The sequence below is a fragment of the Crassostrea angulata genome, chromosome 4 (genome assembly GCF_025612915.1).
Source record: "Crassostrea angulata isolate pt1a10 chromosome 4, ASM2561291v2, whole genome shotgun sequence".
Classification (NCBI taxonomy): Eukaryota; Metazoa; Mollusca; class Bivalvia; order Ostreida; family Ostreidae; genus Magallana; species Magallana angulata.
In genome coordinates this window covers 13757540-13818572 of record NC_069114.1, presented here as the reverse complement: position 1 = coordinate 13818572, position 61033 = coordinate 13757540, and the positions used below count along the sequence as shown (strand labels likewise).

The following is a 61033-nucleotide window of genomic DNA, read 5'->3' as shown; positions in this document are numbered from 1 at the left end:
TTATATAAGTTTTTAGTCGGTGCCGAATAAAGAAACTGGCTGTCCACATCCATACATTTAAGTTATCTCCTGTCATGAAGTTGGGTACTTGTACCTAGTAATCGTGGTGCAAGTTGATGACCGTCATTGCCCCTTACCCCATGGACATCAATCTATCTCAGGTTAACTCTCACCGCAAACCTGTTCGTAATTTCAGTTGGGTAGACTGATCACAAGCGTGAAGTCAAACATAACAGCAACAAACCACCGACCTATTTGTTAGTGGCATATCACCTATAACGAGTGAACCATGTGTTCATGGATCATCCCTCCATTAATAAAAGTATTATCATATGCATTCATGCATTTTAAGCTATTCGTTATCAATATTAATTTTTAAACTGTACAGTATCCTATTCGCTATTACATATATTGAAACTGTTTTTGTTCGTGACAATATTAAAGTGTGATTACTAGTTACTTACTATAAAAACATTGGATTTCGTGGTAGCTCAATTTTCGTGGAATTCGTGGGTTCCTCTCATCTACGAATTAACATTCTCCACGAATTTATAAATTAGAGTTATAAAGCCCATTTCCTTTTGTAGGTATAAAATAAAACCCGAAATTACATCCCCACAAACCTGTAAATTCTGAGCAATTCACGAAAATTGGCCCCCACGAATTTTAATAATTCCACATTATGCTTGCTTTGGTGTATGTTGTAAAATATATGCTTGAACTGACTGTATATGAGTTGAACTCTTTGAACTTCCTTCCATAAAGAGGTAAATAAACCTTTCATTCTTCGACGAGTCTCTCTCTTTCTCTCTCTCTCTCTCTCTCTCTCTCTCTCTCTCTCTCTCTCTCTCTCTCTCTCTCTCTATTATACATATATATGAAAATACAAAAAATAAAATTTGCGTTGAATAAAGTTTACTTATTGTTGATGCTATGCACAATATGCCATCAAGGAATAAAACTTTTGCGCTTATTTGACTTTTGATCAGTTGTGCATTTCTTCCTGAATCTCGTTAACAGTCAACTCAAACGCATTTAGAAACGACAAGAAAGATTGTGTTCTCTTTTTAGTTTCGGCAGCAAGCTCTGATGACCCCGAAACAGCATAATCGAAGACGCACTCCTGATCATCACCACACACCTCCACTGCATCCGCCGGGAGATCGGTAGGTGTCTCAAAGGCAGGAATAAAGCTAGGATTTTGGTAATTGCTGTACGTAGTCCCATCTTCGTAAGTGAACAGTGACGCCTCCTCTGTTATCCTCCCTGAAAAAAAAACACAACAAACATTGATGCATAATACTTTTTTGAGAAAGTGAAATATAAATAATTATTTAAAGTTATTTTACACTGTAATCCAAAGTTCTGATAGATTTCTTCCGAAGTTGAAGTTGGTTGTAAGATTCCATCCGATGGAGTTCGTAAATCGTTGCTTTGTTCACCATCAAAATCGCCCAATAGTCCTCTTATATGCCCTAAAACAGTAAGGAAGCTTTCTATCAAATTGTGTATTCAACAAAAATTGAGATTTGATCCATTTAACAATTAAAAGTTTAATCGTCCATTTAAGACTGTATAAGGACTTTAAAGATTTGATCAATTTTTGAGAACTTGCCTGTTAATGAACTGTTCCCAACCACTGGTATTATGTTCAGCACATTGGAACTTGCTGTTGTTTGAAATGATATTCCAATGGTTGTAAATGAAATGAGATGACTCTTTTTTGTTGCACCCGAATCATCAATGTCCGGTGTGATTTGATGCACAGACACACCTAAAAAGCGGGGAAAATATTTTTTAAAAAACCTCTGCTCATTTTAAGACACAAACCCGCACACAAGAACAAAACGTAAAGCTATACATTTTTACAAAAATTTTATTTGCATTAAAATCTTACCTTTGAAATGGTAAGAAAGTGTTTCATCAAAAGCTAAGACGTCACCATTAACTAACAGTTGAACAATACTTGTGGAGTCGAGACGGACTTCAACGACAGCTGAGTTACTTAGATGTTGGGATACAAAAGATGTACAAATGCTTGCGTCCTTAAGATTTCCTAAAAGAAGGGACAACATACTGTAAATATATCGATGGATTAATGATTATCAATGTCTAACTTATGTCAAAAATCACATTAAGTGATGTTGCTAATACCATTGTTATCACGGAATTGTTCAAATCGGATTTGGCTTTGGAAACTGTCGTCATTAGTTTTTAAATAGACAAATTCGCCTATACCATTAAAAGTGTATGCGTAACCATCAAGTGTAGTTAAATGTGGATCTCCGACAGTTCGAGCTGGAATATCAAAAACCATCATAGTTAGATAAAACGTTTCCGTTGTTACATGTACATCGTACGATTAAACTTCCACAGAACAAAAGATAATGGACTGCAAGAGGTCCTTCAACATTATATTTACCTGGTCTAGGTGGTTTATAATGCACACAAGTGCTTTTTTGTCTGCGTTGTATGTAACGAGGGCAAGTGGATGAGAACCTTGAATCTTTAATACCTTGCAAATAATGTTTGGAATATCGACAACAATATAAGAAAGGAAGTACATCGAAGTAAAAGTTAGCGATGAAAGGTTGGACGGCCGGGCCTCCTAGATAATGGTACCGCTGAAGAGTTCCACCTTCACCGTAACGAGAATCTATAAGCTTGTCGTCATTGTCGTAACAACACATATTGTCCATTCCATTCGGACTGTAATTGTAAATGGTCTCACATTGAAATATACACAATATACTAGTAGTAACTTTGGTTTAATATTAAGCTATGATTTGTTTATACAATTTGTTTTAAATACACACCCAAAGCTAAGCAAGTTCACACAATGTTTTGCATCTTTTCTGTACAAACAGTTGCCAGTTTGTTGGCTAAACATGTTGCAATTTGGGTCTGGCTGAAATCTTACACCATCCAGCAAAGCTTGGTCTAATGTGCACGGACAGGACTGAACACGATTTCGTAGCAATGGTGGAAATTTTAAATCTTTTTTGAACCAGTCCACACAAGACAGGTAAGCTTCTTCTTGCTGTAGAGCTAACGGAAAGACATCAGACCAAATTCCTCTTCTAGGTCTGAAAATTGAGAATATTTTTTAAATATTTCAAAACAAAATCTATAACAGATAAAAATGAATGACATTTTGCACCGTTTATGCTTTGCTTCTAAATATGAACAGTTTTCTACAAAGAAACGTAATGTTTAGAATACAGGTTTTATTTTTCCCCATAGACAGTAATAAAAAAACTTGATATATAAACATTTTTTAAAAATAATATTAAAGTATTTTCTAGAAAAGCAAGAATAATTGATCATAAATATTTTGAATTTTCTTACTGATCATTTTTCACGGTTGCAGAAGACACCATAATGGCCAAAACATAGTTCTGTGTTTCCAAATAGATTTCCTTCCATTCTGCTGAACGTTCCACTTCTTCTAGCAGAAGTTGACTCTCCCATGACAAATGTCCATCAGTGTCCTCCTGAGATGGACAACGTAGAGATGGTTAACTTGAGTACAGCAAATAATTGGAAACAAGCTTACATGTATAAGAAGATACTTACAATCAAGGAAAAGAGATAAATGTCGATCGTATCATTATTCTGCAGTTCGGCCGCGTCCCTATCCCATGAAATATTGTGATATCCAGAAAACCAATCATCTGGGTCTTGTCTGAATACTCTTTGCTTGCTGTCAGCTATATTAACTAAAATAAACATTCGATCAAAATAGTTGAAAGGGTCTCAATACTGGCGTGAAACTGCTCTATGGCGTTTTAATTTCACGGAGCAGAATAAGCATTATTAGTACCACTCGTGATGATTTCAACTTTTCGCTAGGAAAAGAGACATTCTTAACATTAATCAATGGGATAATCAGCTTTTTTTAACGAATATTTTTACTTTTTACATTTATTCCCTACACTATGTTTCCTAACATATCGGTTGAAACCCTCATTAACAAACGAAGATGGGGGATAAGATAGCGAATATGCCCATTCATATTCGTCGTAAAATACAATTTTGATTTATTTTTTTCCCAATTGAATCTATTCAAATATATTTTAATTCCAGTTTGCAAAAACACAATTTCTAACTATACTTAGTTTTTAATATATTTAACAAAAGATAAGAAAAAAATATTGCCTTAAATTTCTGTGGTATCGAACCCATAACATAAAAACCCAAGTTATATAAGGTTAGCTTATGTCAGGTACTCTAACCACTGAGCCATTTCAGACACAACAAAGCACGCTGTTTAAATACTATGTGTCACATTACATTTATTCCCTACACTATGTTTCCTAACATATCGGTTGAAACCCTCATTAACAAACGAAGATGGGGGATAAGATAGCGAATATGCCCATTCATATTCGTCGTAAAATACAATTTTGGATTTATTTTTTTCCCAATTGAATCTATTCAAATATATTTTAATTCCAGTTTGCAAAAACACAATTTCTAACTATACTTAGTTTTTAATATATTTAACAAAAGATAAGAAAAAAATATTGCCTTAAATTTCTGTGGTATCGAACCCATAACATAAAAACCCAAGTTATATAAGGTTAGCTTATGTCAGGTACTCTAACCACTGAGCCATTTCAGACACAACAAAGCACGCTGTTTAAATACTATGTGTCACTTTGGCTTCGAATTTACGGATTTGTATTATTCTTTCAAAACGTTCAATAGTTTGGTACAAAATGATATTTATAATGTATAGTGGGTCACCTCTCCACGTTTTTGTTGATTGAAATTGGTTTGTTTTCCATTATACCTTATTTAGGCTATGAGAAAAATATGGAGCACAAACCAACTCTATATAAGAAAGTGCATTAAATATCTAAAAAAAAAAAATTACACTATTTGCAGGTTTTGGTACGGAAACGTCTGTTTGAGTGAACATATTTCCGGCATTGAACATATTTATAGGTCAGAAATCAATGCTGTGTTAAATATATATTGTTTTAAATGATATTTTAAGAAATATTAGATTGATTTGATATTTTAATTTTTCAGTATCTTGTCCGACTCTGCATGGGCATTTTACACGCCTTATCCACCCATCTTTTACACATATCATCTTGAAATACATAGACAACCGTTACATGTAACAGAGTCTCTAGTTTCTATCTTTTTAGTTTATAAATCATTATCTATTATCGAGGGTTTGTTAACTTATAAAACCGACTTGTTTGAATTTAAGATTAGTTAAGAAATTTGAGAAACTCTCATTTTAACACAGAAATAGAAAACAAAACGGGATTATACAAATAGACCTTAAAATTTTACATAAGTAAAAGTATACTTAGTTTTGCCGGCCATATCAAGACTAAACATAAAATTCGGTAACATTTTTGAATGTGGAATTAATTTTTCGTACGTATGATAATTCTAAACATTAAAATGCTTTTGTTGATATCCCAATCCTTAGCATGTATATTTTGGAAGAATGACTGTTCCATTATATGTTAAAACGAGAACCTTGTACATCAATACATATATATATACTGTTATCCTATGGAAACATTTCTGGTCAACAAATACAGTTTTTGTAGTAATTTTCTTATGGTATTTGAATTTGAATATAATCAATATCAAAGAGGTGTTAATAATGTCATATGTGGAATTAATGGTAAATACATACGGACTGTGTAAGAATACTGAAGTGTCCTTGTGATAATCTGATCCTGGTCCGTAATTTCTACGTCTATAATAATTTCCCCTGTAGTATTAAAGGCAGGAGTGATGCAGACTATGCTTAACAAAGATTCCCTTTCGCACATGTACTTAGTTGATCCAGAAAAACTAGCCATTATTGTTGCTCTTGGGTCAATACATGGGGCACTTAGGGTAATATATTGACCTCCCAACATAGGCCCTGAGTTAGGGATGATCGCCAGATTTTCTGAAAGTGATCAAAATGCATGCAAAAGTTATATGTAATGCATGTTAATTTATCACAAACCTTTGAAAATAATGAGAGGCCATTTTAAAAAAAATATGCGGTCTAGAAGTATCTTTTGAAAGCACTTTTTCCTGTGGCATAACATTGACTATGTTTGCATTAGAATCAGTAAGCCTTTCATGGAATAAAACAAAACATTTGTGTTTCCTTACGCTCCACTTCACACGGTTGTATTACTTCCGTTTTGTCAACTCTAAATACAAATACTCCTGGAATCCGCACATTCGACATTTCGTCAATATTCACGACATCCGGAGTTAAACCAACATTTACTTTGAAAAACCGTACTCCATCGCCTGCATTGAATCCAACCTGTAACACATCTTGAGTTTACAGGAGCATACATGCAGCATGTATTCTATTTCTATCTCGTAAATTACACAGTAAAAAGACATGATCTGTTAATATTTGTTGTCAACGAATCCGTCGCTTTGTGAAATAGAGAGAAAAATAATCTAAACACAATTTACCAGTATGAAACATGAATATATCAGTTAATAATTTGAGATCGAAAAAATAATCGACCATTAAAATTAATTCATACTTGAGCCGGAGTTCCGCCCAATCCTGTGTCAATATTTCCGTTAGAAGTTGGTCCTGTTGTCCACTCTATTTCACCATAATTGAAAATCACGATCGAATGGTTTCCATCAGATATCAAGACTGCTTGAAAAGTATTTCTCTAAAATGCATGCAAAAATTATTATTTAATTACACCCAAGATGTCCCTCGCACTTTCGTAATCCTATATCAATCAAATGACTGAGAGACGGTTATACTTTGGATATACCTTTTCTGACTGGCTGTAAGATTTGTGGTTATTAATAAAGCAACAGAATGAGGAAGACTTTAACTGAAAAATGTGCTGAGACAGGTCAAATAAAGGACTGGTTAGAAACAAAAATAAGATGAGAGTCAGTTAGTGCTAATGAAGGAGAGATGGTGACATGTCTTATGGAAATATTTCACACGGCGGTAATTTGTTTTACTGGCAATGAAAAAAGCAATGTTAATTGTACGTGTAGGTTTGTTTAAAATCGTTAACTTAAGCGAATAATTCAGAATTATTTGATTTTAAATTTTTTTAATATTTGCAAAGTTCACAGCTTAATTAACAAATGTTGATGGGGATTGCCATTTCATGGATTTGGGTCTTTCAAATACACTCTCGTCTATTAAACGCAAATTGTCATGAGTGCCTTGGGGAAAAAAAACTTAATTTTGAAAGCAGATTTCAAAACTACGATATAAACTATGACTTTTTATTTTCTTAAAATTGAGATAGGAACTACTTCTATCTACTACCACACGCTAAATTAAAAATTTAAAACATGACACCCGTGCATTATTTATGAATTCATAAGTCTAATATTGGTGTGAGATAATCGCCGATTTGAGAAAGATCAGCTGAGTTTCTGATTTTAGACATTAAGATATTGAACTGCTTATTATCATTTTAATCACAAATGTAATGCATGTCTTGTATGTTATGAGGTAGAGAAATAAAGTATAAACGTGAGTCTCAAAACATGTAGATAAAACAAAAATACATATATATTCCAACTTAGCTGGTGTTATGAAGAAATTTGACCCGAGATGAAAATTGCCCCGGGGGTATTTTTCAACAATAAATATTGAGTTCAAAGGTGTTGAATAAGACGTGCTCCGATGAAAAACAAAAACGACGTCGAGTATAATTTCCTCTGCCCTAGATTTTTCAATTAAATTTTTTACACAAATTTCTACTATCATATAATTATTATTTTATGACAAAAAGATCAGACATTTACCGAGCGTTTGTTTAGGGGTTTTCTTAAAGTTTGTTAATTTTTAACATAGAACCCTGTGGGATTTTGCTTGAGGTGTATCAATGTAGCACTTTTTTTCATTTAATTCAAACTACTGCTCTAGGGAATTTTGTCCTCTTCTATATATGAACGTTTCTGCTAAAAAGTATCAAATTATTTAAAAAAAAAACCTTTTATCCCCTGTTTTGTTTAATGGGTCTTATCAAAGTTTGTTTTTTATTTGTTTTATTGTTTTATTGGGGGGGGAGGGGGGTTGCGTTCGCAATTTCCAAGATTGTCAGACAATGGCTATTTTTTTAATTGAAAAAGGCTAAAAAGGTGACCCATATAGTATAATTAAAACATTCAGACATATACATATACATATATTAAGGGTCATATATATAAAATACGTGGTAAATGTGTTGAAAAACATGAATTAGGCTATATGTAGGCGCGGGGTAAGAAAATCTGACAAAGAGCTAAGTTTGCTGAACGCTCTTTTCGATTTCCTCCCGATCCCAATTATAGCTTATATTTCAAGACAGTTATGTTTATTCTAAAATATGATAATAAATTTCACACTTCAAATGAGTTATTTTTAACAAATTTCGCTAAATATATGGAGTTGAAACCGTAACACCATGGCGTCAACCAAGCAAAAAGATGGTGGCGCAATGCAAATGAAAGGCTACATGAAAGCGTGTGTACTCGAACTGTACTCGGCCTCGTTAACTACTGTTCTACAATTTGGTGTTCGGCCAAAACAAATTGAGAAAATTTTTAAATTACAGAAAGGGGCAGCTAAAATTATTCTGCACCTTAAAACCACTCAAACTACCCCTATCTGTTGACATTTTTAGAGTTCTTTACTGGATGCCTATTCAGGATTATTTTATACATAAAACTTTTGTTAGCTTTTAAACTTTTAAAGGGTATGACACCAAAAGACTTCAATGTTTTAAGATATGTAAATCCTACGTACTAGAGAAACAAGTAGTGTTAGTGGTTTGTTGCAGGTGTTACTATCGTATTAAATTTTAATTTGTATTCTTACCAAAATTGTGCAAATTTTAATACAGATTAAAAATTCAAAACGAACTTTAAGGTAAAATTCTTTTGATATCTTTTTATACAATACTTCATTTACAATTTTTTAGCAAAATACACAGGTACATCCTGCAAGGCGTGAGACTTTGTTTGTGTCGAAGTTACACATGCGCATGAAAATCAAGTCGGGGCCTTTTCACCTCCCTTCGGAAACAACACCCATCAAAATTTCAAATGACCTAGCTTTATTACAAAACGTGAATAGTCAGACATCTTACACATGTCTAACTATCATCTTACACATTGTTTTTCATCTCATATAAAAAAAAAGTAGCCCCTGCCGCGGGCGGAAACGCCTTAAATTAAAAAATTAACTGGGTACTTATTTTGCTTCAGCAGTGTTTGGAAAGACTGAATATTATAAGCGCTCAGCCTCTTCTAGAATATCAAAATCTATTTTATGGAATCAACTGCCAGATTACTAGTATGTTCGAACGTTTAACGGCATTGCTTCTTTTAAGGTGTAATATCCCTCTGCTATTAATTTTACCTATCTTTTTTAAAAAATTTCATATTGATTTTCATGACAGTCAATAACAATAGATTCAGATGAAACAAAGTTGAAGTGATGAAGCGCTGCTAGATTTTTCAAAAATAGATAATGTGTCTAATCATGTAATGAAGAAAACTAGACATAGTGAATAGAAAAAGCAAAATTAAAAATATTAAATGTATATGAAAATAATATATAGTTATATACATTGCCAATTCATATTAGAAAACATAATAAAGCGGTGCTTTTTAGTTCAGAATAGCACTCTGTTGCATAGGTTTGTAACAAAAAATTGCTTCAATTAGCAATAGTTATCTTTCTTTATCATAGACTATTGAAGATTTTACATACATATTTCACATACAGTACTTGATAAATTGCCACAGTTTCTAATTAATCAGAAATGTTTTCTGTTTTTAAATTTGGATTAGATAATAGTTCATGTGTATGGATCCATATGTTTTAGAAATGCTAAAAGTGTAAACCAGTCGTGAGAGCATTTTGTTATAGCACTAAAAGGGGATCAAATGAATGATCTTCCAGTAACTAGTATGATCTCAATATAGGGGTATATTGTCTTGAATAAAATGTAATATTATTATTTGTTTAATTTTGTTGTCCCATATCTTCTCTCTCAGGTAAGAAAACCCATATTCAATTTTGAACATTTAAATGTTATGTTTCAAACGATGATAGTTAAGCCTAGAGTTTGCAATGGTCTTGGTCACGTTTTCCTCAATTATAATTCTTTCACCTTTGTGAACGAGCTATAAATGGGGAGAGAGAGAGCAAAATTTCATCCAAAATTCTCTGGCCTAAAACATCAAACACGCACTGTTCATGTACTGAACTAGTACATAAAATCTAGTAATATTACACAAAAAAATTAATCCATTGGGGGAGGGGAAGGGGTATACATGTAGACGCTGCCTCATTAAATTTTTTATAAATATAATTCGCTTCTTACATTTTTTTTTTGGTGAAAGTTTTCTTTACTTTTTTTCACTTGCCAAAAGTTTGGGTTTAGTTCGTTTGGTTCAAATTTCCTTTTTTTATAACTGAATATTAAATAAATGTCGCCTTCCAACAAAAATTGGGGCCCAGCACTGATTCCCTTATTGCTACATGCCTTAATAATTGTGAGTCAACAGAAACAAAGTGAGATTATTTTTTGCAGAAGTTATCTTTGTTATCAGAGGGATATTCCACCTTAAAACAAAGTATCTAAAACAATACTATTTAGCAGTGAAAATTTTATATATTGTATATTTTTTTTGTGAGTATATATTTTATTTATACTATTTATATGTGTCTTACACTTTTTTTGGTACATATGTTTTATACAGGACCACAATGTAAACTAGTATAGTGTTAATACCTGTACTTTCCTGTCTTAATAAAATACATTATTTATTACTATTGTTATAGAGAGGGATGGTAAACTCCAAAGATGCTTTGGAGCTTAAGCGATTTGCGTGGAGGGGTACCCTTTAACTGAGTGAACAACCATGTTCTTTACTGACTGAAGTTAATTAAATAAAAAAATCCTTGTTTTATATAACAGGTATAATTCATTTGATATCTCTCAAAATGCATTCTTTTTTATTTCTTTTACACTGGGTTTTTTTTTGCCATCAAATAATCTATGTTAGAATAGTTCCCAACCTAAAGATTCAGTTTTCCTTTTTAACTTTTACATTAAAATTTAATGAATATTAAAAGCATTATCGAATGTATATTTTTCTCAGTAATTTTACAGTTAATCTTTCAAAACGACGTCGAATGAAGAATCACCATTAAAAGTGTGCAGACCCTTCATATATACAATGGCACATGTATGATTTAGAAATTGATTTTAACTAACAAAAAGTTTATAGTTTTTTATTACAAAAATGATTAAATTAGTAAGATTAATATAAGTTTTCATGCACTGAATTGATAAAAAAAAAACCTGTTGTATCATTAAGTAGTAATTTTCCTCTTTTCATCTATTATTATTATTAAGATCTTCCTTTTCCTACGGTAGACCTTATTGTTATTGCTTTGTTTTTTTTCTTCACTTTTAATTATTTTTAAGGTCTTCTGATTCCAACGATTCCTGTTATTGCTTTGTGATTTTTTTCACTTTTGATTATTTTAAAGGTCTTCCTTTGAAAACGGAACACCTTATTATTGTTGCTTTGTTTCTTTTCCCTATTATTATTATTTTCATCTCTAACGTTTTCTCAGGAACGCTTCTGCCGATTTTAATGAAATTATCAGATCTTATTCAGCACAAAATTTGAAAGATTTTTATTATTTAATTTTTTGGTTTTCACCCCTAGTCTGAGATATTAATTAAAGAATTTGTTTTTGCTTGTTTATGAATTTTCTCCAAAAGTACTATAAAGATAGATTTTTCAAATTTTCAGGGATAGTAGAAAGTCTTTAGCCGTAAAGTCTCATGCATATCCAAACGCCCGCCCGCCTTCCCTTCCAGGCTCCGGGATCATGAAACTGTCTTAAATCTTAAGTCAGACTTAAGTCAATACATTTGCACTTAATTTTTAAGATTTTTCTTAAAGTGGATCACAAAAAAATTACTTAGGGTTATGTCTGAAATATTGTCTTCAATCTTAAGACTGCTATTAGGCAGACTTAAGTTTAAAGATTGTTACTAAGTAAGTTCAAAATGGCGACACTCGTTGGATTTTTAAGAAGAAATGATCAGCAAAAAAGGCGGCTCCCTAGTCCTCGGGTTTTCTATTTATAGTCTAGGTTTTTCCCCTTTGTGGACTTGCTGTTGAGGTTATTTCCCTTTGTTAAAGTGAAAGTGTGTAAACACGTCTGTATAATGACTGAAATGTTATCCAGTAAGAAACTATGCTAATATTTGTGTCAAGCATCTTTTAAATATAATTTTTTTAAACTTTGTGATATATGATAATGTTTACGATGCAGTCGATAGGAATCTTCAAACGAAGAAGACTTCCACTTTAAACAAATTCTGTCGAAAAATCGCACGAGTTACTATGGAGTTTAGCAATCTTAACTAAGTCTAAATCTTAGATTTATGACAAAATTCTAACTTAAATTTAAGACAGTTTCATTATCCCGGAGCCAGTTGTCACCGGAAGGTAGTGAAACACCTTAATTCTTTTTTTTGCTTGATTTTTTGTTTTTATTCGATTGAGACGCTCTCAACACTCGCAGATATGAAATCTGTTTTAAAATTTATCCGAGCATCCTCGAGGATTTTGGGCTCCAAAGACCTGTAGCGAGTGCGCCTAGCTCAGTCGTTTTAGTCGAGGGCATGTGTACAATCGACCCGGGTTCTGCCCCCCCCCCCCCCCCCCCCCAGTGCCGAGTACTTGTTCTTCCTTAATTGTGTTAGAATTTATTTATATCATCTTTATAATGATAAACTTTACTCATTTCTAATTAAAATCGAAATACTAGTGAGTATTTAAGTATAATTATATGTCTAATGCAATTCTTTTAGACGGGAAAATGGAATTTGATGAAGTGTTAGGACAACTATCTTTATAGGCTATTTTATGTTTTATTCAAACGGACACAGGATGAATATTTATCTGTACCATTCAGTCAACTGAAATACAACTGAAAGGTAACTGAAAAGTGACTGAATGGCATATTTGTGTGTTATGCAGAGATGGGGTAATGGTAATTTATAATGGTAATGGACTGTAATTCATTACTAATTTTGATGTAATTGATAGTGATGTGTAGTTGACCTATTTTGCAATTACATGTAATAGTATTTAATGAATTACTTTCAAAAAGGGCATGTAATTCAAGTTACTTTTCAATTACTTTTGATTACACACTGATAATTGTATATATGAATAAGAAAGATGTCCACTATCCATTGACCCCCTCTTCACCACTTCTAATAGTACAGAATTATAAAACAATACAAATACAAGATCAAGTTAGGAAAAGACTTAAAATGCTTTTAACTTTTACCAAATATACTTGCACTCAAACGGAAGACATATCGTTGCTCGCAACGAGCGTCTAGTAATTTTTTTCCTTAAATGTTTCCTCAAAAACGCTTCAGCCAATTTTAATGAAACTTTCAGATCTTATTAAGCACAAAATTTGAAAGACATTTATTGATCAATTTTCTGGTCGTTGCTCCCGGTTCCGAGATATTTAAGATTTTATGTTTTTGCTTGTTCACAATTTCTCTCCAAAAGTGTTAGAATACGAAATTTCAAATTTTCATTGATGGTAGAAAGTCTCTAGCCGCAGTGTCTCTTGCATATCTGAGTATCGGTCGTCACTTCCGGTCGTAACCGAAAGGAAATGAAAAACCTTTATTTTCAATTTTTTTTCCCTTGATTTTAGTTTTGTTTTTATTCGATAGAGACGCTCTCAAAACTTCCAAATATGAAATTTGTTTTAAAATCAATCCACACATTCACGAGATTCTGGGCTCCAAAATCCTGAGAGTAGCTCAGTTGTTAGTGGTGGGCTTGTGCCCCGCCGACCTGTGTTCAGTCCCCGAGTGCCAAATATGTATACCTTAAATGTGATTTCTGATTTATATTTGAAATGATAGGTTTTACTTATTTCCATTTTAATTTTATCAAATATCACAATAATAGCGACTTAAAAGTATAATTTAGGTACAATTATATGTCTATTTAAATTTTAAAAGAGGTTTCAATGGAATTTGATGTAGCATTAAGAAATGATAGAAATCAACAACTGCCCCTATTGTCTACTCGCAACAAGCGTCTTGTTTTTTTATTTATCATTATTATTTTCTCTAACGTTTCTTAAAATCGCTTCCGACGATTTCAGTGAAACTTTCTGATCTTATTTTTAACAAAATTTAAAAAAAAGAATACGCGTCATTTATTTTATTTTTACGTCGATTCCGCTCCCATTATATTTTTAATTTGATGTTTTTGCTTGTTTACGACTTTTCTCAAATAGTATGAATGATAGAACTCTCAAATTTTTTAGCGATTATACATAGCTAATAGTCGCAATGCCCTTTGCAATTCCCAACGTCGGTCGTCACCAAATGGTATGGTAAAACCTAATTTTTGAAGATGTCTTTGTTTTTCAATATTTTTCTATCCCTTTTTTACAGTTGATAGAGATACTAGTACTTTTGTGAATTCAGAATATATGATTTGTTTTAAAATCGATTTACGCATTTTCGAGATTTTCGGCTTAAAAGTTCGAAGCGATAGTCTGCGTAGCTCATTTGTTAGAGTCGTGGAATTGTGCCAAGTAGACCCACCCGGGTTTAATCCCCGAGTGGACTCGAAAACTTCCTAAATTGTATCATTTTATCATAATTGATTCTCATAAGAGATTGCAAGAACATTTCTACGTATTTGTAACATTGGAACAAATTGATAAAGCAAAATTGTTTATATTATCAAAGCCAAGAAAGCTTGTAATGAGTGATTGAATTGTCCAAAATATATCGACTTATTCTGATCTCTTTGTAAAAGTCGACATACTTTTGACAATTCATACGTTTCATATGAGTATGGCACGAATTCTAACGGTTATACGTTTCCGTACCGTACACATGCCTTAACGCATTGAAAAGACCACATTTAAAAAACTGAAAATTTATATAACAGGTCCATGTAAAGAAATAAAACTCAGATAACAACAAAGAACAAAAAATACGCTGAAAAAACAATTTTAATGTTTTTGTTTTCCATCGCATCGATCAAACTTCAATAAGTATTATCCTACCGAAAAGAATTGATTAAATTTGCATCTTAAATAATCGACTTTGTAGTAATCAAAAATATTTACATTCACTTTCTTTCCCCCTATTAAATTGCATTGATCGATTTGAGTGATATTTACGCATAACACAGAAGACCCAATCACCAAATCTGGTGCGTATGAATACATTCAGTCTTCCTTCAGAACATGACTGACTCTCCTCTCGACTTCAAACCGGATCACGACCTGATATTATACTTGGGCTGATTGATATTTCATGGATGTAAATATTTTTTTAAGATTTATATGAATTCAATTGATTAATTTCTTAGGATGCCAAAAATAGATTCATCAAATTACAGAATGAAAAATAAAATTGTATTATTAGAATTTAAAACGCTGTGCAATATTTTTGACAGCATAATTCGGCTGTTCCAAAGGCTCTTCAGTTAATTGCGCATTACACGTTGAATAAGCCCGAGATTTTTTAAAATAAATCATATTTGCGGAAAGAGAAAAAATGTTAAAAAATGTAAATATAAGCATTGAATCATTTTTTTTTTTGAAAGATGTGGTCTCATAACTGCAACGGTGTGTGCAAACAAATTTTCATAACGCGCTAGCGCGCGTTATTCAATTTGTATGCACGCACCGTTGCAGTTATGAGACCACATCTTTCAAAAAATAATGATTCAATGCTTAAATATATCTCAATTTTTTTTCAACCGATTTGACTTCGTCGAAGTTGGTGAATGATGGTCCGACACGGGAAAATTTGGAAGTATCATATTACTTTCTTAGTTCAGGTTTTTGGCGGGGATAAAATTGTTTGACAGGAAGCGATATCGATGCTGTTTTAGGCTAGGGGTAAGTCTATGGGATATAATTGACAATGGTATGCGATAATTGTAGTTCTTGCTGCGCTCGCCTAACCGGTTCACAACAGAAATATATTAGTTTACTGGCAGACTCAGATAATGTTCCAAATAGAAAAGAAATTATAACACTATCTTTTGTATAAAGTACCTTTAAACATCCTGACCCAAAGCTACAGCCAAAAAATGTCACGCTTTCCCATGTGGATATGAATATCCAGGACGCCTGAAAGTCCTTGAATCTGCTGGGAAAGTAGGTTTTGACATCATTTGTAGCTCGTTGTTTTATGGTGTTCTCCGTTGTAATTCTGTACAAAACTCTCCCTCCTTTTTTTAAATAAACATCCGCCCAGAAAGGAGCAATCAAGGCCCTATCAATAGGATACTCTAAGGGACGAAACCCGTAATAGAGATTTTGTAGGGAAATTAATCCATGGCTTGACACCTAAAAGATTTATCAATTTTGTATTAATAACTTCTTTAAAGTGGCTCACATGATCTGAAAAAAAATCTCAGATCATTAGAAAATTACTTAGTTAAAAAAATAGCATGAAATTTAGAAAAAATTAAATTCATGACACATCACTTCATTATAAAATCAAAAAATGAACAACAGTATACCTTCTGTTTTCTTCAAAAGTAAATTTTTCTTCAACATATGTAATAATAATTGTAATGAATGTAATATTTGAGAAAAAATATCTTCAAACCTTTTTAAATCTGTCTTTTGATTACCTATTTTTTGTTACAAAATTTGTTGCCTTCTATAAATAGTTATATTTTTCAGAACATTTAGAAATATCGTCATCAAAATTTCATCTAAAACGTTGTATACACTTTCTTTATACTTTTTTCACAGTCCTTCAATATGTTCAATAACGAATCCAAATGTTACATTATATTTACATGTGTTTTTTTAAATCCTTGTACTACTTCAAATTTTATAAACATGCGTTCTAATCGTCACATTCTGTTTTACATCATAGACATTTGTTTGAATCTGTTTTACCAACCTTGAACAGTTTTCCATATGAAAAAAATCACATTATCAAAAAAAATATAAGTACTACAGCATCTGAAGGTTTACCATCTCCTTGCAATATCATCCATCTAATATCAAGTATTACGGTATTATCAATTTGCAGTTTTCTTTTTCAGTATTTGTTTCATATTGGAGGGTAAAACAGCTTTTGTATTAATATTTTGTAAAATTAAATCTTTATTTTACATGAAGAAACCTTGGAAGCAATGCTTCTTTCACATAAACATAATTTAGAGCAATATTTTTTCCACTCTTCTACATGTAATACAACATATAGTAATATTGCATAATCATCTTCAATTGATTTTGCTTTATTTTCTGAATTAAATTCATGTATTAGTTCTTCTATACAAGATTCAGGGAAAATCCTGTTATTCATCCATATGAAATGTCTCTGATATGTGTGTAATATCTGCTTTTATAAAATGTACCAGAACAGTGTTTTGTTCTTATTCATAATCGTAAGATTGAAAAACAACTTGTTTTTGTTTTCATTGTAATCAATAGTATCTTAAACTGATTACCATGCACTAAACAATTCAATATAAAAGGAAGGCAGACATTGCAAATCTTTTTTGCTCAACTGAAAAGAAATATTTCAATTTCACTTCCAAAATCACAACGTTTGAAAAAAAAATAGCTTTAGGTCAGACGCGACCTCTCTTCCATATTTTATAATCTTTCCTATCTCCAAAATGTGAAGATTTCCATTAAGTAATTCGATATTTATATTTTCATGTTATATGATACCTTTTTCATTTAGATATAGCCTAAAGTGTTCAATTAAAAATACATACTATGACTTTATTTATAAACATTCAAATGCATTTTGCATGGTATTTGAAGGTTTATTCTGAATATTCTAGCTCCGAAAATAACATGGTTAGTACCTTGAAGTTTTGGGAAATAACTGGTTTAAATGTTAATTAGCAAGAAATAATATATTAAGGAAAATTATATAGAATTGAAGAACGTCTCGTGTGTCCTTAAAATATGTTTCCATATACCAGTTCTTTTGTTAAACAAAATACTTGGCTAAAACTTACGTCGATCGGACAGTATTTTCAAAAACAATATCATCAATCTTTAAACCATCATTTTTATTTCATCAGTTGTTTTATATGACACTGAAATCCCAGACAAGAAATATCATAATCTTATAACACTAGCTCTTCCATGTATTGTCAACTGTCTTTAACTTCACGTGCCAAAAAATTGTATTATATTTTGAACTTTGTTAATCAAATATAAATTTTCACACTTTTCTTCATTACCACCACATTAAACTCCATAAATTTTCAAAATATTTCTTTTTGTAACATTAATTTTTTTTTCATCCTCCAATGATCTTCCGAAACCTATACACATACAATTTCAGGTAGTTTGATTTTTGCCTGCTGTGTACCGTCTGGTATCGCCAGCTATTGTCTGCTATTGTTGTTTCCGATTTTTCCCATTTCTTTACATAGAACACTTCTTCTCAAGGAATTCAGTAAAGTCTGAACATGACCATCATCTAGCTCTTTTAAATATGAACGAAAGCCATAAAATTGTTTCATGTGACCATTTATATTTACATGTATTTTGATGAATTGACATTAAAGTTGCTTTGTATGCCTAAAATATTAAAATAATGTATACAACCGTTTAATAAACCAACTAAATCTGACATTGCAGTTTAAATTCTATACTAGTAGATAACGGCAGCAATAAATGAATATCAACTGTTACAAAAGAAATAAATTTCGAATACATGTACTCTCATCATCTAAGAGATTATAATTTCATATTCAGGATACCAGATAAGTACATGTAGTAATTTCATTCATTGGTCAATGAATTTGGCATTTTTTAGCTGGAAAAAGTACAAACACCAATGCGTTTACACAAATTTTGATCCAAAAAAAATTAAGATACTGACCGATTACTGATTACACTATTTTAAATTGAAGACAAATAAATTAAGGTTTATAAAACCTCTTCTACAAAAAAAAGTATATTTTCATAAAGCACATTATTGATTATTGATTATTGATATGAAATAATTATATGTCAATTCGTCTTGTGGTTCTCATACTCTAAAAAATTGATGATCAACATAATCAAAATATACAACCAAACACTATTCAGAAAATACAATTCAAGATATATACCATTTAAAACAATATTTACACTGAATATTAAGAATATTGATAGAAGTTTCAGTTGTAAATGTGTATTCTGTGAGCAACTGCAAAACTGTGCATGTTTCAGGTGCATAAAATGCATAAAGTTTTTATGTTAGAAAACATACATTCTAAAAGATTTTTTTACCTTCTGAAAGTAAATCTCTAAAGAACATAAAAGTGTCCAAAATTCAACAAAGGCATTTTAAGGTCTTTCGATTGTCGTGTGACGTCATTGTGAGCATTCCAGAATATTTTACCGTTATCGGTTATAATAATAGTGTTATGTGGTGTATGGTTTTGCCAATATTTCTTGATTTATACTTGTGTTTAACACATTTTAAGCTATGTAAAGTGAAATGACACCAATGTTTAACAATTCATAGAGAGTAGTTTGAGTTGAAATCGCTGAATTCAATGAAAAACTGATAAAACCGTATATAGGCAAACTTGACAGAGACCACAAATCATAATTTTTTACCAGGCAAGGTAAACATTTCTTTGCAGATTTCGATAGGATATATAATGAATTACAAGTTTACCAATTTTCAGTGAGTTTGAACCATTATTTCAAAAGTTATAGACGTTTTATGTTGCTAAACTGTACTTATTCATGGTTGAAAAATCGTATCAAAATGCACTGTAAATGTGATAGCTTTCATACTGGCAATTTTTAAATGGCCTTAAAATGTTAAAATACTTAAAATAAACACGATAAAATTACACAGATTAAACCATAAAAACATCGAGGGTGGAGAAACCTTAAAGGAAGTTATCCCTCTTATCATCTCTAAACCTTAAATTTGATTATCACTACATACGTGAAAATTCTGTGATGACAAAGATCAAGTTATGCTGTAATATTCTTATAATAGGTATATTATAACGAATATATATTCTTCTAATCACTACTGCAGAAAAAAGATCCATCTCATTATTCATAATCAAGTTTGTTTTGCACTGACAACTAAAATTAAATTTTGGTTGCATGTAAATTTGTAACCGATGAATGTTGAATATTTTTGGTACAAAACTTATTCTAAAAAACTACACAGCATTGTTACATTCAGTGTTATATCGTTAAGGATTGGCATGCTTCTTTTTGATGATACAACAAAAACATCAATGGAGCAAAACAGAAGTATATTTATTTAGAAAAAAAATTAGCGCGGAACTAACAATTTACCTTTATTTTTAGAAAAAAGTGTATTCTTATATTTCCTTAAAAGAATGTTTAAAAACAGTTTTATTAAAAAAATTTAAAAATCCCGTTTTTGTGCGATGGATTTTATAAACATATTAAAAACTTAATACAATCTCGTTACGAGTAACGAGTAGGTCTTCCATTCAATTTTTATACGATACAATATTAATTTCAATGAAATTTCAGAATTTCCTCTCAACCACTCCCTTTCAGATAATGTATAATATTGTCAATATCTTTTAAAATTCTAAACAAAGTGTTTTGCTTTTTCATTTGCTTTTTACAGCACATTAAAGATTTTAGTCCCCTAAAATCCCTAACTACGTCATTAATGGGTACGGCAATGAGTTTTACCAACTGATATTGTTACAATCAACAACTTTGCTTCTATAATGCATTACAAAATCGTGTTCGTTTTTAAGGTATGTGTAAGAGACTTTACGAGTGTCTTGGTCCCTAATTAAAAGAGCAAGCCCCCTTTTTATTGCTTATTTTGAAAAAAAAACTTTAAGAATATTAACATTTTTTGTTCTTACACCCATCTAAAATTGTTGTTCATTTTTGAGATACAGATGATTGAATATTTTAGGGGCCAGCCCTCTAGATCCTTAATGGGGACACACATTGGTAATTTGATTAATGGAATCGATTTGAATCATCAATGCAAACATTTTCTCTTCTACGATGCTTTACAAAATACATGTATGTATCCTGTTCTAGATATGTTGCGTCAAAGTTTAAGTACTTTGGGCCCTAATTACGAAATGAATGGGCGTGGCAATGATTTTTTCTGATAGATATTGTTACAATCAACAACTTTGCTTCCATAATGTATTACAAAATCATTATCATTTTTAAGTTATTTGTAATAGAGTTTACAAGTCTCTTGGTCCCTTATTAAAGGGGCAAGTCCCTTTTTCTTTAGTTTGATGGAAAGAACTTTTGATTCTCTACCACTTTTGTTATATATGTTTTAACAAAATATCAACTGATAAAAAGAAACAGATCAAAACGTATGAAAATTTAGATGCAAAATTCGTATCAATTTTTCGAGTCTAGGCGGGCTCAAAGAAATGACGCCACCGGCGTAAAACAACATAATAGTGCACAACTTTAAACTGTAGACTACCTATCCTGAAAACTTTATAGCCATATCTCTGATAGTTTCTGAGATCAGCTCTGCACAAAATAGGTCGTTAAAATGTACAAAAATGGCCGATAAATCGGTACCGGAAGTGACAACAACAACAATTTTAAAAACATATAAAATTCAGATAATCATGTGTATAAAAATTGCTGAGATGGGTTGAATAGTTTTTTAGAAATCGCGTGCACAAAATTTAGGGGGAAAATATCAAACAGTACAAAAACAAAAAGGTCTTCCGCTGGAAACGGAAGAATTTAATAATACTCCGAGATTATACTTACAAAACAGTTGCGACATTTGTTGTTGAAAAATGAAAAGTTCGTTGGAAACTCGACTGATGGAGAAATACTGTCAAGGTGGTTTGGCAGCCAATTGTCACCATGTTCGTCTCCATATGGATAAAGTCTATCAACCAAAATGCCAAAAAATGTAGGCACTATACAAGAATACAAAAATGAGCGAAAAGCGTTCTTCATGGTTTGTGGTTAGCTGTGCGTCGTTTTGATATACGGTCGAGTTTATATAGATGTACAAATTGATTGACAGATTTGGTTTCCCAATCATAGTTTTCAAAGATTTTATCTGACAAGACAGTTCACGAAATGTTCAACAATTTTAGTATTTAAAAGCTGTTAGTATTTTTTTTCCTAATGGAAAATTTGTCTTTACGCTCTGATAAAACGACGGTCTGGGTTCCAACCTTCCTTATTTTAGCTCACATTCACCATTCTCCTTCGTTTATATCTATAATAAAGTATTACATTATAATTATGAGTATTATTATTGTCCATTGAGATTATATGCGTGCATTGCGTAGTGTTTTGTCTAAAAACAGTCGGACAAGCGGAAAAATATACAATGCGTCTTTATTCTTTACTGATCGTTAAAATTTACCAGAAAGAGAATGAATTTGATATGTGCGGGAGAGAGAACAGGATGCAACTATTTCACCTAAAATGGAACAATACTAGTTGTAAATAAAAGATGCTTATCTGTTTCAAATTTTTGTGTAGTTTTGTGTTCATGTAACTTTCTTACTTCTATGCAAAAATATTGATCAAAATAGAATACTAGTATACTAAATACGCAATGATGTGAAAAATAAAACCCATGCTTGTTACGGATACTTGTTCTACATTTTGAAGATATAAATCGTAACCAATAGCCGTGGCTTTAAAAATATGCCCAAAATATACACACGTGTTCTTGTACCCAAGAGTTAAATTAATATATTCTGTTAAAGAACATATACTGTTAAGTATATAAATTGTGTTGATTGAAAGTATAGTAGTATCATAAGATATTGAACCAAAATAAATTGGTTGTGAGCTTAGAGTAAGATGTAGAGTAAATTTCACCCTTTAACGCGAAAACTATTTTTTTTTTCATTGTGTTGCAATGTTCAAAGGGTTTAGTTGTAATATGTAATAAATAAATAAGGATAGAAAAGAAAACTTACCCATAGTATGAAAAGGTAATTATAAATATATTTTTATATCTGTTTTTACTTTTTTTTTTTTTTTGTTCTTATGGAACCTTATTGGTGACTTATCTAAAATTAAGACTATATATAATTTATTATCATATGCAAGATATTTATCCTAGAAATGAAAAAAATGTTAATATTTGCCTTTCGACAAAACTTTTGACGAACATAGACACATTTCCTCTTTAGTACATTTAGCAGTACATGCACCAATTATCAGTTGAAAGAATCAGTCTCATCAATATTCATTTTTATGTATGTATATTTTTACACCTGTTTATGACATGATATAAGATTTGATATCTAAATAGATATAACGGAGAATGTAAATGTCGAAAAGGTGTCGTACTACTAGCGTACTAAACACCACCAGTCTTCTAATAGGCATCAATGATAAAGATACAGAAATAAGAAATTTACAGAAATAAATTCCTTTTTAATTTCAAGCCTTTTCTTAAAAATCCCTGGTTTTTTAGTACATGTTTTTCTTACAGCCTTTTTTTTTTGAGTCACCTCTGTTTACGTCTTATAGTGGACAACCGTTAGGAAAAACGAAAACAGAAAATATAAACGTTCTTTTTCTTATCTAGTAAGATACAAACTGGATTTTGAAAAAAAAAACTTCCATGAAATAGATTTGAGTCATTTTACTGCAAGCATTTCAAATCGACCTAAATTCTTAGTTGTGTGCGTCATTACGCAACCCATCCCTCGCCCGTGGCCGAGAAAATCGGTCGCAGTGGTCGCGGCTGGGCTACCTAGCGGTCAGCTGTTATTTAATACACAAGAGTCGCGTTTTCACATGTGAGTTTATTTAGCCGGAAACACAAGAATCGTACACATTAAAGCTTACTCTTCTAAATTTGAATTAAACGATAGAGTGTCAATGAATAAATCGTTCTGTTTATTCATAAAATCAATGCCATTCTCAAACTGAAGAAGTATCAGACAGATCAACTGTGGGATTTAAGGGGGAAAACTATATTAATTAGAGTTTAGTCATCATATTGCAAACATTTTAAATCTTCCTGGGCGTAAAAATTATCCGATCCCTCACCCGAGGACGAGGAGATCAGTCGCAGCTGCACTACCTAGAGGTCAGCGGTTATCTATCTAATAACAAGATATACTTGTTTGAGTTTATATACAAGAACTGTTTTGATTTTATGATCTAAAAGTTTGTTCATCTTCAATTTATTTAATTAAACATTAGAATGTAAATTGAGAAGTCCTTCTGAAAATTAATAAAAGCGATATCATTCCAAATCAGAAACATCGTCAGACATAAAACAATGGTGAATATGTAAGTCTAAAAGGTTATAAAAACTATACTAATAATATTTAATATAAACAACGAAAAACCACAAAGATTAAACCTTAAAATGATGATCACCCCTAGCACATAGCCAAGGAGATCCTGCGCGAGTGGACAAGTAGCGGTAGCTTCATGTTCTTCTACATGTTCTTTATCACACGTGCATGTTTATTGATATTTTGTACGATCCCAACTATTTGTTTATTCGAGATTTTGACCGGTACATGTAAGATTGACTTGTGTTTCAACTTAAGATTTCTTTATTTACCCACGATTATTTCCGCTAAATACTGCTGAGAGGTTTTATAGATGTCGTAGAGAGTAGTTGACGTATTCATAGGGTTGCACAAAAATGAGAGAGAGAGAGAGAGAGAGAGAGAGAGAGAGAGAGAGAGAGAGAGAGAGAGATCAGACCTAGAAGCATTATTTAGCCAAATTTAGAAAATGTAACACTCTCCAAGCGTTCAAGGCAGGATAAAAAAATCAAATATCGAATTAACACATGCGGTAGAGGCTGACACGATAAAAGAATTGTCCGAATTGAGGGATTCAGAGATTATTTTAAGAATGTTCAGATGAATGTTTTAACAAGCTTTGTTTAGATTTTTTGGGTTATATGATCACAGTGCAAGTGGTTTATTTTTTTCAAAATGTGGCGAAAACCAATGTTTGACGACTACTTAACATGTGTAATTTTTTTGAAGATTTCCAATCAATTTCTAAATCTCATTTCTTAAAGCTCTAATTGGTAAGAAGAAATGGTCGTATAAAGATGACCTTTTATCAATACAGGGTCTGTCAGGCCTGACAAGTGTGAGGAGAAGGAGGTGTTTTAATCAAACAGATGAACAATCCTTTTGCGACACGAATTTGCGTTAGAATACCTTCTCGTTGGTTTGCAACGAGCTCGGCTCTAATTTTACAACTTGTTCTGATCAGAAGCGATAAGCTGGCCAGTTGAACATTCTTTTGAGAAGGCTTTAAATGAAAAATGTCCATAACAAACTGTCAATCATCTAAAAAATCCACCAAAAAATACAAATCAAAGCAGAGCAACACGGACCTCTGAAAAGATAGAGGTAGGATCAGGTGCCTAGGAGGAGTGAGCATCCTCTGCTGACCGGTCACACCCGCCGTGTGCTCTTTGTCGTGATCGGGGGAAACGGAATAATCCATAGACAATTAGGTGATTAATTACGGTCCAACAATTAATATGAATTTGTCAGTCAGCATGCAACCCAGTGGAAGATTGTATTTGGTGACAAGGTCGTTGCATCGACCATAGAACTTACGAAAAGATGTCTTCAAACAAGACTGCTGATAGTCCCTTTTCATCAACTTGTATGTCAATGGGAGTTTCAACAGACTGTTGGAAGACTTGATTTCCAAAAATTAAATAGATGTTGTCTATCAGAAACTCAAGCATTTTTTTAATGTCACCCTAGAGTACTTGTGTGTGCAATCAGAATAGTTTTTAGCAAAAAAATATTAAGATATCCAATGACAAGGTAAGCATTCCTACGACTTCCATATTTATTGAAAAAACAACTGCCGATATAAAAAAAAAGCCTAAATTTTTATTTGTCATTGGGAATGGTTGTATGAAGCGTTGCAAAATCGTACGTTTTAATGTTATTGATTTTGGTAAGATTTTGTTACTTAAAAGTTTCTTCGAATCCTATAGAGTTTTTTAGTATCCACGTCTGATTCACACCGCTTCTAGAGTATATATTGTTGTACAGTACTCTTGAAGTTTCTCCTTCACTACTTTAAGAATAGAATACTTAACAGTAGAAAAAAAACGGTATGGAGTCTAGCTGTCTTTGTACAACATAAAAGGGTTGTATGTAAAATAGAAATTTACACTTGAGTAATCACATGACTTTGATATGATATTGTAAACCTTATAAGGCAATCCAGCAAGCTATTGAAAACTCTACCGATATTTTCCAAATCGCTGTAAAACATTTCAGTTTCAGTAGAATTGATAAAATGTTTTCCAATTCCCTGTGGTATTTTTTGTATTTGACCTTAATCTTTGAATTTGTTGTCTTTTTGATAGGCCAAGTTAGACGCTTAATCCTATTAAGTGGTCCGAAGTTTTATAACGAACGGTAGAAAATGTAGAGCATCATCGAAATTCAAAAACTTTCAGGGGCAAAGCCTGCTAGAAGGGGAATTCAGATCATCTCTGTATGAATAAATTGAAGAACACTCTAAGTGAAATTAAGACATTGATGTGAGTTCTATCTCTTACGGTTTCAGAGGAGTAGGTTGAGTCTGATCAGTACTGTAGGTCTAATATTGTCGTTACATATTTGACCTTTCCATCGAAATGAAGATTAAGAGGCTGGCCTCTAAGATCAGGGAGTTAGGGACTTCAAAAGTTTTTTTGTCAAAAACATGTAAAGAAAGAACAATTCCTGATACAACTTTTTTACAATACACGGACGTCATATAAAGAATAATGTGTATTGCTGACACTTAAGCATTGAATCATTATTTTTTGAAAGATGTGGTCTCATAACTGCAACGGTGTGTGCATACAAATTGAATAACGCGCGCTAGCGCGTTATGATAATTTGTTTGCATACATCGTTGCAGTTATGAGACCACATCTTTCAAAAAATAATGATTCAATGCTTATATTTACGTTTTTAAACATGTATTACCTTCCCGCAAATATGATTTATTTTTAAAAAGATCTGTCTTATTCAACTAGTAAAGCGAAATTAACGGAAGAGCCATTGGAATAGCCGAATTATGCTGAAAAAAATAGTGCAGAGCGTTTTGAATTCTAATGACACAATTTTATTTTTCTTTCTGTAATTTAAAGAATTTACTTTTGGTATACTAAGAAATTAATCAATTGAATTCATTTTTCCGTCAAAATATATTTACATCAATGAAATAATAATCAGCGTAAGTATAATATCAGGTCGTGGTGGGGTTTGAAGTCGTAAGAAGAGTCAGTTCGTGCTCTTCGATAAAGACTGAAGGAATACTGAATGTATTCATACGCACCAGATTTGGTGATTGGGTCTTCTGTATTATGCGTAAATATCACCCAAATAAACCAATGCAATTTAAGAGAGGGAAAGAAAGTCAATGTAAATATACAATATTATTGTGAAGATTGTTTCTGAAAAGTGAACTTGATATTCGTCAATATTACTATCACTACAATGTTGGGATAATGATTATCAAACAGCCTTCCTTTGCCATTTATAAATTATCTACATACAAACAGCAATGTGATGTAGGCCTGTCTATTTCATGTAACAATGTATCAGATAAGTGCTAGAATGATATAAAATTCATTGCTGATCAATGTTTTCATTCACGCATGTAAAGAAAAATATCTTTTGATTTTTTCTTGAATTTATTCAGATTTCAAAAAAGTAAGAATAAATATGTGGTTCTCAGTATTTATTTATGGAAACCGTTGTTTGTTAGCTTTAAAATCAAACTCATTGTGAATGTCTTTTTGTATTTAAAAAAAACATGCGATGTAAATCCCTTTGTCATGCAACTTTTCGGATAATGCAATGAAGAGTTGTATCATGAAACTTTATACCAAATTTTATTAGACCCTTTTTTCTTACGCAATCGCAGGTTGGCCAAATACTCACCGAGACTAATCGGTTTGTATTTTGTTTTTAACGTTTAGCTGCATTAAAAAGGTAATTCTGTCATTCCTATAATTTTGAAAATGATTAATGAAAATTATTAAAATTACAGGAAAAAAAACCTCCTCCCCCCTGCCCGGAAACAATATTATTCCTCATAATCCCCTGTAAAAAAATTTTGATCCCCTCATATAACTGCATTTTTGAAAGATTGATAGGCGCTCTCCCCTTTTGATAAAAAAAGTGCGCGTAAAATGTTCTTCATACAGAGCATACCCACTGTGTAAATATAGTCGTCGACTATGTTATTCTGTCTATCAAGTATATTTAGACACTTATGATTACCAAATCAGTTTCTAAAAATAAACTACACATGTGAAAAATCAAACTATAGACAACTTTCAAAGATCTCTATGTGCGTCTATAGTACAGTACATTTAGAAGTCATGTTCTTTCCATCAATCGCCTTGGCAAAGAAGCACAAATAGTAGTACAATGTTGTTTTAGGCTCAAACTACGTTCGTCTAATAGTATAAAAAATGTCCAGATTATCTCTTTTGAAACGCCCCTTTACCGCTTCAGGTTTCAAAACACAACCCAAAATAGAAAGTCTACAAGGATTTTGCTTCGTATCAGCCATGAAATAGCCCGGATGATAACGTTGAAAGTGGTGCGAGGTATTTCGAGTGACTTCCAAACAGTAAAAAAAATGTAAGCAAGTCCCATTATAAAACGCCGTAAGGAACTTGTTTTCGTTTCTGGAGTTTTTATGAATGAAAATTGATAATATCTCAACGAATACATCTTGGATATTTTTCCATATTTCGTTTTTATCTGTATTTCTTTCACAGGTAAGTGTATTTTTATAGAAAATCATTAAAAAGTTAATTATGGAAGCAATAAATTATGTGCGTAAATTATGCGTTTACAATTCACCGTAGAATTCAAATTTATTTTTTGATCAACTAGTTTTCTTAATAATTAAGACATCCAGTAATATGATAAATCAAATAGTGTCTGTTTGGGAGGGCACTTGTTGAAATTTACACCCCTCAAAAACCATTGTCAACCGATCGAGGCAATGCGAAGGTTGATAATTTGTTCGAGGGGTGTCAATTTCAACTGTTTCCTTCGCAAACAGGCACTATTAATATAATGTAGCATTTGTCTCTTTTACTAAGTGTCTATACATCTAACATTGTATCATAGCCAGGTTATCAGTTTTGTTTTCCTTCAAAAGTATGACGTAACTTTGATGAAAGATCTAGTAGTTGCCATGCAACAAGCAAGTTTCTAGTTATTCTGTAGATATAGATATATATATTGTATTTTGGAATTATTTATTACAGACTATACACATGACATGTTGATTAATCAAGGTGTGCACATCGTCTACATGAATGTGTTTAAATATGTCGTGTTGATACATTTACGTCTCTGCAGATAATAGAAAATACGAGTGAATTGTCAATATTTCATCTAAAGTGGAAACGCTAGTCGATTGTACATTTAAGCAGTACGTTACATATACTGGTATATCCGTGTAGTTAAAAATGTTGACTACAAACGTTGTCATATATTTATTATTTTAAAATGTACAATTCGCTTTGCATATCTGGTGATGATTTTGGATTATAAAATGTGGAAATTTTTAGTTCATAGGTGATCAAGCGTCTTTCTGAATTTACCCACCATCGTTTAAATCAATGCTAAATAAACGATAAGATGAATTTATCGTTTCATGTTGGAATGTTTGCTTAACACGGTATTTGCTAAACGTACTCGTTATATGAATGTACCGGCCACAACTCAAAAACTAAAAACACGTATTATAGGTTTTAACGTAATTTTGAAGTGTAAAGCATAACAATGTATAGATATTTGACAGATATATAGAATCCTTACAAACACACAGAAATCAATTTTTCTTCAAGCGCATAATAATGTGATGCCAAACACCATAATGAAAATAGAATAATAAATGGACAAAATTGTTTGGTACGTTCAGAAACATCCATATCAAATGAAACGAATTCGTAGAACCTCTGCAGAAATCCCATTTAAAGCGTTCTTATTATATAACCAACCGTAATCCGGTATTGGTACTATATAATATGTTACATTTTGGATACTCATTAAATTATTATGCACTTTAAAGACGAATTACTATATTCAGTAAGTATCATTTAACCTAAAATGAGTTATATCGCCTCATTATTGAATCAATGATTTTATCAGGATCTGCCCCTTTGGCGACAAAAATTATCTTTTAATCGAAAATGTTCGATTGTTCACGCTTTTATGATAACATTAAAGCAACAGAAGTATTTGATATCAGTTTTATCAGTGATGCTTTTTGATCAGAGTTTGCTTCCTTTGCTGTCATATAGGTACATGAAGGTACATGTATTCAAATTAGTTGAAGATAAATGATTGCATCCCAAATAGAGTGATGTGAACTTTAAAGAAAAATGGCATCTATAATTTTTTGCATTGTGATAAATTTTGAATCAAAGAATGTACTTTTAAAAATATGTTAAAAGTGCGTTGGAGTATGAACTTTTCATTCAAAGTGCGTTATGAATGAATTTGGACATTTGTCCAAATGGAGTCACTAGCCCGCTTAAAAAACAATAACATTATAAATCACACATTTTTGACTTAGTATTTTTTAAAAGACGATTTGGCTAAGGTGTTTACCATTATTTTTTTATACTGAGAAATAAAATTAACCGTCACTGGGAACCGGAAATGAAAGTCAAATAACTCTATTATAATATGAACTAAACAGAACACATTGAAAAGGCCCTTTACTTTCTAATTCTACCTTGTATATATTACCATGAAGTTTCTTTTAAATTGAAATACATTTTACACTGCTAAAAAGTGCTTAATGTAAAAATAATAAAGTCAAATAAAAATAAAAGCCGATCAGTTTAATGTTAAATATGAGGGCATCTGGTATAAAACAGTTTTTCTTATTCGAAGAAAATGAAAAATTTAACGAAGCACATGGACAATTTAGCGTCTTGTTTTGTCTGTATATTTACAGAAGACTTTATGGTCATAACAAGGCATTTACTTACCCCCCCCCCCCCCCCCCACACACACACACACACACACACGCCTGTGATATTATGACCTACAAAAAATATACAAGTCGGTATCCGTTTTGCAAGATTTATTAAAATTCCATAAACATAATACAATATTCCGCGAGTTCGGGGGTCGGTGATACTACAAGCGCCTTGACCGTCGCTCTCTAACTGCCGAATAAATGAACACTGCCAACAATTACATATAGAAATAACAAAACACAATTTTAACAAAAAAGAATAGTAAATATAAAGAGTTACTTCAATTAGAGGATTACATAGATAAACTGGGAGCCAAAAAAGAGTGTCCGGATCAAAGTTACAGGAGAAAAGGTGTCATTATATAAATAGTGCCTGTTTGGGAGGGTAACAGTTGAAATTGACACCCCGAGAAAACCATTGTCAACCGACGCGAAGCGGAGGTTGACAATGGTTTTCGAGGGGTGTCAATTTCAACTGTTATCCTCCCAAACAGGCACTATTTATTTTGTTATACTGAATGTCTTAATTTTTAAGAAAATTTTACTGCTTTTCTATAGGAATAACGTGAATTCTACAGCGAACCGTACGCGCATAATTTTCGCGCATGTAACATTTTTTAATGTTACCCGTTGCTAAGTGCGTTGCTAACGCTGAGGGTAATATAAAATATTATTAACTGCGTCTTAACCAATCAGATTTCAGTATTTAACATGAAAGTATAACAAGTCCAAAGAGAACATTTCAAGGTTATATTTGCCTCTTCCTCCCGATGAACACGTAATCATTTTCCGAAGAAACTTAGTGCTGTGGAATTTGGTACTTGTTCCTTCTCGGCCCATTCTGGAAATGGATAGATCACACTTCCAATTGCTGGTAGACTCAAACCGTCTGTCAACATGGGTCGAGTTCACCGCAGCCTAGCGAAAGTGTCCCCTTAAATCACTTGTCTTTGTCTTTTCCTTGAGTTCTTATTCTCTATCACGTAGTGGTAAATATTTTTATACTTTTATTGCTCAAGAAGTTAAAACGGGTAAAATTATTATCAACGGACAATTGCTACAGACGACGGTGGAAAAGATGATTGGTAATAGGTCACATAAAAGACTGGCTTTCAAAAAAATTTATAAACAGACTAAAATATTAATGATAGGCAATAACATGTGATCAGAAAAGTGCATCCAAGCTATTTTTTTTTTGGATGAGCTGAAAATAAAATAAATGTAACACATTCTTCTTACACATATCAACTTTACAAAATTGATTTATTTTTAACAGAGTTTTGAGGTTTTTTGGTTCTGTTTTATGACGCGAGACTTGTTGAGATAATTCATATCATTTGACACCCTTTTATAGGTATACAAAAGCAGCTTACGACACAAGAGAGTCACTTAAAATCCTTTCCAAACATTTTTGTAATAAAATACCTTTAATAGCAATTCAGAATTCATTCAATGTTAAAGACCATTTAATATTTCAGACAGGTATAGATGACTTAATTTTGATTAAATGTATATCTTTTAGGCTAAGACTAATGTTGTCCAGTTGCCTACAAAGCTGATTTACGGGTATTTGATAATTTAAAAAAAGTCAGACTATCTATAGGTTTGTTACGGCGACGTAGAAGGGCCAGCTATTTGTTCGGATGAATTTGGATATGTTCAGACGAATACGTTATGTGTTCGCACTATAAATAGTATTTATTCGGACGAATAAGCTATTTGTTCGGACGAATAAGCTATTTGTTCGGACAAAATAGGATTTGTTCAGACAAATTAGCTCTTTGATCGGACGAGTTAGCCCCCCCCCCCCCCACCCTTCACTTATTCTCGCAGCAAACATTTTTCTTAAATTGACTACATAAAAAAGTGAACTAACATGAAGTTACCCCATCCCCCATCATTTTGGTGAATATGTTAACAACTGAAGTGAAATGAAGTAATATATACAGGAACATTACGCTCTGCGCCACCACCCCATCACATCCCGATTAGGAATTTTACGATTTTTAAAAATTAAGTTGTACATTCCCCCATTTAATTTAGATATTTTTTTTGGATGAGTCCCCCCTCCCGACTTTTAAATACTTTTTGAGTTGCCAAGCCGTGAATTGAAACTGTTTCACAGGTATGTGATAATGAAAACAGCCAGGCTATCTGTAGTTTTGTAGATACATCAAAGAAAACAATGATATTTAACACATGTTATTAGCACCGTTGTACCTACCTACCCAACGCATCAATGTACTTAAAGTTGATTATCTTTTTTATTTGTCGTTGTAAGATAAATATGTTTTTATTTTTATTTAAACATATATCCACTGTTTTCCCTCTGAAGACAAAACTTGATTGCAATAATAGAAGGGTGTTCTCAAAGTAAGTTTACTTTGAGGAGACAGTACGGCGCATCTTATAAAAAACCGCCTTAAAAAAATTCCCGATCGGATACGGTATTTTTGTATTACCCATAAATGTATAAACTTTCAGAAAATTACAAATTTCTCCATCAAATCACTTTAATCATTTCAATAAAAGTAATGATTATTTATGGTCCATAAATATATACATCGCATTGTTATGACATATCATTGTTGTAATGTATTGTCATAAAACTTAAGTCAGTGTACGACGCTTAGCGGAAACTCTCAGATACATTTATCAATTGTAGGAACACACTCCGTTTTATTAATAAAGCATCCTTTATCCTAGATGATTTCTCCTGTTTTGGGATTGTAAACGTTATACTTAATTATAGTACCGGTAGTCCTTGGACTGTAATAAGTCTTTTTACAGTAAATGATCAAACTTAAAATTTTTAATACAGAAAGACCACAAAACACACTCACACTTAAGAAGTAAACAACGTTATTTAGTGAACATGGCGTTATGAATAGCAATCGCTCTGTTGGCATATTCAATGATGATGTCATGTTCACTAAATAATTGTTGTTTATTACTTATATTTGCATTTTACCACTCGCAAATACCCTGTATTAGCCTAGACCTACTTAATAGACATTTAGGTATTGCATCAAGAATAAACATTCAGACTTTAATGTATCCTTTATGACGTCATAGTATACAGACAGAGCAATTGCGATTATAGAAAAATAATAATTGCAGTTCCTCTGTATAGGCTTACAGTGGGAAAGAACAATGGATATGCAAATATAGAGCTATATTTGCATATCCATTGTTCTTTCCCACTGCAATATATGCAAATATAAGTAATAAACAACGATTATTTAGTGAACATGGCGTTATGAATAGCAACTGCTCTGCTGGCATATTTTCGATGATGCGCTAGCATAGTATTCATGGAATATGCCAACAGAGCAATTGCTTTTCATAAGACCATGTTCACTAAATAACGTTGTTTATTTCTTAAATATACTGTATATTAAAGGTATGATATACAGCTGGGCCTCGTTTCATAAAGAGGCCTAAATTTTGGGCCTAACTTTAGTCTAGTCCGAGGACCTACACCAAAACTTAGTCGGGAGTATTTTGCATTTCATAAAGCGGCGTAACTAGAGGTGTAAACTTTAGACTATAGCTTTAGCATAAGTCCTTGACAACGCAGCACTGCACATGCATAAAATTGTTTCTATTACTCTGTTATGTATAGGTGTATGTAGCATGTGAAAATATTATCAATTTTAGAGGATCTGGCACTTGTAATAATTTTAAATTTTAAAAATATTTAAGATTTGATAATTCTTGGTTCACACAAAGGTAATTTTTTTTCAAATAATATTACTTTTCCTTCAACAATTTACGGACAAAAAACACACAGGCACATAGCATTTTTTTTTTGGGGGGGGGGGGGGGCTGCCTTTTCAAAAACGATGCTACGTGCCTGACACGTAATTATACAAATAGATAAAACATTAAACGGAAACCAAAAAATGGTGAAGAGTATATGATTTTCTGGAATACCAGCGCAAGAAGTATTATTTAGTGTCAAATGTACATGGAAATCTTTAATGAATTATCCGTATAATACATGTATAATGTTGAATTTAAAGCGGGCTTACTCGGTATTGTTTTGGTTGAAGTACATGACTTGTGTAATGTGCTCAATAGAATAATCAATTTATCATTTTAAGTAATTAAGTAGTCCAAATTATACTTATTTTATTACTTTCATCTTATTGAACATTTTGAATTTGCTGGGTCGGTGTAAATGTTCAAGTTGTCATATTGTCGCTCTTTGTCATTGCGCATTTCAATTGAAATGAATTTTAGTGGTTATAAAACAAAATTAATGCATTTTTGTTTTCAATCATTAATTCGCGATGTTTTGTATTTTAGCGCAACATAATGTATTTTATACATGTACGTGTATTATGATAAGATACACTTTCTGTATCCAGTATTTAAAAATAATAATTTGTATTTATCAAATCATTTTGAACTGCAGACTTGTCATCATTCTTGTAGTTAAAAACCAGGTATCAATAACATATCTTCACTTTAAAAAGAAAATCACAAATTAAGTTTATAATTGTGCATTAGTATCAGTGAGTTTAATCAGTTTCAATTTTCAGTATTACTTGCATTCAATATTAATGCATCTACATGTACATACATCGTAGGTTAAAAAAAAAAATACTGTTTATATATAAATTACAAAAAAAAAATATTAGCTATTTTCTCGGGAAGCAATTTTAATGAAAGATTTTTAAAAGGTAAAGTTTATATTAAATGTGACGTAAACTTGTTCATGGTAAATGTAAAAAGGGGGGAAATGGTTTAGAAAAAATATAAGTCTATAAAATGCAACACATAAAATTAAAATTGGAATTAGGGCACATTTTTTAAATATAAATTATGATATCTCTCTCTCTCTCTCTCTCTCTCTCTCTCTCTCTCTCTCTCTCTCTCTCTCTCTCTCTCTCTCTCTCTCTCTCTCGCTCTCCCTCTCTCTGAATGTGACTACTTGATGTAACTTATAAAATACAATCGTCGTTTCATAATATATATTATGCTTACTTGTGTTTACGTCCGAACTTACGCTTGCCTATAAGTGGACGTTAAATTTTAGCTTAACTTTAGTTGGACGTAAGGATGAGCTCTTTAATGAAACGCAAATAGTCGAACTAGTCCCGTATTTACACCGGCGCAGCGCTAAGTCTGGACGTACGACCCTTTATAAAAGGAGCCCCCCCTGGAAAAGAAAACATTAATTATTAATTTTAAAAAAAAGTTTTTAATTCAAAAGTATCACAAAGGAGAATGGTACAAAAGCTGAAGAAATTAGTTTTTCAATTTCAAGTATGTTTACTTCATCATTTCAAATTCTTTTCAGTAGTAAAAAATACTCATTTTTCAAAAGACTTCAAACCATTCCAATCTAAAAAAACTCAATCTGGATTTAAACACGATATTCCTCAAAAGAGTTTGGGCAGACAGCGTTGAAGAAGGTAGTTCCATATTTGAGGCCACAAATTCTTTGACAAGTCCTTTCTCATTTCCTATCAACAGTGTTGAATTAGAAAGTGACATGGAAGATGGGTGAGCTATTAAATCTTGTGCGAGTAGATACTTCACGAACCCTCCACCCGGTCTAAGAAGATGAATCTGATTATTCTCCATGTCAATTACAATGATGTTAGAACGCGAGTCGCACACTACATCAGAGAATGAACATTTCTTTACAAGACTTTGACCCCTGTAGACAACCTTCAGGCATCCAGAGGAAGATAGAATCAACAGTTCATAGGTAGATTTACTTGTCCTGTTTACTACACAGATATCAGTGTTACTGTTCTGTCTGACTCTCCATGGTACAGTAAACAGTCTGGTCTGGCCGTCCTCTTGGTACTCGTACTCACGGATGACGTCACCGGTCAGTGTCACGTGCCTGACCAGACGTCTGCTACGTGAGTTCGGTTGATATGTTTCCGATTCATCGTCCATTAACGTGACTAGCAGTCCAAGTACATTGTTAAAGGTTGCTTGACAGACCCCACAAGGAATCAATGGACCAGTACTGAATGACTCAGATACTGGTACAAAACCGCAAACCTCGTATATAGAAAAGCGATTAATTGATTTTTTTATTAAAATCAGTATAAAATAGATCAGCATTGTCTTTAACGCATGCATCATTTGCATTTGACGTAATTTTTTTCTTCATTCAATTAGATTTATTGCATACCTCTATTTCACCCACTTCTATGGAGTCAAGAAAATCTTTGTCGAATTTTGCCAACAAATCTATAGATTCTGTTCCAATATGAAATGAATCTGACTCGATCACAGCGATGTCATTTAAATCAACAATATCTCCCATCATGGATTCCAGTAAATCTTCTTTGATCAAAGTCTCTTCGTATCTCAATGGATATCCCAAAATCCTTATACCACTGTCTCTGTTCGACAAGAGGTTGGTCAGGTCCCTGAGGTTGTCTATCAAACTATATTCAGACATTGTACTGTGCTTTTCTTCCATGAATTCAACGACATCCATAATTTGTTCTTTTTTCTTTTCCAAGTTTAACCTACCATCATTTATTTCAGAATTTTTTCTTTCCAGATTTTCCCTTAATTTTTTTTCGTAATTCTTCCTGATTTCGTCCAGTTTTAAAACAATCGCTTCAAAGTGTTTCTGAAGCTTTGAAACTTCAAACTCGCAACATTTTTGGTTGTCCTCCATTTGCTCGATTGCCTTTTGCATCATCTCATTCATTTCTTTGACATCAATGTCCTTAACCTTACTCAGAGTCTTCTTTAGTTCTCTTCTCTTTAGACTTCCTGCTGTGGGTATAGTTTTCCAGTCGTGAATCTTGTGGTCTGTTTTAGCACATTGTGAACAAATAAACTCATCACAGTCCTCGCATGTGATATCTATATTCATATTGTGTTTTTCACACATTGGGATGTGTTCCTGAGCAGATTCAAGCGGGTGTTTTGGAGATATGGCCGCCATGTTTATGTTTCGGTAGACACCGTATCTAGACCTAAATCCAGTTGCGTCTTGTCTTTACATTTGAATGGATTTGTAAAGATTTAAATATTGACTCCAAGGAGTGCATTCTAGTTATTCATTCGGTTTGTTAAAGAACAAAGTTTAAACGACGTTGAATATTTTAATTTTATCATTGCGACTTATTGTCATCAATTTAAATTATTTCGCAGTGTTCCTATCGTTAAACAGATCCAAATGTTTTTTTATTTTTAAAATTCATGAAATTAAAATTAAATTATATTGAGGGAAAAAAACATTTCTACAAGAAAAGTACTGTATAAGATGGGGACTCTCTATATATTAGGCAGACAACATTCCTTTCTCTTTACAAATGTCCGGGTCTAACAGGTATCTAAGAAAAACAAACGGGTTCAAAATTCTACTAGTATCTATGTAGTTATGTGTTTTCTAAATGCTATATTCGTCAAATTGAGGAATGTTATTCTTTAACGTACTGTTATTGGGTCTTCAAACATTGAATATAACCATTTGTAAATCGTCATTTGTAAGATTTTTCGGGCTTCGGTAAATTTTTGATTCATAATCTATTTGATGCATTTGCACTTTCATCATTTGTGATATGTATTTTTAGTTTTGCAAGTTACTGCACCATTATGACGACAGGAGGTGCAGGCTACATTGAATCTAATCATTCCTTCAATCTCATTAGACCCGTATTGCATACTCAGCCATTCATGAATACTGTATTATTTTGCATTCATTGAACTATATTTCAGTTTACCAATACATATAAATATCATAAATGTTTACACTTAGTTTTGCAACACTATAATGTAGTAGTGTATGTTCATTTTTTTCATAACTGTTAGGGGCAGGATTGGGGTTGGGGTTTGGGGTCCAAAATTTATCATGAAGCACCAAACTCAAAGTGTATTATCAACCAATCTATTTAAAATTAGATCTTTGATCCGCTCCTATTAGATCTAATTTTAATTAGATTGATTATCAACTTGCCAAATACAGAAAACATGTTAGACAAACTCTTTTTTCTGCCTTTCATTAACGTAACATACCTACTAGCACTAATAATAATCGACATGAATATCTGAAACACTCTCCTTTGCAGGCATTTTCAATATCTCTCTCCATTATGATAATTTATAGAAACTGAATTTTGTGTGTTTATCATTTATTACATTGTATAAGAATGATGCATTTTCTTTCATGATGATGAATACTTTGCAGCATGTACTTCAAGGATTCATGACAGTTATTTCATGTACAAATGTTATGATTATTCATACACTATCAAAATAGTGTTTCTCAATGTCATAAATATATGATCTTTGATAGGCAATAAAACATTGCCTATGTTAAAGCACAATGACAAAACAAAATACAAACAAAATATAAACAATGACATTATCAAGTCATCAATTTTCAAATTCCTGTTTTGAATAACACAATCTTTGAAATAAATTGTGCAAGTGTACATGTTGCACACTTGCAATGCATTTATCTGACACAAAAACTGATTATTTTGTCCTTTCATTTTGCACATTGATTTTCATTTCATATTTCAAAGAATATTAATACAAGACAATCTAAGATATTTCAATTTTAACCATCCCACTTTAAGTTATTAATCAGGGAATGTCACTTTTACACACATGGGGAAAATGTTGAACACCCTAACCACTGTCGCTTTCGCTGTCAATGTTGAACACTCTAATCACTGTCGCTTTCGCTGTCACTCTCGCCCTCCTTCACGTCAATGCTGAATTTATACTCCTGGTCACAGCCCATGTAGGCGTCGCTCATGAAAAAGATGGTGTAGTTGTAGTGACCGGGGGAGGGGGCCACAAAGTCTAGTTTAACCTTGGCCTTCTGCTGCAAGGTCAGTCTCCTGATGGACAGCAACGAGTTGGACTTGTTGTCTCCTATCACCACCCACCAGCCTTCCTCTCGTTTCTGTGGGGGTAAAAAGATAAAAATTTAGATACACTGTACCATATATCATTATCTTAAAGCGTATGTTTTTTATACGTCGACAGTGTCGAACAAAGTTCAGGCATCACTATGAATTCACCTCAGTCACAACTGCTAATACTAAATCAATATTTCATATGTCACGATCTCAAAATATTTAAAATGACTAGATTCCTAAACTTTGCAGTCATCAAACAATCATTCTCTCTCTCTCTCTCTCTCTCTCTCTCTCTCTCTCTCTCTCTCTCTCTCTCTCTCTCATCATACCTGAGGGAAGAATGGTGCCACAACTGGTCCCACTAGTTCATCTTCTCTTTCCAAGGAGACAAGCACATTGACGGGGGAACCACTGAAATGAAAAGAGTCTTCATTTAAACTACATTTCCTTATATTCACATTGCAGTCTCTATGTTTTTAAAAAGTTTAATTCCCAACAAAAAAAATTATTGACAAAAGTTTTAATTGTGTCTTCAGCCCAACTGAAAATACACATATTTGAAGAATAAGGAAAAATATTCTAATAATCATATTAGATTTATATACAAATTAGAGAGAACTGAGTTAAACACTGTGATCTTTGACCATCTCAAATAAAGGAGTTGGTTCCCTTTACCTGTGAATGCCTTCTTTTTCTTGGACATCGAATGACATCTCGATGTTGGGGTACTTGTTACAGAAGCGAGCCACATCGGCCATCTGTTCATCCGTCAGCTGTAGAAGCTCATTCCTTTCATCATCCTCCATCTCCATGATGTCAAAGATGCTCTCCATTTTCTAAAAAACACAGCCATTCATTTCACCATTAAAGAAATTTTCCTTTCATCTTCCAGATAATCATTATTTACAAATGAAAATCTAATAAGAAATAGCACCACTTTATTACAATATCAAATACCAAGGAGGAGGGATATCAAAAGGTCTGAAGTCATTATCTTATAAACTAACAAAATAATCCACAAGGGACACTTGCTACTCCAAGTGTAGGTCAACACCGGCACTGGAAAGCTGGGTATATCTATGGATTTTATACTACACATGTATTTGTAAGTACAGAAATGAAGTTTGAATGACTATATTGTTGAACAATGAACCTCACAGCCAGGAAAAGAGAAATTTCCTGGTATAATAGCCCACCTTTTCCTGGCACCGCTTGATGATGTCCTGTGAGAAGTGGGGGAGCTGTTTGAGATATGAGTCCTTGCCCCACATTGCCTGGGTTACCATCTGAGCAAGTTCCATGGCTGCTAGGGCGGGGCTCAGCCACCCGTTACTGCTCAGTACGTCCACACAGGCCTGGATCAGGCGGATTGCCTGTCAACAAAACAAAACGATATAAAATGTACAGCAGATTGAAATTTCAATAAAACAAATAGAGGATGTGTTCAACATTAACAGTATTGTTCATGTATGTATTTAAACTAAATTTATTTCCCAATAACATTTTTTGCATTTCAAATTGATATAGAATAATTCTGTTTCCATATACATGTAATTTATTTAAAACAAGAAATGATCATAAGTACTCTTCCTCATGATAATCACTGGGAAAAGTTCACACACAAAAACTGTCTTGTCAAATATGAACTAAAAATGAACTAACTACAATATAACACAAAGAAAATAATTTCCTCATCAATTTAGTAAACATGTACTCAATATCAAACTTTTTGACCCCATCCACCCCCCCCCCCCCCCCCCCCTCAAAAAAAAAAAGAAAATCCAATAAAACCATCAAGCCCCTGTGTATACCTTGCTGAGTATCTCCTCAGTGTCGGACTGTAGCTCCGCTGACAGCTGCATGCGGGACAGGTGGGCCTGTAACAGGAGGTTGGTCTTGACGTGAGGGTCGTTGTACTTCTGGTTGGACAACTTGTTCGGCAGACGACTGGCCAGCTAACGTAAAACAACGAATAAGTAAATCACCATTCAAAGAATTAATCTAATTCTTAGTAATGTTTATTTGTGTTTCTCGCTGACTCAGTGCTGAGTTACTGGAAAACTTAAAATGAATTATGCAGGGAAATTTCAGAGAAAACACAACTAATGTATGTGTACAAACATCCAACCCCAATGAACTTATTAATTACAACAAAAATATTCACAACTACACATCCAGTCAAAAAGATTGGAATGTTGTGACTGCATCTCGTTCTGATTTCATTTATCATATGACATTAACATGATCCCATTAAAAAACAATTTCAAGTACATCTCTGCCCATATCACACCAAGTCTAGTAATTACCAATCATTTCCATTCTCTACATCCTTTGTTTATGTAAGTACCTGAAAGTACAAAGTAAATATGCAGTGCTTGTACTTACAGATTTCAAGATGGCCTCCTCGTGGTGTCTGATGGGAACATCTTCGTACTCGGCGGCGTTAGAGATAATCTCCAGGAGACCTTTAATCTTTGTCTTGTTGTTCAGAGACAGACTGAAAGTTTCTGTTAAAAAAAACCCAGCCCTTAGTAGTCTCTTCACTCCATGCAGCAAAGTAACCATAGTATATATTTTTCATAATTCATTGTTAAACAAGAATTTTTATGGATTTTGTTCTTGAATCAACCTACTATATCAAATGTTTAATATATCTACAAAGTTATGTAATCATCGTCAAGTAATAATAACACCACAGTATGCATACACCACTCTCGATACAATGTTTGATTCTATAAATAAAACTCTCCATTCCCAGACTACACGGTGGGGACACTGACCTATGGTGGTGTAGTTGATGTAGTAGTAGGCGGCGATCATGCCCAGATTGAGTGGGGTCATGTCCATCTCGTCCTCCACACTGATACACTGTCAAATAGATCAGGCATTAAACTTGCAATACTGTAGAAGCACATATATTGTACATACATTGGGTTAAAATTTTGTTGTTTTAAAACCAAATAAAATTTCATTAGGATTTAATTTCGCCATATCTTGATCTCTAAAATGAATTACGTATCAACTCTGTATTTATGAATTTTTGGGTTAAAAATTCGTTATAAATTAAACTTCGATGATAAACACTGCCAACTAAAATAACGAAATTAAATCCTAAATTAATATTTCTGCTTCAGCAGTATACAGGGAAGCTTTCTTCTTTTCACATACTAGCATTCATTAACTCCATTTATTATTTTTAAAAAAAATCTTTATTTGCAACTTTTTAAGCTTAGTTAAGTATCTGCCATCTGGGCTACTTTCTTATTTTCAAGCTTATTTTAAAGTTGACAAGTTTCCCAAATGAACAAGATGAAGTGGGTGGGATTGACAAACCTTGGACTGTTCCAGATCTGACACTGTGTTCTCAACCAGCTCAGACAGGTGGTCCGACAGATGTCTGTGTGTCACACCTACAACAAACAGGAAAATACGTCATCAATGGTTTAATCCTGTAGAATAACAAATTTCATACTGATAATTTTTCCATTATAGACTTCATTGTAGGTCCATGTGTGGTTTTATGGCCCCATGTCAAGTGATATTGATCGAAGACACAGAAAGTGATATTGACTATGTTTGCAAACTTGTGGCAGAATTGCCAAGACTTGCAGCATTAGAAATAGTATATACATGTATGTTTTTCCAGCTGTAGTTACCTTGAAGGTTGTAGTAGTTCGGGTTCTGGGTCATCCTTCTGTACAGGAAGGTCCATGTCAGGTAGTCCACCGCATCCTGTTTGTTCTCGATGGTCTTTGTCACCACCTCAGCATTGAAGTGGTCATGTAAACAGTGGTCCAAGTGGCTCTGTCAAACAGAAAAAGAAAGTAGGATTAAAAAGAAAGCACAATTAGGTACAAGCAGAAAGTACTCATTGGTATAAACTGAAAGTGTGTAAAGGGTAGAAATGAGATGACAACATACAAGAGATCTGCAATCAATAAAAAAAATTTAATGACAAAAACCTAATTCTGTAGCTCTTTGAGTACGATAAAGTTCACCGTAACAAATTAGCAAAGCTTTTGTTTTAGCTCAGTGTTTGTGCTGTTTAGTGTAAAGTGAATACAACTCACCTCCACTGGAAGAGGTTCATACAGGAATTTCTTGAAGAATTCTTTCTTTGAACTTTGACACATGATCAAAGCTTTACCTGAAAGTTTAAAATGCCCAATTATAAAAGGTATAAATTGTTTTTAAATCAGAATTTAAGTATTTATCTATTTATATATTTAAGGATTGGCTGATCATTTTTCTTGCATGCCTTAAACATGATGTGAAACAGTTTCCTGTCAGTCCCTTGTAATACATCTATACATGTACATGGTTAGCATCAGTTCCCAAGAATGTTCTGATATATTTATCAATTACACAATTAAACAGGTTCAGGTAAATATTTCTTAACCTTCCTGATCTGTGAGTGGGCGGTTGGCTCGACCAATCATCTGTAAGACGTCTGGCACTGGATAATCTTCATACCTGTAACAGAGACACACAACATGCTTAACATTCAGAGTATCTTTATTCATAAATTCCCTTTTGATATTTTTCATAATGATTGTATTAAAATTACTTCTTAAGTAAAAACTAAAGAAAAATAAGCTTGATGCCTTTCTTATCAAAAAAAAATAATCTGTTACATCTCAGGATTTAATTAACAAAGAGTCAAAAACATGATAAATTCTGATTTTGACTCTCAAAACTTACGAGTGTGTTTTTCCGTCGTAATACTGGGTATCCATGACAACCACCAGATAGGCAGACACACTCATGCCCCAGGAGAGACTGCGAGAGGCCACCAACACCTGTACAGCACCGCTAGAGAACAGATGCTCCACTGCCTTCCTCTCTATGTCACTCAGGCCCTCGTGGAGGTACCCCACTCCATTACTGAGCGTCTCCTTCAGAGTCTACAAATTATCAACATACTTCTGTAAAAATTTTGAGAGGACACATACTTTTTTTATATCAATAATTAAAAGACATGTTTGAGATTATTTCAATCCTATAATATACTGTCTTTGATTACACTCAAACCCTATTTTATTCCCTTGCTATAACTGTATTCAAATTCCTAATTTCATTTTCAAATTGAGAATTCAAAATTCGAAAAATTTTACAATTTCAAAGCAACCGAGTAACACTCCGATGCAAGACATACGTCCACATATGTGAGACCTCTACAGCCAAATACTTCGAACTGCTAAGAGGTCTACAGCCTATATAGGGGTTGGATGGATAGCAGTGATTAAAGAGCAATATGGTGGACAGTGCCTATTTAAGAATGTTGTTCAGCTTTAAGCAATTACAACACATCAGTATGTCAAGTAGGGCAATGAAATCCTCAAATTATGAAAATCCAAAATATGAAGACTCCCCAAGCCTGCATATATTTTCTACGTAGTAAGTTTCATGAAACTGAAAACCCCCAGTAATTTTGGTTACATATCCCACAATCCTACCTTGTCTGTGATCTTCTCCAGGAATGGTTGGATATCTTCCTCCTTTACGTGGAGGAAGCGACTTCTAGGCGTCTCTGTGTCAACCTGAATCTCCGCAGCACTGAAGGTCAAAATGTCAATGGCAGTCAAGCGTGTCTGTTTCCGTGATGGCACGAAGATGATGACAGGTTTCCTTGGTGAGTGACGCAGGATGGCCTGGTAAGTGGGCTTGGCCATGGCAATTATTCGGGACAAATTGTGGCTGATGTTCAAACCCTGAATAGAAGCATATAAGGTTTGTTTGATACAATTTTCTTTACATCTAAGATTTGTTTTTGATCTTTGCTCTATGAAACAAATCCTATCATCTTGCAAGATATCTCGGGTGCACTCTCTCACTCTCTCCTTTCTCTCTCTCTCTTTCATATAAGTGTGTATATATGGTATATGAACTTTTTTTCTGTATCTCTCTCTTCCTTTCTCACTCACTAACCTGTATGTGTAGCTCCAGGGGCACAGGTCTGACATTGGGGTGGAAGTTGAAGAACCCTGTGGGGGTACAGCCAAGCCACTGGGACACGTCCTTGGCATTGGAGATGGAGGAGCTGAGGGCGACCACTCGGATTGTGTGCTCCAAGTGGGCCGACATGTAACGCATACGTGAGCAGATCACCTCCAACACAGGCTGTAATTATAAGACAGAGGACAACATGAAACAGAGAGTAGATATCTGGTGTTCACTATTTAGTTTAGGTATTATAATATTCATCATCAGATTGGCTTGCATGTAATTATTTAATAGAAAGTGGCTACATCATTAAAAATGTGTAAAAATTATCGAATGTCTTGGTTATTGAAATAAGACCTATTGACCTACTGACCCCAACTTCCTGACCAATCAGATGGAGTTCATCCACCACAAAGAGATTGACACTCTGCACATTTTTTCTGACTTTCCAACGTCTTGACAGCACATCCCAGATCTCTGGAGTACTGATGATGATGTTACCCTGTGAAATTACAAACAGTAGAAAGTTACACAAATAAACAATTTCATGTACCGTAATGACAGTTTACAGTAAATTCTGTATATTCCTTATTTTCCACGAGTACTAATTTCGCAATTATTAAATTCTGCTGTTTTGAACCAAATTATGAGATTATTAAATCGCAAGCACTAATTTTCTGTTATATTTCATACAGTTCAAAACTGTCTAATAAATAGAAATGAGATTTAAAATCTGCAAGATCTGCTTCTCACAATTTTATGCGTATATGAATTCCTTGCATTTAATTAGTAATCTACAGTAATATCTTAAGTTCTCTTGCAGACTTTTCCTTCAGATTCTTTTCAATTGAAGTTTTGGCTAAAATATCAAAAGTGCTCTTTTACAGTATGACATTGATAACATTTTTAAGGAATCTCAGCATTGACCTTGACCTTACCTTTGCCAGAAGTTTGAGGTCAGTGCCAGTTTCACCTGTCAAAAGAACCACTTTTTTCCCCAACTGTCCTCCAAATTTGGCCGTCCATTCTGCATACACCTAAAGTAACATCCAAGTTTAATGTGAGATAAAAAAAAAAAATTGAATGGATCTTAAACACATTGGATGTATTTTGTAAAATTATTCTCCCATTAATAGAAACTGCATTAAAATCTTTAAAGGCATAATTGAAAATTTTCTACACTAAGTCTTATTTAAAGAAGGAAAGGAAAAGAGGCGAAATTTCAATCAAATTGCTTAACACAATTTTCTATTAAATATCATAATTCTCAATACCAATTTGATATGTTTCTCCCTGTACAAATTTTAAGATAGTTACAAAACTTTCTTGGGGTTTTTACCTGTTGTGCCAGAGGCTCTAGCGGGGTTACATACACACAGCGCCCATCTGGGTTCTGTGAGAACATCCTCAGGATGGCAAACTCCCCACAGATTGTCTTTCCACTCCCTGTGGGAGCCCCAATAAACACATTCTCATCTGTGTGGTACACAGCATTGAACACTGAAATATAAAATATGTCAATGAAATACAACTGATCAACAGAGTATTTGTACATTATGTATATCACATTTAAACCATTAAAAAAAATTTATTTTAAGTACATTGTACTCCCAAGATACCCTTCATGCATAATCACAGAGTACCTCCAATGAAAATAAGTTTACAATAAATTTAAATGGTCTACTCTTCATTGATAATACATGTATCATACTTCAAACTATCTGACCTGAGAAACCAAAGATTAATTTAATGGACTTCAAATTAAAGAAAAAAATGTTTGTAGTTATCATAAATTTCAAAATCATTAAGAGTAGATGCTTTGCCAATGAGATGGCTTGTAACCTACCCTGGGTCTGGATGGGGTTGAAGAAGGGGAACTTGTCGCTGTAGAGGCTCTCAAAGGCTGGGCTCCTGAGGGCGGAGACAGGAAGTGGCTGGAGGTCCAGGAGCTCGGTGGGTGGGGGGTACTTCTCTGGGAGGATCAGGTGACGGAACGAGACAGGAAGCTGGGTCTCAGCACCTGAAAACAGGAAACAGAACAGAACGTAAGATATTTCTATCCAAGAAAAATTGCACTCTGTTAATTCATTCAAAACTTGCGTTAGGGCCAATTATAGTGGATTGTCAATTTGTCAAAGTTCGGTGGATGTGATATCATGGATTTGTTTGTACATGTATGTTAATGTATAATAAATAAAGACTGCGTTCTATAATTCAGATGGGATGTTAACTTATGGCAAAGGGGTACCCAAGAAATCCACAAAATTTGAGCCCCAATCAATTATAATGATTCCACAGTATTTTGCCTCTGTTTCACTTTAATTTGTAAACTGTTCAGTGCAGGTACTATTGCAAATGCATAAACTGTGTGTATATTTCACACTTAAATTAATAGAACAAGCATAATGTAGAACAGTACACAGCGTATGAGTTACATGTATCAGATTTACTCTTTAGCTGGGTCCGCAGAGCAAGTCAAAAGGTCTGTACACAAGAAATGAGTTACCTTGTGTGAAATTTACACCTGAACAGGGACTTACCTATCCAGCGGTCAGACACGACCCTGATGAAGTACTGGGGAGGAAGTGGCTCAAACACAGGCACAAAGAACTTCACAACATGCTCATCCTGAGCAAATTTGCTGAAATGAAAATGTGGGAGAAATTTTTAATGGCATACATGTGTCCAATATTCTAAACATATATGATATCCTTACATATTTGTGTTCATAAACCATTACACATGGACATGTACATGCATACCATGTACAAAATGAAAACAAAGAATACACTAAATACTCTTCATGGAAGATATTCTGGAAATTTTTGGTTTTGTTATTGTACACTTTAATCCTTACCTTTTGAGCAGGAAATACTCGTGATGTAGAATGACCTCACTGTCCACATCCTCCACCAGGATCCAGAACGCCTGAATAAATCGCATAAACAATGTTAGTAGTGTAATGACCCTACTTTTATTTTGATTTTTCAACATTTCCGACCTTCAATTTTATTAGAACAGTATACTATATGCAAAACTCAAAACCCTCATTAACATGAGGTGTCATATAAAGTATTTAAAGATGGAAATTATTAAGACTTTTAACTGAAATAAATCTCTAACCTCGGAGGTTCCGTGAACTTCCTCGCTCCACTGGAAGTCAGGGGTGATGGTCAGTTCCACTCTCAGTGTAGCCCTTGTGATTGGCTGGACATGCACAGACAGTTCTAGTTTGGGGAACAGATGCACATATTTATGGATAGTTTTTCCACTCTTTGGTACTCGGATGAACTCTCCGATTTCCAGAGGATCAAGGTCATAGAGGCGCTCAAAGGGAAAGTTTTTCTTCTCGATTTTCTTGATGACCTCAATGGGCATCTTCTTATCCTTGAACTGCCTTAGTGGACACATACTCTGCCACCTGGAGAGAGGCACAAAGTTCAACACAATGACATTAAGCTTTGATGAACAATATGAGAGTAATCAAGTTCTAGTATTTAAACAAACTGTACACACGATCATATCTGTAAGTAGGTATTTCTATATTGCAAATTTGACAATGTGTTATGTTTACATGCAAAAAGTACTAGAATTCTGGGTATAAAACATTAAAAATTTACACTCTCAAATGGAGATTGCCATGAATTTTGCAAACCCAATAAGTTCTTCAATTAACTCCAACCTGAATTTTTTTAAAGTTCTGCATTTACAAACATGACTTGTACTAATTAAAAATACTAATAATCTCTGATACAAAAAAGAAATTTAGGAAGAAAAAACTTTCAAGACATGTTTGGAAAAGAATTTAACAGAACCTATTTCTACACAAGTTCCATATCCAACAATTCTGCTCCAATCATAACAGACTTACATGCGCTTGTTGACCATCTTACAGAGGGCGAGGGCCTTATCAGCCAGCTGGGCCCAGCCTCTGTGTAGGACGATCTCAAATATGGCCCTCATCAATCGCCCCGCAGACTGGGTCACAAACACCATGTCGGACATCAGGGCAAATCCCTCCAACTTCAGCTGGGAGATGTAGGCCTGTAGCAGCACATTCACCTGAAACATAGATATCACTTAGTTATCACATAGATATCACAATCCCTGAAAGCCTGGCACTCATGACAACAAGGGTTGTTTTCAGTTGACAATATGAAATGTTAAAATCAGTCATCATTCAGGGTTTTCATTTTTTATCAATTTTGTTTTTATGTTCTCCCCCTATGTCTGTGCTCTTTTGCAATTAATTGCAATAAAAGAGCAAGATTATTGACCTTGCCCAAGTAAGACCAGCATTGAATAGGTGAGAACTAGGACACATAGGGAAAACCATGTAAATAACATACTACAGAAAGTATACAGTCAGGTTCATGTCAGTTAATGAGATTGTTTTTCAAAAGAAAAAACCCTCGCCACTTAAAACTAGCTACAAGTACACGTTAAACATTTAATTCTTTGTTCTGCTGATAGCTTCATGACTGCCATTGACTGCACATTAGGATTTTGCACTAAGAAGCTGTTGTGAACAATCCTCTTTTAGTGATAAAAGTTAGAAGTTTTGAGAGGGAACATTTAAATTTCAGTCTGACTCGACATTCCCAGAAATCCCAATTCCAGTGTACCTTGGCGCTGGGTTCCTCAATGCTCTCTTTGATCGGGATGGGTACCCTCTCCAGTAACTTTAACAACTCCAGCTTCTCCTCCTAAAAAAAAAACATGAACATGTATAATCATACCTGTACAATAAATTCCTGTTTCTTACAGTAACATTAATTTTACATAATTATCTGCCTATCAGTATGGACCAAGTACAGTACATTAACATCTTTCAAGTCAATTTGGTTGGTGTAGGTGAATGTCTAGACAAACTTGATGTACATACATGTAATTTTATTGCTTGGTTCTACAACAAGTTTTATTTTTAACTTTCAAAAGAATTAAGACTTCAAGTGCCAATGACCAAGTAGGACAGACAAACAGACAAAAGAACCCATATTATTCAAAAGAAAAGCTATCGAATTCCCCTCTTGGATTTCCTAACTGGGAAAGAAATATAATATGTCTGCATTACAATATATTGGGTGAAGTGACTCACTCCTTTATGTAAATGGTACATATTAAATGTCTCACCTCTCTGACTGTTAAGTGCTTGAACTCGGATGACAGCGAGAACACTCGGAACAACTCGATCTCGCTGAGCGTAGGCTTCAGCAGCTGGTTGTAGGTAGCGATGGTCTCATTAGTACAGTAGTAGTGACTGGCGATCCGCCCGAGCTCCGTGCTCTGGATCTGACCAGTCTTCTTGTCATATTTGATCAGGTTATTTTTGTCCAAGGTCAAGGCTGCAGTGTGGATCAGGTCTTTACGTCGCTGCTGTAGAAGTGGGTCATCTTTCAGCATGTCATGGCCCACACCGTACAGCGACGGCGCTCGTAACATTCTGATGTACAAATATGTGTATCCTGCAGGAACAAAATAACAGCCATGCAAGTGATCATAAACACCACAAAACATAATAATAAACACCACAAAAATTGTTTTCACTTAACATAAAATACAATGCACAATAATGAAAACATTGATGAACTTTCTTATGTCATAATGATTGTAAAATTATTCATTCTTTGTCACCCTAATTTTTATCAGTATCATGAGTGTAGTTTACAATTATCTACGGTACATATTTCAAAATGTTTCAAAGCGTTCAATATGTAAATGACTAGATTTCTGGTTGCCAGTTTAGAGATCAACCTCCCCCCTCCTTACCCAGCCAGTCCACTGCTTCTTTCACAGACTGTACAGTTCCCAGAACACACTCCGCATTCAAGCAATCCGACATCCGACTGACAAACTGACTCTCAATCGGTAACTGAAAACACAAGACACTTTATAAAGGCTTACTATTCTCTAATGAGTTAATTTTTATTTAAAATAACTGGAATTGAATGTAACTTCTTTTGTGTTTAGGGATGAAGAGATAAAATTGAATTATAAGGAGATCATGTGACTGTCATGTGATTGCCATGTGACCTACCTGCTGGTTCATCAGTGACAGGTAGTACTGTAGCTCGCTGTGATTGGTTATCATGATCCCCTCCCCCTTTGTGTCATATTGGGGTCGCCCAGCTCTTCCAAACATCTGCAAGTCAAAGAAAACAAGAGGCCCATGGGCCATATCGCTCACCTGACCAACAAAGGCCACAATATACATGTAATCATATACTCCAAAGATCATGATTTGAATAATTTTTAATCTACACTACATAAACATGCCTGCACAAAAAATTAAACCTTTCTGGCCAAATGGTTGTTGAGAAACCATGGTGACTGACTAAAAATATGCAGGCCTATAAGTCAAAAAAGAAATTTTTTGTATACATACAATAATTGGGCACAGATTAACCTGTTTGTGGTTATTTCATTGACTGAACAGAAGTATTCTTCCTACAATAATCATCAATTATTGTGATGCCATTCTTCTCTGCGTTGGTTGGCTAGAACAAGGTCAACAAACTAACAATCAAATTAATGGAATTTTATTGATATGCCTTTGTTTGTTACAATATTATATATCTTGCCTCAAGCCATAGTTTGATGTGAACCCTTGAAATTTACTAGGTTGACTGAAACCTTTTACATGTAAAATGTTTTGTTCACAATTTGGCATGATTTGCTTATGAATTTAATTTCTATATATTGATAAAACACAAGGAGACATAAAATCTATTTTAAGAAAACAATTTTATTATGAGACAATAACTAATAATAAATAATGTCTAAAATGAACCTTAAGTAATTAAGCATTTTTTATGTGTACATACATTTCAAAAGTTGTTAGAAATATACAATTTTTTTTTTTTTATATGTTGTACATTCATAAATTAAATGATGGCAATAAATTTGAAATTTGATTTTCATGAGCATAAAGTACAGATATATGCAAGTCATATTTATACAGTTAATCAGTAATACATTTCAACTACATGTATTTAAATACACATTTTTACAAAGCTGAAAAAATTTACAAGTTGAACTCCTTTTTATAACCTTTCTTCGAAAAGGCGAAAACAGAAAGGTTATGAACAGTAAGGGTCTTTATAAAGTCAAAATTATGTAGAGATAATTGTTAATATATGTTTTTAAAAAAGTAATATCAATATGTGTCATTTCTAAGCTGTTACAAAAACAGTCAGTGGTTTATCATCAGAAAATGATCAAAAATATTTTTAAACAGATTTGGATCCATGTACATTTAATATATTATCATTTGAAACAATTGCAGGAAATAATGCACTTTATACATATACATGTAACAATCATCGAGAGTGCTAAATTGATAAGAAAACATGTTAAGAGTTGCCATGGGAAAAGCTACTAGTATTAACTTGTTTAAGAGAAAAAAAAATCATTGTTAGCAATGCATGTATTTATTATTTCTCAATTTAATTTTTCTCAAATTCATTTAATGAAATATAATTTTCTATAAAGTGTAAACTAAGAGTACACTTTGTCAAATAAGCATTCCAGCAATGTGTATGATTGTTAAGCATATTGCTTTTTCTTTAATGATGCATCATATTTAATTTAAAATATGATTCTCTCTCCATGACATAAATGATAGAAAAGGCAGGTTTACCGCACCGTCTACGGGCTGGCCAGTGACCTCCTTTCTTTATACTTACCTGTGTCTTTATGATAAATGGAAGTTATAAATCATGTACAAAAATAATAGTGCGTTTAGTATGTTTAAAATAAATACATGCATTTACAGTAATTAAAATCATTTAGCAAAATATAATTTTCCTTATGAATAATTAAACCCAGTATTACCAGTTATTATTTACAGAGAAATGAATTGGTACATATAATATAAAAATCTGTCAACAGAAAAATATCCCAACAGAAAAAGAAAAGAAATACTACTAGAGAGGTCTCTAATTTTTTGCTCCAATATTTCTTTTCTTATATCAGTATAAAACACGAGTACATCTGCTATGCACCCACATGATGAAAGGATTGCATGTACCGGTATACAATATACAGTCGATATAAATGAATATAAAACAATTTTGAAAAATAACAATTGAAAACATATTCGTGAATACATCTACTGTATTGTAAGACACCAACCATTGCTTGATATAGCTGGACTAATAATAAAATATCATCAAGTTAAAAAATATGGTCTAATTATTCACTTTGGATGCAAACATTATTGCTGTGACATCTATATTATGAGTACAAGGTTTATCAAAGCTTTTGCAAAAATTGAAAAATGACAGAAGGAATATATTAGAATATAACATCAGTATACAATTCTTTATACAATAATCAAGTACAGATGATTCTTTTGAATTACTATGTCTTTCTTTCCTGCAATAGTTTGTCAAGCTGCACATGCTGGCTTTAAGAAGGAAAGCTTTGATTTTGTAAATCAAATGTAAATTCATGAACAGTCCAGTTGTCATATTCACGGTTCACTCGCCTGTGATTCAGCTATTGTCAATTTTTTTTATTCTTGTTGATTAATTAATGACTTAAAATAATAAGCATACAATGAAGAGACATAGAATTAGATGACCCAATAATACACAAGAACATGCCAATTGAATTAAGATAATGAAGTAAATAAAATAATCACTACAGATTACCGATGTAAATAATTACTTAATATATTTATATAGCATAGGAATTCAACTGACTTTCATATTGTCATATTTTTCATATAGGAGGGGGCTCAGAATACTCCTCAATCTTCAGAAACAATGTACTAAATATTCCTCCATATTGAGGAAAAGTTGTATAATAACTCCTTTCCCCTCGACCATTCAATACATGATTTTGACACAAGCAAATGGTTGGTGTCTTAAAATACTTAAATTTATAGTCCATTTGTCACCTTTTTAAGGTGACAAATGTGATGAGGGAGGGGGCATTATTTTCGCAGCTCCCTCCGACAAATTTTTACTTTCGTGCCCCTTTCTTTTAGAAAACTATTAAATCATTCAAAAGCACAGTAAATCATTTTATGATCAGACCAGTATGCTTCAATTACGTCTGTTACACATGGTGATATGTTTGTAAAAATCAAGTCAAGCTGAGAACCAGTATCATGTGTAGCCTTTGTAACAATTTGTTTACATTGAAAACATTTCTCTAAAAACATTAAAAAGTCAAAATGCCCAGCAAACAAGTCACAATTGAAATCTCCTAAAAGCAGAAAATCCTTCTGGTTGTCAATTAAAGGTTTTAGATGCATGTCTACATATTGCTTAAAATTTCCCAAAGAACAAGATGGGTATTTATAAATTACGATGACCTTTACATATCTACTTTGACTTAAATGCACATTTGCACTGATGAATTCCACTGAGCCATTGTTAAACTTTGAGATACATGTTACTGTGTAGTCATTTTTCACGTACAGTGCTGTTCCATGATATGGACGTCTATTAAAATGACTTGTAACTTCATTGTTAAATATTGCTGTGTAGCCCTGTAGTTGAAAATTGTGTAATTCATCCACATCACATAGTCTTGTCTCTGAAAAACCAACTACATCTGATGCGAGAATATTTGGCTCGCTTTTTACTTGTGGAAAGTGTTTATGAAGTGATCTACTATTGTTGAAAGCAACTTTAAAACAATTAGAATTGACCTGGTATAATGGGATGTAACAAAGTTGCAATGGTGCCTCTTTTTTCAGTCTTTCCATTTCCTCAAGCACTTTTTCATCCATAGCTAATGCCTGCTTGTTGAAGTTTAGGATATGTAGATGATTTACTGACCGTACACGACTTAAAGCCACATAATGAATGTGTGGAATTTTCCTTACTTTAGTTTGAGACAAGTCAATTACAATTTCATCAACAGTACAACCTTGAGCTTTATGAACTGTCTTTCCAGCAGCAGGTCTCAATGGAAATTGAATTCTTTGGAAAGTATTATGATTCAATACAAAAGACCGTTGAACTTCAAAAATAGGTGTCCATTCATTATTTATTCCATCATGAAACAAATGTTTGTATTTTTTGCGAGTTGACTTTCCAACAGCTGAATCAAAAAATTTTACCCAAACTATGCTTGGTCTTGATATGCCTTCCATTCTGCTTTCAATCAACTGAACCTTGCATGATGACCCATTTGTTAACCCATCTGAGACATCTACATTAACTGTAATATCATATATCATCCCAACAGCAAGAATCAAAATTTGCATTAAATTGGCAGTTTTGCTAACATCATCTTCTTTCAATAAAGACCTAAGAAGCTTTTGTTTTACTTCCTTTGAGTAGTCTTTGATAACAGTATCTACCGATTTTACTGTGACCTTTTCTCCTTCAAGTGTTTCAATCAACTGATTGTTGTATGCATCTACTTTAGAGTTCTGAGTAAAAAGATGGGGAGCATGGTGGGGATAATTGTCACATGTTTCTGTTATCATGCATCTTTGTATTACATGTTTGTCTTCTGATGTTAGTTCATTGTAACGAAGGCGATTTAGCAGTTGGGCAAACTCAAGATCATCTTTCTGGCGCATTATTTCATCCAATTCAAACACACAAAAGTGTTCCTTCCAAAGATTGTTCGCAAGAGCTTGGGCATCATGCTTTAAATCCTGAAAGATCCAACTGTCCATCACTGGTTTGAGTTGAAAAAAATCACCAACAGTTATTATACCTACACCCCCAAAAGGTTTTTTGATGCCTGTAAGAAGTTGTAAGCGACTGTCAATAAGAGCTAAAGACCTATTGCCTACCATTGATATTTCATCAATAATTATCAATTTTAGATTTCTGTATTTTGTACGAAAAGTGTTCAATTCATCACAATGCAAGCTTTGTTGGCTTTGATTAATTTTTTGATGAAAAGCAGATGCTATGGTTGATCCTCCAATATTATATGCTGCTTTTCCTGTGTAGGCACATAGAAGTATTCTCACATCATCTGGATTTTCACCTTCTGTGGAACATAGATATCGGTGCAAAGCTTGATAAAGTGCTCTTATCAACACAGATTTGCCAACACCTGCACCTCCAGATAAGAAAGAATACATAGGCTCTTTTTTAGTTTTAACCCATAGCAACACATGGTTGAAAAATTCCCTTTGCTTCACATTCAGGTTTTCTAGAAGTTTCAAATATTCATCATCAGGCAATCTTACAGAACTTTCCTCTGTAATCTGTCTTGAGGAAATGCCAACATCTGCTCCAATATCATATATTCTTTGTTCAACAGGTCTTTCAGGATTAAACTGCACAAAGTTTTCAGATTCCAAAGATCCCTCAATTTCATCTTCTGCCTCTGTCTGCTGGGCATTAGGTGCCAATTCATCAAAAGCATTTTCAAATTCCTCATTTGCCATCTGCAAAGCTGCATCAAGCTGTTCAGCATTGAATTCATATTCCTTGATTTTGTGTGTCAGAAAAAACTTTTTAAGATTAAACGACTTCTCAAAAGTGTCAGTTCCACATAGCAGATCAATTGATTCATTTCTCCATGGCAAAAACAACATTAACTTTTCCCTGAAGTAATTTTCGGCATCTGTTTTAAGACTAAACCGAACATATCTAATCACTCTAGGTACCTTGCGACGCCTGATGGCAATGCCATTTTTCAGAGTAACAAGTGTATCACTTTCACTAAAGTCAACATCTGATTCATCATTCTCATCACACTCATTTTCATCATCATTTATCTCTGTTTCATTGAAAGCATTTCCACTTTCTTTTGGGAAAACTACATCAAGCTGTGATACATAATCAGCTAAGCACCAGTTTTCTAGTTGTCTGGGTCGTTTTGCATACCTTTTAATGGCATTACTGCATTCGACATCGGTAGAATTTGGTGTCAACTTTTCCAATTCAGAATCTGTTTTGATGAGAATTACTCTATCATCAGAAGGACTTGTGTTGATAAATACAACATCTCTTGATGCTTTTGTCAGAGGCATTTGCAACACTAAGTATGCAGCTTCTTGTGCTCCAACTTCCACGCTGTTGAGAAAATGGTTTCCAATATGCCGCACTTGTCGTTTTATGTCAAGATTTCCTTCTCTGGCTTCTTTTGCAGCTCTGTTTAGTAAATCACTCATTCCTCTTTGAGATTTACTTATATATGAGACAATATACATTGCACAGGCATATGGGTCCAATATGAATTGCATGTCAATGTTAGCTTTCCAAGCATTTAGAACAACACTGTTGTAGGAGTTGACTCTCATATCACATGGTTTTCTTTTTAGAAAAACCTTTGGACCTCTTAGAGAACTTCTAATGCATTTGATGTAATCTTCCTTGGATATTTTTAACACTGTCTCTAGGAGTTCCTTGTATGATAAATCACAGTCATTTTTCAAATCATTTAATTTTTTTTGAACTTCATTATACATTTTTTTATACTTGTCAACATCTGACTCTAAAGGCTCCAGAATCATAGTTTCCTCAAGCGGAGGTAAAGGAAATCCAAATCTGCAAACAGATTTACCTCCTTTTTTGCATGTATGTGAATGTTTATGCACTTGTAATCCTGTTAATTCATCATCTTCATTCTTTTCACATTTCAAGTAATGATCAACAAAATGCACCATCTCTTTTTCACTATTTTCTTGGTATTTTGGTGCATCTTCAACCCAAACAATCATATGAACATGAGGAGACCCTCTCTGTTGAAATTCAATTCTATAAAAAAAGTCTTTCACAATGCCTATTGGATGATGGTCACTCCTCAAAACAGAATTCAAAAATACCCGAAACCTATGATCAAAGTATCTTGTGCAGGTGATAGGGTCCTTTTGTACCAATTTGGATTTTTCATTCCATGTAGTATCATTAATTTCCTCATCTGTATATTCTTTTCCATCATTTAAGATACCAAGTGCTCTAATGAGATCATTCCATTTTGTATCTGCAGCAGAAAAAGACATGAACCATGTTGGTAAGCCTAGCTGTCTGATCATAGCAAATACATCCTTTTTTCTAGTTTCAAGGTATGCAGGTGAATTTCTCAACTGTCTAAACACAAAGAAACCTTCATCGTGTCTTACTATGCTATTCACATGTTCAAGGTTTTTTATTTCATTTGCTGTAATAAGTTTTCCTTTGGTTTTGCATTTTCTAAGAGCCAAGTTACATTTATCAGTAATCTGTTTCGTTTGAATTTTTTTGAGCTTGAAGAACAAGTTTGGAACTGACTGGGCAGCACGCCTATCTCTACTTCTCAATTCCCACTTAGCTATATCTGCATATGAGACATGAACTGCTCTTTCATCATCAGTAAGTCTTCCTTTTCCACAAAATATTGTTGGAAACGATAAGTATTCTGCATTTTGATCTTGATATAAACTAAGAGGACGCTGTCCTTCTCCTGGTGCAAATGTATATATCTGATTCATATCTCTCGAGGCATCTTCTAATAAAGTATCACAGTTGCCATCTCTACCAACTCCATCTACTTCACAAAAATCATCATACTCAGTATCTTTCTCAGAATCGTCATCAGTATTCTGATTTTTCCTACCTTGTGTTTCTACAAATTCTTGAACAATTTCATTTGCTGAAGATGTGATTTCTTGAAACCAACTTTCATCAACATTAATGTTTGCATTCCTGTAGAAGTCACTATTGTTCATTAACCAGTGTAATGCCATGAGTACTTTTGTGGGTCTTACATTTTCCTGATAATCACATTTTTGATAACACAGCCTCTTCTTTAGCTTGACAGGAACTGTGATATGTTCATCCATTTTTCTAGGAAGACTATTCACAGTTGGTTGAACATCAACTGGAACATTCACAATATTTCCTTTCACTGAATACTGTCCACCTCTCGGCAATTCTCTTATTTGCATGAAAGGAATTCTTAGTGACACAAGTCTTTCTTCCAATGGAAACAAATTTAATTCCTTTGGCTTAGATGGCCAACTCATGCCATTTAGAACAGATAGCTTTGGAATCTTATTTTCTCGTATTGATGAATAGCAGGTATTGCAAATCCATTCTGTACTTTCAGCAGATGTTGTGTTTGTAAGATATTTACTTTTACTTGCGCTATCCAGTTTTGTGTTATCTACATTTAAAACACTTTCTCTGAACCAAGTTTGATGACAGCATGAACAAACGAAAATGGGACCATGTTTAATCTGTTTATGAAAACTCTGAATGCAGTTCTGGAGATGCATTCCAAACATTCTTTGTTTATTTTGTTCACTTTCTTTTTTACGGTACTCTTTATTCAACCTTTTTTCTTGTCTTTTTTCTCTATCACATAGCCTTTCATTTAGTCTAAAGACATTGTCACTTCTTTGTGATTGCTTTTTTAACCTTTCTTTTTCAAGAGCTAGTGGTCTTTCTCTGTATCTTCTTTTTGAAATTCTATTTTTTTCACGTTCCTTCTGATTTATTTCATAACTTTGTCTTCTAAGCTTCTTTGCAGACTTATCTTTTTCTCTTTCTTTCTTTCTTACTTCATCATTTTGCCTTTTCAATTTTCTTGCAATTGTTTCCCTTTCATTTTCTTTCTCTTTCACTTTAACACTTTGTCGTTTTAATTTTCTAGCATCTCTATCACATTCTTTTTCTTTCTCTCTAACTTCAACATGTTGCCTTTTCAATTTTCTTGCAGTTGTTTCCCTTTCATTTTCTTTCTCTCTAACTTCAACATATTGCCTTTTCAATTTTCTTGCAGTTGTTTCCCTTTCATTTTCTTTATCTTTAACTTTAACATGTTGCCTTTTCAATTTTCTTGCAATTGTTTCCCTTTCATTTTCTTTCTCTTTCACTTTAACACTTTGTCGTTTTAATTTTCTAGCATCTCTATCACATTCTTTTTCTTTCTCTCTAACTTCAACATGTTGCCTTTTCAATTTTCTTGCAATTGTTTCCCTTTCATTTTCTTTTTCTTTAACTTTAACATGTTGCCTTTTCAATTTTCTTGCAATTGTTTCCCTTTCATTTTCTTTCTCCTTCACTTTAACATGTTGCCTTTTCAATTTTCTTGCAATTGTGTCCCTTTCATTTTCTTTCTCTTTCACTTTAACACTTTGTCGTTTTATTTTTTTAGCATCTCTATCACATTCTTTTTCTTTCTCTCTAACTTCAACACGTTGCCTTTTCAATTTTCTTGACAACATTTCCTTGTTTCTTTCAAGTTGTTTGAATTGTTCATTTTGTCTCTTTTTCTTCATGTAATCCCTCATATAGCTTTTTCTGTC

At 33.3% G+C, this 61033-nt stretch overlaps 2 protein-coding genes and 1 pseudogene across 2 annotated transcripts in view; all 3 read right to left on the bottom strand.

The window, feature by feature from the left end:
• Positions 1-985: 985 nt before the first annotated feature.
• On the bottom strand, positions 986-31917 carry LOC128182078 (protein mesh-like). Its single transcript, XM_052850695.1, has 14 exons — positions 31840-31917; positions 16106-16399; positions 6531-6668; positions 6139-6298; positions 5666-5926; positions 3577-3719; positions 3349-3494; positions 2817-3086; positions 2423-2709; positions 2155-2298; positions 1898-2056; positions 1616-1774; positions 1350-1475; positions 986-1266 (listed from the first exon to the last, which is right to left on the bottom strand). Exons 1-14 carry the CDS (start codon positions 31915-31917, stop codon positions 986-988), a joined length of 2646 nt encoding a protein of 881 aa, XP_052706655.1.
• A 4429-nt stretch (positions 31918-36346) lies between these two features.
• LOC128182077 (uncharacterized) lies at positions 36347-37956 on the bottom strand (annotated as a pseudogene).
• Positions 37957-39117: 1161 nt separating this feature from the next.
• The window catches only part of LOC128179865 (U5 small nuclear ribonucleoprotein 200 kDa helicase-like), a 40976-nt gene continuing 19060 nt past the window's right edge, over positions 39118-61033 (bottom strand). The window contains exons 20-45 of the mRNA XM_052847522.1: positions 51857-51961; positions 51589-51691; positions 50953-51284; positions 50445-50525; positions 49691-49881; positions 48943-49240; positions 48677-48747; positions 48360-48460; positions 47666-47839; positions 47159-47319; positions 46758-46856; positions 46193-46321; positions 45805-45996; positions 45333-45587; positions 44578-44780; positions 44276-44349; positions 43947-44023; positions 43533-43680; positions 43210-43286; positions 42657-42744; positions 42262-42383; positions 41688-41831; positions 41073-41249; positions 40552-40712; positions 40206-40287; positions 39118-39920 (exon numbers count right to left, since the gene is read on the bottom strand). Coding sequence (XP_052703482.1) covers positions 39678-39920; positions 40206-40287; positions 40552-40712; positions 41073-41249; positions 41688-41831; positions 42262-42383; positions 42657-42744; positions 43210-43286; positions 43533-43680; positions 43947-44023; positions 44276-44349; positions 44578-44780; positions 45333-45587; positions 45805-45996; positions 46193-46321; positions 46758-46856; positions 47159-47319; positions 47666-47839; positions 48360-48460; positions 48677-48747; positions 48943-49240; positions 49691-49881; positions 50445-50525; positions 50953-51284; positions 51589-51691; positions 51857-51961 — 3888 coding nt within the window. The 3' untranslated portion in view covers positions 39118-39677. The remainder of the gene's footprint in view (positions 39921-40205; positions 40288-40551; positions 40713-41072; positions 41250-41687; positions 41832-42261; positions 42384-42656; positions 42745-43209; positions 43287-43532; positions 43681-43946; positions 44024-44275; positions 44350-44577; positions 44781-45332; positions 45588-45804; positions 45997-46192; positions 46322-46757; positions 46857-47158; positions 47320-47665; positions 47840-48359; positions 48461-48676; positions 48748-48942; positions 49241-49690; positions 49882-50444; positions 50526-50952; positions 51285-51588; positions 51692-51856; positions 51962-61033) is intronic.

What these genes read in the sequence shown, in the direction of transcription:
- LOC128182078 (XM_052850695.1), bottom strand. Translation starts at nt 31,917, where the DNA reads ATGTTGACAGACGGTTTGAGTCTACCAGCAATTGGAAGTGTGATCTAT. An exon ending in TTTATCTCTTTTCCTTGATT is followed by an intron (nt 3,495 to 3,576) that starts GTAAGTATCTTC and finishes TGTCCATCTCAG; the next exon opens with GAGGACACTGATGGACATTT. An exon ending in ACAATTCCGTGATAACAATG is followed by an intron (nt 2,057 to 2,154) that starts GTATTAGCAACA and finishes CCCTTCTTTTAG; the next exon opens with GAAATCTTAAGGACGCAAGC.